Source organism: Lycium barbarum, chromosome 5 (genome assembly GCF_019175385.1).
Source record: "Lycium barbarum isolate Lr01 chromosome 5, ASM1917538v2, whole genome shotgun sequence".
Taxonomy (NCBI): domain Eukaryota; kingdom Viridiplantae; phylum Streptophyta; class Magnoliopsida; order Solanales; family Solanaceae; genus Lycium; species Lycium barbarum.
The window spans coordinates 115,013,323-115,085,411 of NC_083341.1; the positions used below are offsets into that span (position 1 = coordinate 115,013,323).

A 72,089-nucleotide genomic window follows, 5' to 3' on the forward strand; every position below is an offset into this window, starting at 1 on the left:
TTGCAGATAGGAGGTTTGATCGCTCTTTTCCTTCAGGACAGGGTCAGAGTTCGAGAGCTTCAGGTTCCCAGTTCGGGGGTGATTACAGTCAGAGGAGACCACCAGTTCCACGATATAGCCAGTGCAGGAAATTACACTCGGGGCCATGTCGCCAGGGCACAGAGGCTTGCTATATTTGTGGACAGACTAGGCATTTGATGTGAGATTGCCCCTCGTAGTATGGTAGAGGTGGGGTTCAGCACACAGGGTCAGCAGCGGGTTCATCTTCAGTGCGCCCGGAAGGGCAGACTTCCCAAATGTCAGCAGGTCGAAGTAGAGGCAGAGGGGGAGCATCTACTTCAGGTGCCACTCATCCCCGTGTGTATGCTTTAGCCGGACGACAGGATCTTGAGTCCTCCCCAGATGTGGTTACAGGTACATTATCTGTATTTTCCCATGATGTGTATGCATTGATAGATTCGGGTTCTACATTTTCTTATATTACTCTGTATGTTGCTGATTGTATTGGGGTGAAACCTGAGCCAATCAAACCATTTGAGGTATCTACTCCGGTTGGTGATTCCGTGATAGCTAGACAGGTGTATAAAAATTGTGTACTCGTGATATGCAATCGCCAGACCAAAGCTGATTTAATTGAGCTGGAAATGCTAGATTTTGATGTGATTATGGGCATGGATTGGTTGGCTTCATGCTATGCCAATGTTGATTGTCGAATGAAAGTAGTTCGATTTCAATTTCCGGGAGAGCCCGTACTTGAATGGAAGGGTAATACAGCATCTCCAAAAGGTAGGTTTATTTCCTACCTTAAGGCAAGGAAGATGATAGCTAAGGGCTATATCTATCACCTAGCCCTAGTACATGACACCGAAGCAAGTCGTAAACTTTCCAATCCGTTCCGGTAGTGAATGAATTTTCAGATGTATTTCTGGATGAACTTCCAGGCCTTCCTCCAGAAAGAGAAATTGACTTCGCTATTGATGTGTTGCCAGACACCAAGCCTATTTCCATTCCTCCTTATCGAATGGCTCTGGCAGAATTGAAAGAGCTAAAGGCACAGTTGAAATATTTTCTTGAGAAAGGGTTTATTAGACCCAGTTCATCGCCGTGGGGAGCACCAGTCTTGTTCGTGAGAAAGAAAGATGGTTCCCTATGAATGTGCATCGATTATAGGCAGTTGAACAAGGTGACGATAAAGAAAAAAATATCCTCTCCCAAGGATTGATGATTTATTTGATCAACTACAGGGTGCCAAGTGGTTTTCCAAAATAGACTTTAGGTCAGGTTATCATCAGGTGAGAGTTAGAGAAGAAGATATTCCCAAAATAACTTTCAGAACTAGATATGGCCATTATGAATTCCGGGTGATGTCATTTGGGTTGACTAATGCTCCGGCAGTGTTCATGAATTTGATGAATAATGTATTCAGGCCACTGTTAGATCTATTCGTGATAGTATTCATTGATGATATTCTGGTATATTCTCGCACAGAATCAGAACATACCGATCACTTACGAATTGTTCTTGGAATTCTTCGAGCCCAAGAATTATATGCAAATTTTTCAAAGTGCGAGTTTTGGCTGAATTCTGTATCATTTCTGGGCCATGTTATTTCAGATGATGGTATTCGAGTCGATACTCAGAAAATTGAAGCCCTGACGACTTGGCCAAGGCCTACGACGCCTACAGAAGTCCATAGTTTTCTGGGATTGGCAGGTTACTATAGAAGGTTCGTAGAAGGGTTTTCGTCTATTTCGGCCCCATTGACGAAGCTAACCCAGAAGTCACCTAAATTTCAATGGAATGATGCTTGTGAACGCAGCTTCCAAGAGTTGAAGGACAAATTAACCTCAGCTACAGTCCTAACACTTCCAGAAGGGCCAAATGGTTATGTTGTGTACTGTGACGCCTCCGGTGTTGGATAAGGATATGTGTTAATGCAGCACGGTAAAGTCATTGCTTATGCTTCGAGACAACTGCGGAAACATGAAAAGAACTATCCAACTCATGACCTCGAATTAGCTGCAGTTATTCATGCATTAAAAATGTGGAGACACTACTTGTATGGTGTGCATGTTGATATCTATATAGATCACAAGAGTCTTCAGTAAATTTTCAAGCAGAAGGAGTTGAATCTGCGGCAGAGGCGGTGGTTAGAATTGTTGAAAGACTATGATGTGAGTATTTTATACCATCCCGGAAAAGCGAATGTAGTAGCTGATGCGCTTAGCCGCCGATCAGTGGGTAGTCTATGTGAAGTTTCCCCGGAAAAGAGAGAGATGGTTCATGAGCTCCACCAATTAGCTAATCTTAGAGTGCGTGTAATTGATTCGGGTAGTGCAGGGATTAGTATAAATGATCCTACAGTTTCGTCCCTGAATATGGAAATAAAATAGCGTTAGTATGAGGATCCTCAGTTGAGCCATTATAGAGATGTATTTCATGAAAAAGAGAATTCTCCATTCGAAATCTCCCCAGATGGAATTCTTAGATACCGAGGCAGGCTGTTTGTGCCGAATGTTGCAGAATTGCGCCGACGAATTCTAGAAGAAGCCCATTATTCTCGGTATTCTATTCACCCAGGTGCAACAAAGATCTATCACGATCTCAAATTGATATATTGGTGGGATGGCATGAAGAGAGACATAGCAGAATTTGTAGCCCAATGTCAAAATTTCCAACAAGTAAAGATCGAACATCAAAAGCCAGGAGGATTATTGCAAGCAATAGAAATCCCTACGCGGAAATGGGAAGTGATCAACATGGATTTTATTGTGGGGTTACCTCGTTCCCGAGGCAAGTATAATTCCATATGGGTGATTGTGGATAGACTCACGAAAGCAGCTCATTTTCTTCCGGTCAGGACCACATACTCGGCTGAAGATTATACAAGGCTGCATCTCAAGGAAATTGTGCGACTCCATGGTATTCCACTATCCATTATCACAGATAGAGGAGCACAGTTTACAGCCAAGTTCTGAAAATCCTTTCAAGAAAGTCTAGGTACCCAAGCGAAGCTTAGTACGGCATTTCATCCGCAAACTGATGGACAAGCTAAACGTACTATTCAGACCTTGGAGGATATGCTAAGGGCATGTGTTCTGGATTTCGGAGGAAGCTAGGATAATCATTTGCCTCTAATCGAATTTGCATACAATAATAGTTATCATTCCAGTATCCAAATGGCTCCCTATAAAGCTCTATATGGAAGGAAGTGTAGGTCCCCAATTGGATGGTTTGAAACAGGAGAAGTACAGTTAATAGGCTCTGAATTCATTCAGCAAGCGGTATAAAAAGTCAAGGTGATTCGAGATCGATTATTGACAGCCCAAAGTTGCCAAAAATCTTGTGCGGACAACCGCCAACGAGACTTGGAATTTCAAGTTGATGATTGGGTATTTTTGAAAGTGTCGCCAATGAAAGGGTGATGAGATTTGGGAAGAAAGGGAAGTTAAGTCCTCGATACATTGGACCTTATAAGATTATCCGCAAGGTGGGTCATGTAGCCTATGAATTGGACTTGCCTTCAGAGCTTGAATCGGTTCACCCAGTTTTTCATGTCTCAATGCTCCGCAAGTGTGTTGGAGATCCTATGAGGATTGTTCCAATTGATGATGTTCAAGTCACAGAAAGGCTAGCATATAAAGAAGTGCCCATTGCCATTTTAGATAGGCAAGTACAAAGACTTCGAAATAAGGAAGTAGCTTCAGTCAAAGTTTTGTGGCGAAACAACAACCGAGAAGAAATGACTTGGGAGGCGGAAGAGAAAACGAAATCCACATATCCGCACTTATTCCAGCCCCCATGAGAGATTCAAGATGAAACACTAACATTATAAGGTATGTATGCTTTCTTTTCATGCTTCTGGTCGTGTGTGGCCAATTTATATAATTATTGTGTTGTGGACCTGTGAGGCAGTATTATTATTCGTTGTTATGACAGGATGGTAGTGTCATATTACAGAGGAAACTCTGGCGAAATTTTCATAGAATTCCCAAGTGTTTAACATTCGAGGACGAATGTTCCAAAAGGGGGGAAGAATGTTACACCTCGGAAAATTCCCCGTTTATGTACAGTGAATAGACTAACGAAGAATACGAGTATTCGATATTTTAATAAGAAAGGAATGACGTTCGATGACCCTTATTACGATTTCAAAGGCAATTGAGATAAGAAGAGAAAGTTTTCCGAGAGAAGGCAAGGCATACGATGTGTATCGGAAGGAAATTACGAGTAATGGGTTAATGATAACTAAATGGTGCTTTGAAGAAGAGTTATAAGGTCCCTTAGATTGTTAATGAGGTGATAAACAAGTGCTAAGAAGGTTCCCCATGGATTGGAGATCAAACGAAGTGACAAGAAAAAGATCAATGAAAAGATGAGTTATACGGTCGATTATACGGACCGTATAATGTTATACGGCCCGTATAATGGACCGTAGGATTGTCACAGAATGAAGTTGTTGAGGGGTTGATTTCACGGTCACTTATACGGACCGTATAAAATTATACGACCCCTATAATGTGCCGTAAAATTGACACAGAATGGGATGGTCACTGGAGCAGTTTTACGGTCACTTATACGGACCGCATAAATTTATACGGACCGTATAAGTGTCCGTATAATGACGTCGGGACAGATTTTAAGTTTTAAATAAGAGACCCAAGTTCATTTATTTCATTTTCATTTTTCATTCTCCACAACTCAAGACTTCTCTAGAAACTTTCACACATTTCATATACAAGAAATCATGAGAAATTGATGATCAACTTCACCAAATCAACAAAACTAAGTGTGGGAAACACATTAAAGTTCATCTAAGCCAAGGAATTCCATGGAAGGTGGAACTAGGGTTTTGCTCAAGTGAAGCATTTCCACCCAAAGCTTATTCCTACACCATCTAAGGTAAGATTCATGGTATTTACATGTTATTTAAAGTAATTGACAGTTGAAACACATAGATTGTAGAAGACATAGGAAATGGGTCATGAATGAGTGAATAGTGTCATGGTTGAGTAGTAATTTGGGGTGAGTTATGAATATTGGTATGTTGTGATTGTAAGTATGTTATGAATGATATTTAGAACATGGAATAAGTATTATGCGTGAGAAAATGCAATAATGAACTATGACCATGATTATGGAGAAATTGGAGTGAAATGGTGAAATGTGGATAATATAGATGGAAGATGGTTGTTTTCTATTATATTGTGAATGTTGTTATGAATGTTTGGGAGTTGATATAGAATATGGGAAAAGTTGTATAAACAAAGGAAATGCTGCCCAATTTCCCTTAGCTTTAGTACGTACGTTTAAGTAATCGATTAGCTAATATTCATGCGACTTCTCTTGAAGGTAGAAACGTGGGCATTGAAGGAGAGCAAGCAAGCGATAGATTAGTTAAGCGCAAAAGGTATGTAAGACTAATCCTTTCCTTCTAAGGCATGAATCTTCCTATTTTATTCATGATCATCCTATACGATGGAGGCTATGTGTCCACGAATGTACAAAACTACATACGCACATGAATAAGAAAGGAAATACGATGCGAGCATGATAATGATGATGATGAACGTAAGCATGAGGAATCCTAGTGTAATATAAGATGTCCATGAAGCTAATAATTCTAAGTACGGTTCATCGATGTTTCTCCTTGTATACACTCACCTTATACCCTATTTCCTTCAAGGTGAGGCAGAATGCTTATAATTGCTCCATAATGGGATCGGGGGTTCACGACCTTATGTCACCCCGACATAGTCATAGTTGCCTTCAAGTCCTAATGTATGTCGTTAATGATAAATATATAATGATGCTAAGTCATGATATGTCTGTGGAATGATCAATAATGTAAGTTTATAGTATACCTATGCTATGTATGAAAATGATGAATTACGATGGTTATATGACGATGTTATTCCACCGTGCCTAGAGGGCCAGACATGTCACCGCAAATGCGGGTTGCTTATGATTCCACCGTGCCTAGAGGGCTGACATGTCACCGCTAATGCGGGCTACTTCTGATTCCACCGTGCCTAGAGGGCCGGACATGACACCACTAGTGTGCGGCATATGATGGTTACCCAGACGTGAGTTAACGATGAGGATTATGATGTGATGATATATGCGCTGTGATGACATATGTATTATATAAATATATAAATATACGATATATGTATGAAATGCATTCACTTATGACACTCATGCAAGTTATACCTTCCTCTTATGGTTCATGATTCTTCTATTACGTTTATTTCGTTCTTGTTTTATATACTCAGTACAATGTTCATACTGACGTCCGTTTCTTTGGACGTTGTGTTCATGCCCACAGGTAGATAGGGCGGTGAGCTTGATCCAGACTCGTAGGAGCCGTCAACTGACTAGAGAGCACTCCATTGTTCCGGAGGTGCTACTTGGTTCATTCTTTTGTGTGTATATATATATATATATGTATATGTATTTTGGGCACGACGGGGTCTTGTCCCGTCTATATGTTTAGTACTCTAGTAAAGGCTCATAGATGCGCATGTGTGGGTAGTATGGTCTCACAATGCTAAGATTATATATATATATATATATATATATATATATATATATATATTATTTTGATAGCCGAAGGGCTTATGTATATAAAATCAATTATGTTTTCAAATGGAAAATGGTGCTCTTATGATTATGAGTATATGAATGGTAAAGAATGTGTATAATAACTATGACGAGTAAGGAAATGAGTGGTGCTCGGTGGTTAGCCCCAGGTACCCGTCGCGGCCCCTAGTCGGGTCGTGACACCAACTATCTCTAGCAATCAATCTACTTCCTCAATTTTCCTCCCAATCTCTTGGAGGTGATTCTCTGTTTGTAGTACTTTGTCTCTCAACATTTTCGTTGTCTCTCCTAGAGTCCGCGTCTCTTGTTCTCCTTGGTTTCCAATTGTAAGTCAACCTGCTATGGAGATAAATTTGTGTAAGTTTGAGCTTTTGGTTTTTCTTTTGGTATGTAGATTTAGATCATCAGATCAAATATATTCAAGCCTTAATATACGATAACCCACATAGAAAGTAGTCATGTGAAGTACGTAGCAAGCATTCATATAGTTTAGCAGATATTTATACTATTCGCGTTCCCAAAACCTTTTGAGTCAAGGCCCTTCTAATCGATTGAAGCATGTAAGTGCAATTTGTGAGACTGAACCATTGGCCCGAAAAATCATCATTATTTAATAAATAAAAATATCTTCCCCCAAGGGATTACAAATATGATGAAGCCGGCAAGGGGCACAATATAAAGCAGTAAATCAGCAGGGTTCTCCTCCAGCGGCTGATGTCGAGGCCTGGCTTGTCTTATCCTTTTTCACCCTCCGAAAGGTGGTCTGAATCCGAAGCCGTGCTTGGTACATTTCCATCCTGACTATCACCGGATCTATTTCTTCTAAAATCTAGGCTAAGTGCTCATCCGTGCTTTCCAGACATTCCTTCAGACGCTCCTCTTCTTGGGTATCGTGAGGAGGTGCGGGCCTTAGGATAGATGCACAGGCCTAGTGACCATGTAGCCATTCTTGATACCCTGGGTCGCACCATGCCTCGAACCTGTCTGGAGCTAAAGTATCTGGACCCCAACTCACGTGACCATTCCACTCTCTGAGGATCACCCTCGGGGTTCTTGATCTTCTGCCATGTGTGCTAGATGGTGAATTGCTCAGGATTCCCTACCTGAGGTATCACTTGCCTACTACCAAATTTCCTCAAAACCCGAGATGGATAATAAAGGCGGATTCCTCGAACCCTTTCCAATGGCACAAAAGGACAATTCTTGCCGTGAACCACCACATTTTCTGATATGATGTCAGGACACATCCATTGGATTCTACCTTTCATCAATTCCTCAAGAAGCTAGCCCACGACCCTTTGGACATATAACCGAGGTTCGGGCAATAATTTTTCAGACGGTCTACCCTGTTATGATTGCTTAAATACCGGACTTCCTTAGCCATGTTGATGTGTTTGATAATCAACCATTGTAACAACATGTTATATCCTTGGAAATATCGGAAACCATTCTGGCATTTGTCTAAAGCCCGAAAAATGTCTGCTAGGATGATGGGTGCTATGTCAAAGTACCTCGTTTCCTGGACCTTGGTTATACCATAGAAAATATCATGAGCTAAGTAGATCACTCGGGTGTCTACGGCCATCGATTCGCCCTGTGGAAATACCATAATGCCTAGCAAGGCTATGGTGAACGCCAAAGGTCTAACAGCTTCCCACTCTTCTCTGATCTTGAACTCTCTCTGATACAGAGTATACCCGGTGACATCTCTGAATCTCCGATACAGGTCCCTAAAGGCCACAGTGGGTCCCCGCACCTAGGGTGCCTCAGTTAGTGCAAGAAACTTTATGATTTGGCCAACCGTGGGCCTCTGTGGAAATAACAGGTGGTGATCCGATTTGTGTCATCTCCTTAGACAGGTTCCTTTGGTGTCTATGGCATCCCTGATCTCCTCCAAGGTTGGAGTCATCTCAATTTCACCGAAGCGGAACAACATTTCCTTATCGTCCCAATGTCCGGCTAACACCTCTATTAGTACTGGATGACCTTTCATCGTCATGATAGATGGTAAGTGACCTAGAGTGCAGCTAATTGACATTTTGTGAGCATCACCTAACCATGCCCACCAAGCCCTCAATAAATCCAGGGCCTCGATGATTATGTCAAAACGGATGCGGATTTCCATCTACAAAACAGAACACAGTTAGGATTCCCCCATCCCTACAGGGTCAATGGTTCCTCACATAGGCACTGAACATGCTTCCATATAGCACAAAAATGAGATGCGGTGTTTTTCGGGTCATAGACCTTTCAAACACAAGGTGGTCTCTCTTAAGAAACTTTAGGTAGGTCCGAGATACCCAAAGCTCATCTAGGTATGATTGCTCTAGTTCAGTAGGGATTTGGCTTAGCTCTATCCCAGTTGTACTAAAGTGGGTTTTCACAAAAGATCGGGAACCCGAGCGAACAACTGGGGCTGAACCATTAGGGCTGTTGGACGATCACGAACCAACCCCGCCTCACAATGGTTCCAAAATAAGTATTTTGTTTTTTTAGTGAAGGTATGACCGCGTGCTCCGCGAAGTCTCCTTTGGAACAAAGTATAAAATAAATGCTAGGAGTGGCGGAGTTATGATATGCATGCAATGACAGTTGATAATTGCAGGAAAGTAAACACATAAACAATTAAAGCAAATATACCCACATTATATTGGAACCCTTATGGCTAGAACCGTTAAATCCCCAGCAGAGTCTCCATCTGTAACGGTTCGCATTTTCACGGGCGGCGTTAGCGATCGGAAAAGCTACTTCGAAATCGTTGGTGCTCTTTCGGACTTTGTTTTAAAAGAGTTGTCATCTAATTTTTAGGAAAACCAGTTTTGAAGGGTTTATTCATACACCGTGAAAAATCCTTCTTAACTCAAAGTTCTAGCTAAGGGTTCTAGTGATCCCCTATGAAAGATGTTGGGCACCCTAGTATTAAGGATCCGTACTATACAGTTGACCTTCGAATTCCAATGTGTGAGTATTTGCATGAATTGATTATTTGGCATTTATTTTCCCGAAAAATCTGTCATTTTTTGCATATCATTTTGAAGAAAAGAATCAAAATATTCCTCATACATATGTTACACCTCGGTATTTCGGGTTGCTGAGCAGTGAATAGACTAACGTATGTTAAGGTGTATATAATGCACCTACAAGTAAGAAGAGATACTTAATGGTTCTAATTAAGATTCCAAAGACATTTGAGGCAAGAGAGGAAAGTTCATCAAAATGAAACTTCACTATAGTTATGCGAAAGGGGGGTTCGACGGTCATTCTTTGTACCGTCGAACAGGTCGACACTTCGTCGATTGTGTCGTAGAATTGATTTAGCGCAAGGGCCATTTGACGGATCAGATCGACGCTTCGTCGATCAGTTCGACGCTTCGTCGATCAGTTCGACGGGTCATCCTTCTCACCGTAGAATGAAAGGGAGCGGAAGTTGCCCACTGGAAATTTGACGACTTCAACGGTCAGATGAACACCCTGTCGATCTGATTGACACTTCGCCATTCGTAACGTATGATTGCCCGTCGGGTCAGTTTTTTTTAATATAAGGACAACCTAAGCTCATTTTTTTTCATTATCATCTTCGCCAACCCTCTCCACACCTCTAGAACCTTCCCCACACTATATCAACCTAAACCCATGATAAATCAAAGAGTAAACACCAAAAATTAGTAGAATCAAGTGCAAAGATGTTCTCTAGGACTTATGGAAATCAAGAATTCCTTTGGAATTAAAGCTAGGGTTTGCTCCAAGTGAAGTATCTTCATTCAAAAATCGTTCCTATACAATCAAAGGTGAGTTTTATGCTCATTTCATGTAATTAAGAATATTGAGTCGTTGAAAGACTTGGATTAGGGAAAGAAATGGAAAATAAAGCTCAAATGTAGAAATAATGATATTCTTGAATAATAACTTGACCTGAATAATATTTCTTGACATGTTATGAGTATAATCTTGTTATGAGTGATATTAAGAGTGCTGAAGAAGTATTATATGTGAATGCATATGACGTTGTGTTGTGGTGATGGTTATGGGTAACCTTGAAAGGGGATTTTGAGAATTGAATAATGTCTAACTTGGTGAAGTTATTTATTATGATATTGTGGGTGCTGCTATTGTTGTTTGGAAGTTGTTTATTATGTGGGGAAAGTTGTCAAAACAAAGGAGGCGTTGCCCAATTTTCGTTAGCCTTAGTCGCCCTAGCTTAATTTCAAGTATGTTTTTGGTTATCTAATGTTAGTACGAATTTCCTTGAATGTAGAATCGTGAGCTCGGGAGAGAAGCGTCTAGTTGATAAAGTTAAGGAGACGTAAATGTATGTAAGGCTAGTCCCCTCCTTTCAAAGGCATGACTTCTATACTATGATTTCTATTCTACATTTCCATGACCTCCTTACATCCCAAAGATGGAAGTTAAGGATTCTTAAGAGCTCCTCATGAGATAGAGATAAGTTGTGTTTTGTGATAATGATGAGGTTGATGGTTTTAATTCTAAATATGCCAAAGTTTATGAATTGATTCTTTTATAAGGTTTATGATCTTATTCTATGTTTTTCCTGAGTGATTGTTCATTGTTGTTAGTCTCACCTCATGTCACTAGTTCCTTCAAGGTGAAACTTAGCGATCATGACTATTCCATAACATAATCGGAGGTCACCGACCTTACGTCACTCCGATAGAGTTACAGATTTTACTTGAGCTCTTATGCATGCTACATATTGAGTGTATAATGATGATTACACCGTGCCTAGATGGCCAGGCAGCATCGCTAAGGCGGGCGACTTATTACACCATGTTTATATGGCATGGGCAGACACCACTTGTGGGTGGCTTGAAATGATTACCCCGAACGCGGGAGGCCCAGACGCGGGCTAATGATGTTATTAATTCAGACAGCTTATGTATGCATATGTGATATCTTTTAAAGATGAGCATGCAAGATTCTGCCTCAAGAGGCGAGCAGTTGTACTTATACTTTCTTCTTATGTTTTCTATGTTTCCTTGTCATGTTATCATACACGCCTTACATACTCAGTACATTATTCGTACTGACGTCCTTTCTTTTATGGACGCTATATTCATAACCACAGGTAGACAGGGAGACGGGCCAGATTCTGAGGAGCCAGGTCAGCTTGCACAGGAGCACTTCCCTACTCCGGAGGTGCAGTTTCGACATATATTCTTTTGTGTACATATTCAGTCACGATGGGGTCCTGTCCCGTCCTTATGTTCAGTACTCCAATTAGAGGCTCGTAGATATATATGTGTGGGTAGTATATCTCTTATGGCCACCTTCGTGTATATTTTGTATAACATATTTGCAGCCGTAAGGGCTTCTGTATATATATGTATTGCCTAGGAAGTTATGTATGTTACAGGTTGAGCATGATGGTTAGCATGATAAGTGGTGCTCAGTAGTCAGCTCCGGGTACCCGTCATGGCCCTCTAGTCGGGTCGTAACAAAAGTTGTATCAGAGCAGTTCTGTTCTAGGGTGTGTCTACGAGCCGTGTCCAGTAAAGTCCTGTTTATGGGTGTGAAGCGCGCCACACTTATAAACAAAAGGCTGCGGGGAATTTAGGAATAATGACCGTCTTTTTTCCTCATAGATCGTGCGGTAGAACTATGTTATAAGATTTCTTTTTTTTCCCTAATTGTGTGTTATGGTTTCACCGATGCCGATAAAGAGAAAAGCAAAAGCCGCCCAGATTGGCAAGACTGCGACAGGAAGGCGGGTTGAAACGGAGCCGCCGGTAAATATAAAAGAGGGTGAATCCCATAATGAGGCTCTATCTCATACCTCTCATACCCCGCCTATCTTGGAGGAGCAAGAAGGGATTCCCAGCTCCTATGCTTCCAGTTCCTCCACCAGGTGCTTCGGATTAACAGATGACCGAGGCCATTCAGCTATTGACTCAGTGGGTTACTGCTTAAGCTCAACGACAGAGTACAGGCCCAAGTGATAGAGCAGTTAGTGCAAGAGCACGGGACTTTATGACCCTGAATCCTCTGGAATTTTTTGGGTCATAGCCGAATGAAGACTCGCAAGGCTTTATAGATGAGATGTTGAAGACGTTGAGGATCATCCATGCTTCTAATACTGAGTCCATAGAATTTGTATCTTATAGGCTCCGTGATGTGGCGGTTCTTTGGTACAATAATTGAATTTCTTCAAGAGGGAAAAACGCACCTCCCCCGGTTTGGCAAGAGTTCGTGAAAGATTTCCTCCGTCATTATTTGCCACCCGAGGTTTACCGGGCCAGAGCTGATTAATTCTTGAATCTGAAGCAAGGGAATATGAGTGCCCGGGAGTACAACCTTCACTTTAATTCATTGGCTAGATATGCCCCGACTATGGTGGCCGCTATGGGAGATAGAGTACATTAATTTGTGAGTGGCCTAGGGCCACATTTGTTCAAAGATTGTTTGATATCTTCGCTTTAGGAAGGTATGGACATTTCCAGTATACAGGCCCATGCCTAGAATTTAGAAGAGCAGTAGGGACCGTACCGACATGAGCGTAGTGTTGACAGAGGGCAGAGTAAGAGGGCCAGATCTGTTGGTGCTAGTAGCGAGTATAGAGAGGGTCAGAGGCAGTCATGTTCTATATATTCTGGCTGGTCGGCGACTAGTGCACCTCCTTGGTTTGCGGGCAGGAGATTTGACCGCCCTATCTACTCAGGACAGGGTCAGAGCTCGAGGGTTTCGGGTTCCCAGTTTGGAGGAGATCCTAGTTATAGGAGATCACCGGTCCCATGATGCAGCCAGTGCAGAAGATTACATTCGGGTCCATGTCGCCAAGGCTAAGAAGCTTGTTATGCTTACGAACAGACTGGGCATATGATGCGTGATTGTCCCTTGATGAGCAATAGAGATGGGGTCCATCCCACAGGATCAGTAGCTGGTTCTTCCTCGTCTGTACGCCCAGTAAGGCAGACTGCCCAGACTTCAGCAGGCCGTGGTAGGGCCAGAGGGGGAGCATCCAGTTCAGGTGGCACCCAGCCCCGTATTTATGCTTTAGCCGGACAACAGGATCTTGAGTCCTTCCCTGACATTGTCACAAGTATATTATCCATATTCCCTCATGATGTTTATGCATTGATTGATCCGGGATCTACCTTGTCTTATATCACTCCGTATATTGCTGATCGTATTAGGGTGAAACCCGAGTCAATTAAACCTTTTGAGGTATCTACTCCTGTCGGTGATCCAGTAATACCTAGGCAAGTATATAAAAATTGTGTGATTGTGGTGTGTGGCCAACATACTGTGGCTGATTTAATTGGGTTGGAAATGCTAGATTTTTATGTGATCATGGGCATGGATTGGTTGGAAATGCTATATTTATCATTTAGTCCGAGTTCATGACACTGAAGCAAAGTCGCCAACTTTTCAATCCATCTCGGTAGTAAATGAGTTTTTGGATGTATTTTTAGTTGAACTTCCAGGTCTTCCATCGGAGCGGGAGATTGATTTTACTATTTATGTACTACCGGACACCGAACCTATATCTATACCTCCTTACAAAATGGCGCCTGCAGAATTGAAAGAGCTAAAAGCACAACTGAAGGATTTGCTTGAGAAGGGATTCATTAGACCTAGTTCATCGCCATGGGGAGCACCTTTGTTGTTCGTGAGAAAGAAAGATGGCTCCTTATGAATGTGCATTGATTATAGACAGTTGAACAAGGTGACAGTCATGAATAAATATCCACTTCTGAGAATCGACGATTTGTTTGATCAATTGTAAGGTGCCAAGTGGTTTTCAAAGATTGATCTGAGATCAGGGTATCACCAAGTGAGGGTTAGAGAAAAAGACACTCCGAAGATGGCTTTTAGAACTTGATATAGCCATTATGAATTTTGGGTGATCTCATTTGGGTTGACTAATGCTCCAGCAGTGTTTATGAATTTGATGAATAATGTATTCAGGCCTTTTCTAGATCTATTTGTGATCGTGTTTATCGACGATATTCTAGTATATTCCCGGTCAGAAGCAGAGCATGCGAATCATCTACTTACTGTCCTTGGGATTCTTCGGACTCGTGAATTGTATGCTAAGTTTTTGAAATGTGAGTTTTGGATGAATTTTGTGACTTTTTTGGGCCATATTATCTCAGCTAATGGTATTTGCGTTGATTCTCAGAAAATTAAGGCGGTGAAGACTTGGCCAAGGCCTACAACACCTATAGAGGTCCGTAGCTTTGTGGGATTAGCAGGCTATTACAGGAGATTTGTGGAAGGATTCTCTTCTATTTCTGCACCATTAACGAAGTTAACTCAAAAGTCAGCGGAATTTTAGTGGACCGATGCTTGTGAGCGCAACTTCCAGGAACTGAAGGATAGGTTGACATCAGCCTCAGTCCTGACACTCCCAGAAGGGTCAGAGGGCTATGTCGTTTATTGTGATGCCTCCAGTGTTAGGTTAGGCTGTGTATTAATGCAGCATGGGAAGGTTATAGCCTATACTTCCAGGCAACTACGAAAACATAAGAAGAATTACCCGACCCGTGATCTTGAATTAGCTGCGGTTATTCATGCACTAAAAACATGGATACATTATTTGTATGGTGTAAATGTTGATATCTACACAGATCACAAGAGTCTCCAATATATTTTCAAGCAAAAGGAGTTGAATCTAAGGTAGAGGCGATGGTTGGAGCTGTTGAAAGACAATGATGTGAGTATTTTATATCACCTCGGAAAGGCGAATGTGGTGGCCGACACTCTTAGCTGTAAATCTATGGGTAGACTATGTGATGTCCAGTTGGAGAAGAAATAAATAGTCCACGAGCTCCACCAGCTAGCTAACCTAGGGGTTCTCTTAATGGACTCGGGCAACAAAAGAGTTACCTTGCATAACCCAGCAGTTTCATCCCTAGACATGGATGTGAGGAAGCATCAATATGAAGATCCTCCATTGAGTCGCTATAGAGATACATTTCCTGAGAAAGAGAAGTTGCCATTTGAAGTTTCAGCGGATGGAGTTCTCAGGTACCGAGGCAGGATATGTATTCCTAATGTTGCAGGACTAGATCCTCAGATTCTAGAAGAAGCTCATTACTCTCGGTATTCCATTCACCCTGGAGTGACAAAGATGTACCATGATCTTCAGTCAATGTGTTGGTGGGATGGAATGAAGAAGGACATAGCAGAATTTACTGCTCAGTGTCTAAATTGCCAACAAGTGAAAATTGAGCATCAAAAACCAGGAGGATTGTTACAAGCCATAGATATTCCAACCTGGAAATGGGAAGTGATCAATATGGATTTCATTATAGGTTTGCCTCGTTCCCGGTGCAAATATGACTCTATATGGATGATTGTTGACACACTCACGAAATCAGCTGATTTTCTTCCAGTCAGAACCACATATTCAGCGGAAGATTATGCAAAGTTGTATCTTAAGGAGATAGTACGACTTCATAGTGTCCCAGTGTCTATTATAACAGACAGAGGAGCATAATTTACTGCTAAATTCTAGAATTCCTTTCAAGAAGGTTTAGGAACTCAAGTAAGGCTCAGCACAACATTTCATCCACAAACTGATGGACAAGCGGAACGCACTATTCAGACCTTAGAAGATATGATGCGAGCATGTGTACTGGATTTCGAAGGAAATTGGGACGATCATCTGCCACTTATTGAATTCGCCTACAATAAAAGTTATCATTCTAGCCTCCAGATTGCTCTGTATGAAGCTCTGTGTGGAAGGAAATGTAGATCGCCAATTCGATGGTTTGAAGTCGGAGAGACACAATTAATAGGTGCTGAACTGAACCAGCGAGCAGTAGAAAAGATCAAGCTTATCCGAGACCGATAGTTGACAGGCCAGATTTGCCAAAAATCTTATGTAGATAATCGTCGACGGAACTTATAATTCTAAGTCAATGATTGGGTATTCTTGAAAGTGTCGCTGATGAAGGGTGTGATGAGATTCGGCAAGAAGGGAAAGCTTAGTGCCCGATATATTGGACCTTATAAGGTTGTACGCCAAGTGGGCCAAGTAGCTTATGAATTAGACTTACCTCCAGAGCTTGAATCAGTCAACCCAATTTTTCATGTGTCAATGCTTCGCAAGTGTGTTGGAGATCCATCTAGAATCGTGCTAGTGGATGATGTTCAAATCACCGAGAAGTTGGCTTATGAAGAAGTATCTATTGTCATACTAGACGGGCAGGTACGGAAACTCAGAACTAAAGATATAACTTCAGTAAAGGTTCTTTGGAGGAAAAATAATATAGAAGAAATGACTTGGGAAGTGTAAGAAGATATGAAGTCCAAATATCCGCATTTGTTTCCTCCCCCGGAAGAGGCTCAAGGTAAGTCGCCATTGTCCCCAGGTATGAGATGTTTTCTTTATTCATTTTCCGGTCATGTGTGGCCATGTTCTTGCTATGATATTGTAGCCCTTTGTGGTAGTGTTATTGTGGGTTGCTGAAGCAGGATGGTAGTGCCATATTACAGGGAAAAGGGAAAATACATAACCCCCCCAACGTATACTCGGATTAATTATGACGCACCCAACCTTTGCGGGCGATCTATTACCCCCCTGGCCTTATTTTTTCTGTATTTTTGAACCTTTTTGGCTGACGTGGCAAAAAAAAATTAATAGCGAGTGAAAACAGTAAAAATAGTTTTTTATATTTTAATAAAAATTAATTTTAAAAAAAAACCCATTTTTTTCTCTTTCTTCTTCTTTCTCCTTTTTCTCTTTCTTCTTTTTTCTCCTCAACCACCCCCATAATTTCACTTATAAAATATGCTAGAATGGAAATTGGAGATGGAGATCTTAGAAGCGTTGATTCAAAGATGGAGTGTGTACTGGGTCGATGTAAAGCGGGTCGGGTTGATAGGTAATGGGTTGGATTGTTTAGAACATTATGTGGTTTTACATTTTTGGATTATTTAAAGGTCAATTCATCAAACGATGATGCCTTTACGTTTTGCTAAAATAGTAAGCAGTAGTAGTAGAACATATTACGGTTCGTTTGGTTACTGGAATTATTATGAAATTAATTATGCCAGTACTAATTCGGTAATGTTTAATCTTTATCTATTTGTATTTTTATTTTTAGTCCAAATAACATCGACATAATTTCTTCAAATGGGTAGGGCAAGAGGAGCGGGTTGGGGGAGGGGGCAGTAGCAGCAACAGGGGTGGCGGTGGCGGCAGCAGCTCCTCGAGTTTTTGGAGGGGGGGCGGGGGACGGCCTTAAATGAAGAAGAAGAAGAAGAAGAAGAAGAAGAAGAAGAAGAAGAAGAAGAAGAAGAAGAAGAAGGGGGGTTTATGATAAAATTGAATGTGTGTGTTAATGGAGGAAGAAAATGGGTTGAATGTTTCTTGAAAATAAGCTCTTTATGATTGATGATTAAATTGAATGGGTGTGTTAACGGAGAAAGAAAATGGGTTGAATGTGTGTGTGTTAATGGAGGAAGAAAATGGGTTGAATGTGTGTTGTTAATGGAGGAAGAAAGCGGGTTGAGTGTGTGTGTGTGTGTGTGTTAATAGAGGAAGAAAATGGGGTGATGGATTTCTTGAAATGAAGAAGAAGAAGAAGAAGAAGAAGAAGAAGAAGAAGAAGAAGAAGAAGAAGGGTTTAGTGATGAAGAAGAGAAAATTAATGGTTAATTAGAGGTTAATTGGTGTAAATATAATTAATAAAAGAAAGGAAAAGTGGCAGTGACGTCGCAGCAGCGTGGCACCAATGTGGCGGAGAGTATGCAACACTCTCCACTGTGCAACTGGCCTTCAATTGTTTTTTGCCACGTCAGTCAAAAAAGGGTACAAAAATACAGAAAAAATAAGGACAGGGGGGTAATAGGTCGCCCGCAAAGGTTAGGTGCATCATAATTAATCCGAGTACACGTTGGGAGGGGGGGTTTATGTATTTTCCCACAGGGAAAACTCTGGCGAAATTTTTGAAAAACCCTCTAGAACTTAACATTCGAGGATGAATGTTCTTAAGGGGAGAGCGTGTTACACCTCAGAATTTTGGGTTGCCGAGCGGTGAATAGACTAACGTAAGTTAAGGTGTATATGATGCCCCTACAAGTAAGAAGAGATATTTAACGGTTCTAATTAAGATTCCAAAGAAATTTGAGGCAAGGGAGGAAAGTTCGTCAAACTGAAACTTCACTGCAGTTCTACGAAAGAGGGGTTCAACGGTCGTTCTTTGTACCATCGGATGGGTCGACACTTCGCCGATTGTACCGTAGAATTGATTTAGCCCAAGGGCCATTCGACGGATTCGATCGACGCTCCGTCGATCAGTTCAACGGACCGTCCTTCTCACCATAGAATGAAAGGGAACGGAAGTTGCCCACTGGAAATTTCACGACTTCGACGGTTAGATCGACTCCCCGTCAATCTGATCGACGCTTTGTCATTCGTATCGTATAATTGCCCGACGAGTCAGATTTTGTTTTATATATGGACGACCCAAGCTCATTTTTTTCATTTATCATCTTCGCCAACCCTCTCCACACCTCTAGAACCTTCCCCACACTATATCAACCTAAACCCATGATAAATCAAAGAGTAAACACCAAAAATTAGTAGAATGAAGTGCAAGGATGTTCTCTAGGACTTGTGGAAATCAAGAATTCCTTTGGAATTAAAGCTAGGGTTTGCTCCAAGAGAAGTATCTTCATTCAAAGATCGTTCCTACACAATCAAAGGTGAGTTTTATGCTCATTTCATGTTATTAAGAATATTGAGTGGTTGAAAGACTTGGATTAGGGGAAGAAATGGAAAATGAAGCTCAAATGTAGAAATAATGATATTCTTGAATAATAACTTGACCTGAATCATAGTTCTTGACATGTTATGAGTGATATAAACAGAGTTGAAGAAGGATTATATGTGAATGCATATGACGTTGTGTTGTGGTGGTGGTTATGGGTGACCTTGAAAGGGGATTTTGAGAATTTAATAATGTCTAACTTGGTGAAGTTATTGATTATGATATTGTGGGTGCTGCTATTGATGTTTGGAAGTTGTTTATTATGTGGGGAAAGTTGTAGAAACAAAGGAGGTGCTGCCCAATTTTCGTTAGCCTTAGTCGCCCTAGCTTAATTTCAAGTATGTTTTTGGTTATCTAATGTTAGTACGAATTTCCTTGAATGTAGAATCGTGAGCTCGGGAGAGAAGCGTCTAGTTGATAAAGTTAAGGAGACGTAAATGTATGTAAGGCTAGTCCCCTTCTTTCAAAGGCATGACTTTTATACTATGATTTCTTTTCTACATTTCCATGACCTCCTTACATCCCAAAGATGGAAGTTAAGGATTCTTAATAACTCCTCATGTGATAGAGATGAGCTGTGTTTTATGATAATGATGAGGTTGATGGTTCTAATTCTAAAGATGCCAAAGTTTATGAATTGATGCTTTTATAAGGTTTATGATTCTATGTTTTTCCTGAATGATTGCTCATTACTGTTAGTCTCACCTCATGTCACTAGTTCCTTCACGGTGAGACATGGCGATCATGACTATTCCATAACATAATTGGAGGTCACCGACCTTATGTCACTCCGATAGAGCTATAGCTTTTACTTGAGCTCTTATGCATGCTTCATGTTGAGTGTATAATGATGATTACATCGTGCCTAGATGGCCGGGCAGCCCCGCTAAGGCGGGTGGCTTATTACACCGTGTCTATATGGCATTGGCAGACACCACTAGTGGGCGGCGTGAAATGATTACCCTGGACGCCGGTGGCCCGGACGCGGGATAATGATGTTATTGATTCAGACAGCTTATTTATGTATATGTGATATGTTTTAAAGGTGAGCATGCAAGATTCCGCCTCAAGAGGCAAGCAGTTGTACTTATACGTTCTTCTTATGTTTTCTATGTTTCCTTGTCATGTTATCATACACGCCTTACATACTCAGTACATTGCTCGTACTGACATCCTTTCTTTTATGGACGTTGTCTTCATGCCCATAGGTAGACAGGGAGACGACCCAGATTCTTAGGAGCCAGGTCAGCGTGCACATGAGCACTTCTCTACACCGGAGGTGCCGTTTTGACATTTATTATTTTGTGTACATATTCGGGCATGACGGGGTCCTGTCCCGTTCTTATGCTCAGTACTCCAGTTAGAGGCTCGTAGATACATATGTGTGGGTAGTATATGTTGTCTACCCAACCCCGTGGGCCATGACTAGTGCCCGAAGTGGACACCCGTATACGACCTGTTACATATAATCAAACTGAATCTATGAATAATATGGAAACTTGCAAAAGAACTCCAATGGTTCATAACGTCGTCATATATGTATATTCAGATAAACTGTCTCCGGAGGAGTCACAACTGATCAAATCATAAAACGATACGCAAGCCGACAAGGCTGCCACTACACATCAACATCATGTCATATGCAAGCCGACAAGGCTGCCACTACAGACGGACATCAGATCATAGCACATCGGATAGGCACAGTTGAACAGAACTTATACACAACCCACACATATGTATACAGACCTCTAAGAGTACTAACAGTGAAATATGACGGGACAGGGCCCCGTCGTACCCCTGGATAAACATACATATATATCAGAAGATCTGTACCAAAAGTCTAAACTCCGGAACAACGGAGCTCTCCAAGACAGCTGAGTAGAAGTCCTATGCTGAAGGGTTACCAAACCGACTATCTGTACCTGCGGGCATGAAACGCCCCCCCCCCCCCCCCCCCCCCCCCAAAGAAAGGGGGTCAGTACGGAATATGTACTGAGTATATAAAGCATGAAATACAGTAAAACGGATAATAAATGAAATAGGGAGTACAGAAAACAAGTATAATGTCCAGAATACCAAAACACTTACCCTTTTGAAACATAAATCATGCATGTCAATATCATATATCATACCCGGCCCATTATGGGACTCGGTGAACATGGTTGCCACCCTGTCTTTGGCACCATAACACAGCATAACTGCATAAACACATCATAACGCCATAATACAGCATAACTCCATAAACACATCATAACGCCATAACACAACATAACTCCATAAACACAACATAACGCCATAACACAGCATAACTCCATAAACACAGCATAACGCCATAACACAGCATAACTCCAGTATATATATATCATATTCCGGCCCTCTAGTGAGGGACTCGGTGAACAATGCAGTGAAACTGTGCACGAAAATGTGTCCTGGCCCGAGACTCAGTGAAAGACATATTGAGGCACGCACGAGCAGAGTAGTGAGAAACCATATGCAAGTTAAAACACATCTGAGACTCGATAGAATAATCAAAACGAACTGTCATTTGAAAATCAGGACAATAGTCATACCAAATACCTTTCGGATGTCACTGTGGATTATATCAGAATAGAACTTCTGGAATCATATGTACATATCCGGGTATATCAAAGACTCAATGGAATAATCAGCACGAACTATCATTTGAAAGTCAAGCCAATAGTCATAGCAAATACCTTTTGAATGCCACTCGGAAACATATCAAACGTCCCTCGGATGTCATCATAAAGTATATCAAAGAGCCTTAGGAATCATAGTCATATGTCAATATAGTATGAAACATCTTATAGAAGTCTGGACATTAGTTATCATAGAGTTCCTAAGAATAGGAACTTATATATCGACTACTATCCAATGATAGAAAACTCGAAAGGGAAGCTCAATCATTTAAGAGTTCTAACATCAAGAAGTAAATAGGAATCATGAATCACACTCGAAACTTATGAATGGAATTACCCCAAAGCTCATATCATTCGTCACTTAAATCTAAGACATGCCAAAAGAAAGAAGGGACAGCTTTACATACCTGTTAATGACTATTCACAAACTCGTTTAGCCTATTTAACATAAAAGTAACGTTATCATTAGTAACTATACTTTCTAGTCCGTAAATCCATAACCCTTCGCTTATAGAACTCATTCTTTAACTTATACTTTCTCGTTAAGGGTTTTTCATTATTTAAGGACTTAACGAAAATCGGGCAGCGTTTCCCCTATATATTCGTCTAACCCGAATTTCAAATTATTCTCCTGTTAACGCAGAAATACCAAAAACAAAGATATACATATAAAATTCTCACAATTCAGCCCATAACAATTCTAACAACCCAACAACCTTTCTAAATCCATTTCAACCCACTATTTCATATAATAACAATTTCATGTATTTTCTTTATTCCAATTTCGTCCAATCCAATTTTAATAATTCCATTATAACACTATTAACAACATTACACCATAAAATAGGAAAATCGTACCACAATTTCCTCGGAGAAATTTGTACGCTCAATTCTTCCGATTTTACAATTTCTTCTTCTCCAACTTAAAATCAAATGTTGCTATCACCTCCTTGGATTTGTATTGCACTTGAAATTGATCAAAATATTCAAAGATCCAATTTTTTTCTCACCACCATGGCTGGCCGAGAGCAGCCATGGTTGATCTCCTTTTTTTTTTTTCCTTTGATTGTTTTTTGAAAATGGATGAAAAAATGAAACTATGTTCATCTTCTTTCTTATATATAGGGTCACCCCTAGGAGGAAACGTGTCCCCCTCCTTTGTGAGTCACAAATCCACTTCTTGGATTTTTATTTTTTTTATTTTTTTTAACTTCGGGTGGGGCCCACTTAGTAATTAATCTTAATTAATTTAATTAATCACTAATTCTTACTTAGTAATCTAATCAAAATTAATTAATCCCTAATCTCCAATAATATTTTTACACTAAATAAAATTTATAAACAATTTATGTTTTAGTTAAAATTGAAAATTAAAGATTTCTATTTCGTGTCCGAAAATGATCTCGTCTTTAACTTGAGTCGATTCTCTTGCGAATAACTCGACGTATAAAAAATACGGGATATAACATATGTCTTATGAACACCTCGGTCTATATTTTGTATAACATTTTTGCAGCCGTGAGGGCTTATGTATATAGATGTATTGCCTGGGAGGTTATGTATGTTACAGGTTGAGTATGATGGTTAGCATGATGAGTGGTGCTCGGTAGTCATCTCCGGGTACCCATCATGGCCCTCTAGTCGGGTCGTGACAACATATAGGGTATTTAGATTCGGATTTATAATATCCGGATAAAATTAGTTCCCTTTACATATAAGGATAATAATATTTTGTAAAGGTAAAGTTGTTTTAAAAGTTTGGAATAAGTGAAATTCGTTCATGCTTAGACTCACATGATCCGGGTTTGTCCATTTAGTACGTTTTTAGAACACCTTTATTTAGGACTTTGCTCATTTTTCTTAAAAAATGATTTGCACAGATTTTGCAAGAGTTGGTCTATAATTATCTTAATTCCCATAATTTTGTCTTAAAATGTCCAAATTACTTATATAATACAAAACCCACATTTTTTCACGGGCTTAGGCCCAAATTTTCGCCTTCCTTAAAAGTGGTTAAAGTTTGCTTAGTTTTTGGCCTAAAGTCCATTTTTTCTCCGGGCTGAGCCAAAAACATATTTTTGTGTTTTAATTTATCCGAAAAAATTTGATTAGATGGGGCCTAAAACATGACTTTTTAGCTTGGGTCTTGGCCCTCAAACTCTATAATTTTTTCATTAGTTTATTTTCAGGAAAATAACGTGTATAGGTCAATACAAAATGGATTACACCTATTTGTGCCTAAAAGCCATTTTTTCTGATTTTTGTTTAAACGACATAACTAAATTTTTCGTAAAATATGTCATTTGCACAGTTCTAAAACCATACCTCCGTCTAATTTAATTTTAAAAGGGAAAAACTTGTTTTTCTAAAGCATTTTATTCATATAGTTTAAAAATCCCTTTTGGCCTGATTTCTGATAAAAGGTTGGAATTCGTTTTGGAAGGTATTTTATTCACATAATTCTGGAAAAACTCATTTCTCCCCTAGAAATTAAAAAGAGAACTTTGAAAAAAGGAAGACTGATACTTAACTAGAAAGGAGCATTTTTTCTTAGTTTTTTTGCAAGAAATCTAATTTAGTCTAATTCTGAGAAAAGAGACGGTGACAACATATTTTTCTTGTAAAAATTTGAGACTGATCCTTTTATTACCTTAGCCATTTTTATTTCTTTTTGGAAAACGTTTCCGCTAATCCGGGTTTTTTTAAAAATCGCGTTGGGGCCTAAGGTCTAACTAAACGGCATATGCACCGTTCACCTAAGATGCCTAATTCAAAATTTAAAGATTCCAATAATAATGTGAGTTTACACAAATACAACATTTCAAATAAGAGAACAAATTGACATGCTGAAATTTAAAGGAGGAAAACTAAATGAGTTAGGGGTGTACCAAACCCCTTAAAAAGCCATTTTTACCCATAGTTGGGCCATCATGCCATTCTCACCAATGGCTGGGCCTTCACCATTTTAGGCTTAATAATTCGAAAGAATGTTCTTGTTGGGCCAGGCTGGCTGGACTCTAGCCCAAATGGTCGTGCAGTAGGAGGAAAGGAAAAAGGGAATTAAATTAGTAGAGGTTTGGTGGACCTAATACTATCTATATTATACATTCGTATATACATACATATACGTATACATATATATTCCCATTTTTTATCTATGTGCCACGACTTAATTTGCCTAAGTCGTGCGGGCACTTACCTTCCCACCTCGATAAACGAACCCTCAACCCAACAATCAATAAAGTCACAAATACATAATTAATCAAACGGAAAAAGAATAGATACGTAAGTCTCACGATAGATACATATATAGTAAAGATAGTGTGGAACAATAATAATACCCCCAGGGTCTAATCTAATTCTCACAAGGGCATCTAAAAGGAAATAATACAAGCCTGGAGTAATAAATACATAAAATGTCTATGTCTCTGAATAGCAATAGGGCATAAATAAGACAGAGAAGTCTTCAAGGCAGCGAAGGGTCGTGCTCACCCAGAAGACTCGGTGCTAATGCTGAAGACGACAGTCAGCCACGGGGGATGGAAGTAGACCCAACCTGATTCTCTGCATTCATAAAAGAATGCAGCAAGTGCAGGTCAGTACAAAACAATGGTACTGGTAGGCATCATCGGCCAACCAAGCATAGCTAACACAATTCAGATAATAAAGCAAGATAAGCAATTAAACCAACAAGTATAAATCAACAAAATAGAAGCCAAGTATGCGTCAACGCCTAAGTAGAGCATCTAATCCCAAGTGTACCAAATTTAAATATATCAAGTCTGAATCCAACATCACAAGTACAACATCAAATCATCTCCAAAACAACTGGGACGCAATGCAATGCCATGCAAATGATGTGTACACATGTACTCCGGACGGAAATATCGACATCTCAGTAGCACAACCCAAGGTGACTCGCGAAGTCTAAGTGCCACCCATCCCAGATCTTTGCCAACAGACAGAAGGGATCCCAGATCTTTGCCCACGGGGGGTTCTCACCGGCACCACCTTAGGGAACTCGCAGGGTCCATGCACTCACTCAATCCACGATTTTGAGACGAACATCGAATATCGGACTCTCATGTCACATAAGTAAAACCGAGTCCAACTCATCAAAGTATTTCATCAAGTATCATCAATATATCATGAAGAATGCGAGTGCGTGCAATGCATGTATCATCATCAATAGTCATGCTCAATATCACAAGTACCAATAATGGGTACGCCGACAATATATTCGAATCACAAGTTCTAACAGAGGGTACGCTAATAATATATCCGAATCACAAGTACCAACAATGGGTACGCCATCAATATCATGATAAAACTAGAACAATCGATGTCAATAACTACTAACAACACGTGACATCAAGCCAACACAAAAGAATAATCAATCACAACACAACGGGATGGCTAGTCCCAAACACACGACAGGGCCCAACCTAAGGCAATATCCATCCCAACTTCATACCTGAATGTTCACATGCTTTCTCCGACGATATAATCTAAATATATGTTTCGCTATGCGAAGTCTCACTAAGGGTAAGCCATAACCTACCTGGATGGCCGAACCGCAAACACCAACAACTCACTCCTTTGCCTTGCCTTTCCGCTGAGCCTCAGAACCAAAGTAGTCTAAACATAGTAGAAAGCTAGATTAGAAATCGTGAAGAATGATACTAATATTGCTACTATTAAATTTAGGTCAAATCCAACCCTAAAAATTGGGGAAGCGGGGCCCACAAAGGCCAAACGGAAAATTCGGAAGCAAAATATCAAATTAAATACTAGGTGATCATAACCCAACCACTAATTGCTGAATTAACTCAGGGATAGGTCTAATTTCTGATTTCAAGCAAAACCCCCAAAATTGGGTATAAACCCTAACTCTTTGATTCAAGAATTCAACTCTAATAATGGAAGATATTTGATTAATAAACTTGGATTCATCAAAATCTAGCATTACCCCATCAATTTCATCATTAATAAGCCTAGAGAAAAAATTCATCAAAACCCACTTTCATCTTTCATTACTAAGGGATTGTTAAGAGAGGGGGAATCTACGATGATTAGGATTAATGAAATAGAAAAGGGATTAGCAAGTTTTACCTCCAAGAGTTTTCTCCAAATATCTCCAAGAACAGTCCCCAAAGCTCTAATTTCGAAATGGTGGTAAATGATAGACTAAGGGCTTACTTAAAACACACTTAATGAAATAACAGGCCCGTTACCGACACGATGGTAACGGGGCCGCTACAGTGCCCAACAGACCACCATGGTGGTTTGGGCCAACCAGTCGTAACAGCGGTGCCGCTGGGACGGCACTGGTGCCGCCAATGCGGACACCAGGCACCAGAAATCCCCCAATTTTTCTAAGTGTCAATCGAAATCCCGGGCCATTCCCGAGGCCATCTGCACACAAACCACATACGCAGACCCATACAAAAATACGCTGCGAACACGCTCGTGACCTCAGAATTCCCAATGGAGGTCTCATTGACAGAGTCAACCCCCCATACCTCATATCTATTTTCCCAACCCAAGTCCCAAAATGCATCCGAGGGCATTAGGAACCAAACCAGATATACACACAAGTCATAAACGACCATCCGAACCTCTCGGAATCGACGAATTTTCGAAAATGGTCCGTTTACCCAAAAGTCAACTTTGGGTCAACTTTTTTTCACTTTAAGCCCATATTTTACAAAAGGTTGCCCGAATCCGATCTAGACACCTCGGGAAGCGTATCAGCAGTCCCCTCAGGTCAAAAGTGAGCTAATCAATGGTCGAAAAAGGGCAAAAAAACCGAAAGGACTATAACGACCAGACGGGTCGTTACATCAGATACCAATTGAACCGTCGCTCATCCTCGAGCGAAGAAAAGAAAGAAGCGAGAAATACCTGAAACAGTAAACAACTGAGGATATTGGCTATGCCTGTCGGACTCGGTCTCCCATGTAGCCTTCTCAACAGGGAAGTGCTTCCATTATACCTTCACAGAAGCAATCTCTTTCGACCTCAACTTTCGAACCTGCCTATCCAAGAACGCAATAAGCTTCTTCTCGTAAGTCAAATTCATCAAGCAATATAGAATCCCAACGAATAATGTAGGTATCGTCGGAATGGTACTTCTTCTGCATCAAAACAAGAAAAACCGGATGAACTCCCGCCAAGCCTGGCGGCAATGCCAACTCATAAGCTATATCACCCATACGGTTAACAATCTCAAATGGACCAATATACCTGGGGCTCAACTTGCCCCTCTTACCGAACCTCAGAACACCCTTCATGGATGAAACCTTCAATAGAACCTGGTCACTAATAGCAAACTCCAAATCCCGGACCTTTCGGTCCGCATACATCTTTTGCTAACTCTAAGCTACTAAAAGCTTGGCCTAAATAGCTCTCACTCTATCAAAGGACACTCTCAAAAAATCTGTACTCCAAGGCAGAGCCTTGAATCCATCAAACCAACCAATCGGAGATCTACATCTCCTACCATATAAAGCCTCAAAAGGTGTCATGCCAATACTCGAATAATAATTGTTATTGTATGAAAACTCTACCAATGTTAAGTGCTAATCCCAATGACCACTAAAAACAATAACACACACTCTCAACATGTCCTCGAGCACCTGAATGGTCCGCTCGGACTGGCCATCGGTCTGGGGATGAAAGGTTGTACTAAGATCCAATCAGGTACCCAACTCGTCATGAAAAGCCCTCCAAAAATGGAAAGTGAAGATAGTACCCCGATAAGATACAACAAAAATAGGAACCCCATGCAACCTCACGATATCCGAATGTACATCTTGGCTAACTTCTCCGCGGTATAGGAAACCTGAACTGGAACAAAGTGAGCGGACTTAGTCAATCGATCAACTATCACTCAAATAGAGTCAAACTTTCCAAGGGGCTTCGAAAGACTCGTGAAAAAATCCCTGGTAATCCTCTCCCACTTCCACTCGGGAATGGGCATCCCCTGAGGCACCCCACCGGGTCGTTGGTGCTCATACTTTACCTGCTGACAATTCCCACACTTAGCCACAAAATCAACTATGTCTCTCTTCATCCGACGCCACCAATAGTGTTGTCTCAAACCACGGTACATCTTAGTCATCCCCGAAGGAATGGAATAGCGAGAGCTACGAGCCTCAGATAAGATCAGCTAAATCAAATCACCAACACAAGAAATGCACACGCGTCCTCTAATTATCAAAATGCCCTCAGAATCAATCACGGCCTGCTTGTCCTTACCCCTCAAAACTCTATCTCGAATCTTGCTCAACTGAGCATCCTCAAACTGATGAGTCCTGATCCGATCTAATAAAGACGACCTCGCCTCTATACAAGCCAAAATCCTGCTAGGGGCAGAAATATCAAGGCGAACGAAATTGTTGGCCAGAGTCTGAACCTCCATGGCCAACGGACTCGCGGAAACAATCAATCGAGCTAAACTCCACATACTCACTGTCTTGCGACTCAAGGCATCAGCCACAACATTGGCTATCCCGAGATGATATAGAATAGAGATGTCATAGACCTTCAAGAGCTCCATCCATCGGCGCTGCCTGGAATAAAGATCTCTCTGGGTAAACACATGCTGAAGACTATAGTGATCGGTGAAAACCTCACAATGAACACCGTACAAATAACGCCTCCAAATCTTCAAAGTGACCACGACCAACAACTCCAATTCATGGGTAGGGTAATTCTTCTCATGAACTTTCAATTGATGGGAAGTGTAAGCTATCACTCTACCCACCTGCATCAACACAACACCCAAGTCCATATAGGAGGCATCACAATAGACCGCGAAGTCCATACCCTCAACGGGTAATGCTAAGATCGGGGCTGTAGTCAAAAGTAGCTTGAGCTTTTGAAAGCTCTCCCCACAATCATCTGTCCACTAGAAGGGAACATCCTTCTGAGTCAATCTGGTCAAAGATGAAGCAATAGCAGCAAAGCCCTTCACAAAGCGACGGTAATAGCTGGCCAAACCCACAAAACTACGAATCTCAGTAACAGTAGTGGGCCTCGCCTAACCCCTCACAGCCTTAATCTTCTATGGGTCAACCATAATCCCAACCTTAGTCATAACATGGCCCAAGAATGCTAGACTCCAACCAGAACTCACACTTAGAAAACTTAGCAAACAGGCTATGTTTCTTCAACAACCCAAGAATAGAACGAAGATGGCTCTCGTGCTCCTCCCTACTCTTGGAATACCCCAAGACGTCATCAATAAACAAAATCACGAAGGAATCAAGGAATGGCCTAAAGATGCCATTCATCAAAGTCATAAATGCAGCCGGGGCATTGGTAAGCCCAAATCACATCACTAAAAACTCATAGTGGTCATATCTCATCCGAAATGCTGTCTTCGGCATATCCTCCGCCCTGATCTTCAATTGGTGATAGCCAGAACGCAAATCAATATTCAAAAACACCGAAGCACCCTGGAGCTAGTCGAACAGATCATCAATACGAGGCATAGGACACTTGTTCTGAATAGTGACCTTGTTTAGCTGGAGATAATCTGTGAACATCCTCATAGTCCCATCTTTCTTCTACACGAATAACACAGGAGCACCCCAAGAGGAGACGCTCGGTCTAATGAACCCCTTGCTCAACAAATCCTGTAACTGTTCCTTAAGCTCTCTCAACTCAGTTGGTGCCATCCGACATGGTGGAATAGAAATAGGACGAGTGTCCGGATCCAAGTCAATACAGAAATTAATGTCGCAATCAGGTGGCATACCCAGTAGATCCGACTGTAATACCTCCGCGAACTCGCTCACAATAGGAATAGACTCAAGGGGTGGAGATGCAACTGTCATATCACTAACATGAGCCAAATAAGCTAGACACCCTTTACTTACCAACTTCTTCGCGTGAAGGAAGGAAATGATCTTCTTCAGAGCGGGACTAGGAGTACCCCTCCATTCAAGCCTAGGAATGCCCGGCATGGCTAAGGTGATTGTCTTGGCATGACAGTCCAAGATCGTGTGATAAGGAGAAAGCCAGGACATCGCCAATATAATATCAAAGTCAACCATATCGAGAATCATCAAATCTACCCAAGTGTAATACCCCATAAAAGTAACCAAACAAGACCAGTAGACTCGATCAACAATCACAGAATCTCCGATCGGAGTAGACACATGAACAGGTATACCTATGCTATCATAAGGCAAATCTCAACCAACGGCATGAAATGTAGATACATACGAATAGGTGGATCCAAGATCAAATAACACAGATGCTGCTCTATAACGAAAAGAAATGGTAGCTCAAATCATAGCATCTGAGGCCTCTGCCTCGGGCCTACCAAGAAATGAGTAACAATAGGCTCCAACACGCCCGCCCTGAGATCCCCCTCTCGTGCTCTCAGAACCACCTCTAGCTGGCTGGGAACCACCTCTAGAACTATGAGAAGCACTGCGGCCTGACTAAGCGTCGCCCTTCTGAGAAGCCCCACCTCGACCACCAGATGATATCGGAGTCCTAGATGGCTGATAATCCTGCCTGGGTCGGGGACATATCCTGGAAACATGCCCAACCTCTCCACAAGATAAACAGGTAATAGGAGATGAATGCTGATACACAGAAGCTGAAGACCCGGATGAAGCAGCCCCATCCACTGGTCTGGAGAACGAACTCTCAGGAGATCTCTGCCTAGGTGGCTCGCTGGGAGAAGCCTGTAACGCTAAATGCATGGGACGGCTGGAATATGGCTGATCCGGCCTCGAAAACTGACCGGCGTCCCTCGAACTAGAACCACCATAACTCTCAGTCTGACGTGGCCTCTTGTCACTACCACCAAAAGCACGGGCCTTAGCGCTCTCAACCATAGAAGCATGCTCGATAATGGACTGGAAGGAAGCCCCCATAGACTCCATCTGAGGACAAGAATTATGTAGAGAGCCCACTAGTCCCCCAACAAATTGCATGATCCTATCGGCCTCAGTAGGGATTAAAGGAGTAAAATAGCGAGCCAGATATAGAAAGCGGGTCACATAGGACTCCAAAGACATGTCTCTCTGCTCAAGATGTAAAAACTCCTCCCTACGCGCCTCTCGCAAAGACTGGGCACTTAATTCTCAAAGAAGGCACGGTAAAACTGAATCCAAGTCAAGGGAGGGGAACCCTCAGGTCTGCAAGCCACGAAATACCTCCACCATATCTTCGCGTCGCTGCGAAACTGGTAGGACACATAATCAACCCCGTGGGTCTCCACGATCCCTATCTGGTGCAGCAACTCATGCATATCAAGAATAAACTCATAAGCATCCTCAGACGAAGTACCATAAAAGCTCGGTGACTCTAACTTCCCTAATCTCCCAACAAGGTCCTGATCAGATGCAATCATAATAGCGCCCTCCATGGGCCTAATATCATCACTAGGAGTAGGTATCGCATCAATACGAGGTGCCATAGCTGCGGCGGGATGTGCTACCCGCATAGGTCCCTACTAAGGGGTCTGTGCCCCAACTCTGGTCTGTGAACCCCCGTCGGGGTAGTAACACCAGCTGCCGCTTGCTGGGCATCAAGATGTAGTAAGACTCTAGCCATAGTGTCATGAATGGCCTGATCAGAAGTAACCTCAGGCTGTGTCCGTGCTGGGGCCACACCAGCATCTGCGGCCTGGCCTCGATCCGGCTGATACTCGAGCTCGGGAGACGGAGACCTCTCTCGCCGCTGCCCTACCACAGAAGCCCTGCCTCTAGCAGAGGCAGCTCCGCGGCTTCTCACTCTGCTGCGCCCTCTGGCTGTCGCTCGCCCTCTGGTGTCAGCCATAGTTGCGGGATCTGGCACCTGACCGCGGGTTGTAGTAGCGCGAGTCCTCACCATCTGTGAGAGAAGAGACAAGAGTCAGATACGAATTTGATCTTTCCAGATACCAATTAGAATAAAGTAGCACAAAAAATGAAAGAAGGTAAGATTTCCGAAATGTCCTATAGCCTCTCACAGATAAGTACGGAGCTCATCGTACTGATCCACGAGACTCTACGAGACACGCTCGTGTATTATAGATCGGGTAACCTAGGGCTCGGATACCAACTTGTCACGACCTAATTTGCCTAAGTCGTGCGGGCACTTACCTTTCTACCTCGGTAAGCGAACCCTCAATCCAACAATAAATAAAGTCACAAAAACATAATCAATCAAACGGAAAAGAATAGATACGTACGTCTCATGATAGATACATATATAGTAAAGATAGTGCGGAACCAAAATAATACCCCCAAGGTCTAATCTAAGTCTCACAAGAGCATCTAAAAGGAAATAATACAAGCTTGGAGTAATAAATACATAAAATGTCTATGTCTCTGAATAGCAATAGGGCATAAATAAGACAGAGAAGTATTCAAGGTAGCGAAGGGTCGTGCTCACCTAGAAGACTCGGCGCTAATGCTGAAGATGACGGTCAGCCACGGGGGATGGAAGTAGACCCAACCTGATACTCTGCATTCATAAAGAAATGCAGCAAATGCAGGTCAGTACAAAACAACGGTACTGGTAGGCATCATTGGCCGACCAAGCATAGCTAACACAATTGAGATAATAAAGCAAGATAGGAAATTAAACCGACAAGTATAAATCAACATAATAGAAGCCAAGTATGCGTCAACGCCTAAGTAGAGCATCTAATCCCAACTGTGCCAAATCTCAATATATCAAGTTCGAATCCAACATCACAAGTACAACATCAAATCATCTCCAAAACAACCGAGATGCAAAGCAATGCAATAATGTATAGATGCAGTGCAATGCCATGCAAATGATCTGTACACATGTACTCCGGACGGAATTATCGACATCTCGGTTGCACAACCTAAGGTGACTCGCGAAGTCTAAGTGCCAACCATCCCGGATCTTTGCCCAACAGACAGATGGGATCCCGGATCTTTGGCCACGGGAGCTTCTCATCGGCACCACCTTAGGGAACCCGCGGAGTCCAGGCACTCACTCAATCCACGATTTCGAAACGAACATCGGATATCGGACTCTCGCGTCACACAAGTAAAATCGAGTCCAACTCATCAAAGTATTTCATCAAGTATCATCAGTATCTCAACAGCATATCATGAAGAATGAGAGTGCATGCAATGCATGTATCATCATCAATAGTCATGCTCAATATCACAAGTACCAATAATGGGTACGCCAACAATATATCCGAATCAAAAGTTCTAATAGTTGGTACGGCAACAATATATCTGAATCACAAGTACCAACAATGGGTACGCCATCAATATCATGATCAAACTAGAACAACATATGTCAATAATTACTAACAACACGCGACATCAAGCCAACACAACAGAACAATCAATCACAACACAACGGGATGGCTAGTCCCAAACACACTACAGGGCCCAACCTAAGGCAATATCCATCCTAACTTCATACCCGAATGTTCATATGCTTTCTCCGATGATATAATCTAAATATATGCTTCGCTATGCGAAGTCTCACCAAGGGTAAGCCATAACCTACCTGGATGGTCGAACCGCAAACACCAACAACTCACTCATTTGCCTTGCCTTTTCGCTGAGCCACAGAACCAAAGTAGTCTAAGCATAGTCAAAATCTAGATTAGAAATCATGAAGAATGATACTAATATTGCTACTATTTAATTTAGGTCAAATCCAACCCTAGAAATTAGGGAAATGGGGCCCACAAGGGCAAAACGAGAAATTCAGAAGCAAAATATCAAATTAAGCACTAGGTGATCATAACCCAACCACTAATTGCTCAATTAAATCAAGGATAGATCTAATTTCTGATTTCAAGCAAAATCCCAAAAATTTGGTATAAACCCTAACTCTTTGATTCAAGAATTCAACTCTAATAACGGAAGATATGTGATTAATAAAATTAGATTCATCAAAATTTAGCATAAACCCCATCAATTTCATTATTCATAAGCCAAGAGAAAAAGTTCTTCAAAACCTATTTTTATCTTCCATTACTAAGGGTTTGTTAAGAGAGGGGAAATCTACGATGATTAGGATTAATGAAATAGAAAAGGGATTAGCAAGATTTACCTCTAAGAGTTTTCTCCAAATATCTCCAAGAACAGTCCCCAAAGCTCTAATTTCAAAATGGTGGTAAATGATAGACCTTGGCTTATTTAAAACACACTTAATGAAATAACAGGCCCGTTACCGCCATGACGGTAATAGGGCCGCAACAGCGGTGCCGCTACAGTGACCAAAAGACCTCCATGGCGGTCTGGGCCAATTTCCCTTGGCCGCTGGGACGGCACTGGTGCCGCCAATGCGGACACCAGGCACCAGAAATCCCCAAATTTTTCTAAGTGTCAATCAAAATTCCGATCCATTCCCGAGGCCATCTGCTCACAAACCACATACGCAAACCCATACAAAAATACGCTACGAACGCGCTCGTGGCCTCGGAATTCCCAATGGAGGTCTCATTAACCGAGTCAACCCCCGATACCTCATTTCCATTTTCCTAGCCCAAGTCCCAAAATGCATCCGAGTGCATTGGGAACCGAACTAGATATACACACAAGTCATAAACGACCATTCGAACCTCTAAAAATCGATGGATTTTAAAAACTGGTCCATTTACCCAAAAGTCAACCTTGGGTCAACTATTTTTCACTTTAAGCCCATATTTCACAAAAGTTGCCTGAATCAGATCTAGACGTCTCGAGAAGCATATCAACGATCCCCTCGAGTCAAAAGTGAGCTAATCAATGCTCGAGAAAGGGCAAAAATATTGAAAGGAATGTAACGACCATACGGGTCGTTACACTATGTTTGATGGACCTAATTTGTCATGACCCAACCTGATGGCTGTGACGAGTGCCTGATATCTAGTGACCAAACACCTCTATACTCGTACCTAGAAAATACTGAATAACAAAGGCCCATGAGTAACTCAAACTGATCTTATGTTGGCTCATGAAAGGATGACATTGTGAGCTCTGTACAATCCATATACATATATCTATATATATATATATATATATAAGCTAAAAGAACAGGGCAGGCCAACTAGGGCGCCACATATGAATTCATACTATTGTTAGGCTTATCGTCATATACTTATCTTAAGCCTTCAAATTAAATCCCCTTAAAATCTACCGAAATTCTGGTAGCATCTCCCCTGTTTATATTACATCCCAAAGAACACTAAGGGTAATCAAAGACTGAGGTACTCGTAGTGCTTCTAAGAGTAGAGTAATATGGAAGCCTGTATACAGGCTTACGCACAGAATCTGGAAGATCGTACGCGCCAGCGGAGAACAGAGCGTGAGCACGACCGGGGTCATGGTAAGAGGGATTGATCTTTAGATATGGTTAGTGAGTTCAATAGAGGACCGAGACAGCAGTATTTTCGAAATCCATTCCAATCAGCAGGGAGTGCACCTTCGCGGTTTTCAGGTTCAAGATTTGATTGGCCTTCTTATTCCGGAGCAGATCAGAGTTCTAGGGCTTCCGGTTCTCAGCATCAACAGGATTCGGGATAGATGAGGCCACCTTTGCCATAGTGTGCCCAGTGTGGTAGGCAGCACGCAGGTCAGTGTCGTCTGGTATCAAATGCTTGTTATTCTTGTGGCCGACCAGGTCATATGATGAAAAATTGTCTATTAGGAGGTGGTGTAGGTATTATTCAGCCTACGGGGTCTATAGCTGGTTCTTCTTCATCTGTACGCCCTCCAGGGCAAGGTTTACAGACCCCAACAGGACGAGGTAAAGGGAGGAGCAGAGCATCTAGCTCGAGTGGGCTGCAGCACCGTGCCTATGCACTAGCCGGTAGACAGGATTATGAGTCATCTCCTGATGTTATCACAGGTATACTATCAGTCTCTTCCTATGATGTATACGCACTGATTAACCCCAGATCTACTTTGTCATATATTACTCCATTTGTTGCTGGTAAATTTGGGGTAGAGCCCGAGTCAATTAAACCTTTTGAGATGTCTACGCCAGTTGGTGACCCAGTCATAGCTAGGCGAGAGTATCGAGGTAATCGTCATACCATAGCGGATTTGATTGAATTAGATATGATCGATTTTGATGTCATCATGGGTATGGATTGGTTAGCCTCTTGCTATGCTAATGTCGATTGTAGAACGAAGGTTGTCCGGTTCCAGTTTTCAGGTGAATCGGTTTTAAAGTGGAAAGGTGATGCTGCTTCTCCGAGAGGAGGTTTATTTCCTACTTTAAAGCAAGCAAGATGACTAGGAAAGGGTATATCTATCGCCTGGTTCGGGTACAGGATGTACACGTAGAGTCATCGACCCTTCAGTCTGTTCCAGTGGTTAATGAGTTCCCAGAGGTGTTTCCGGATGAGCTTCCAGGCATTCCGCCTGAGCGGGAGATTGATTTTACTATTGATCTATTACCAGATACTCAGCCAATATCTATTCCTCCTTATAGAATAGCACCTGCCGAGTTGAAGGAATTGAAGGATTTACTTGAGAAGGGCTTTATTAGGCCCAGTACATTGCCGTAGGGAGCACCAGTATTATTTGTAAGAAAGAAGGATGGCTCATTGCGAATGTACATTGATTATAGGCAATTGAATAAAGGGACTATAAAGAATAAGTATCCACTTCCGAGGATTGATGACTTATTTGACCAGCTGCAGCGTGCCAAATTTTCTCAAAGATAGACTTGAGATCGGGATATCATCAGGTTAGAGTGAAGGAGGAAGACATTCCGAAGACAGCATTCAGGACTAGATATGGGAACTATGAGTTCCGTGTCATGTCATTCAGATTAATTAATGCCCCAGTTGTATTTATGGACTTGATGAACCGTGTATTTAGACCTTTCCTAGATCTGTTTGTGATTGTGTTCATAGATGATATTCTGGTCTATTCATCGTCAGAGACTAAGCATGCAGTTCATCTACGTGAGGTGCTTAGAGTTCTTCGAGATAAAGAGTTATATGCGAAGTTTTCCAAATGTGAGTTCTGGTTGAACTCTGTGGTTTTTCTTGGTCACGTTATTTCAGATGAAGGCATTAGAGTGGATAGTCAAAAGATTAAAGCTGTGAAGAATTGGCCAAGACCCATGACACCAACGAAGATACGTAGTTTCTTGGATCTGGCAGGATATTATAGGAGGTTCGTAGAGGGATTTTCCTCTCTTTCAACCCCACTAACCAAGTTGACTCAAGAATTAGCTAAGTTTCAGTGGACGGATGCATGTGAGCGGAGTTTTCAGACATTAAAGTATAAATTGACCTCAACTCCCGTCTTGACTCTTCCAGAAGGAACAAATGGCTGTGTGATATATTGTGACGCTTCAGGTGTTGGATTGGGTTGTGTATTAATGCAACACGGTAAGTTTGTCGCTTATGCCTCTAGACAGCTGAAGAAGCATGAGAAGAATTATCCAACTCATGATCTTGAGTTAGCTACGGTGATCCATGCCTTCAAAATGTGGAGGCACTACTTATACGGTGTTCATGTGGATATTTATACTGATCATAAGAGCCTCCAGTATATCTTTAAGCAGAAGGACTTGAACTTACGTCAAAGGCGATGGCTAGAGTTATTAAAAGATTATGATATTGATATTCTGTACCATCCTGGAAAGGCTAATGTAGTAGCTGATGCTCTTAGTCATAAATCCATGGGAAGCCTATCATATGTGCAACCAGAGAAAAGGGAGATAGTCCACAGAGTTCATCAATTAGCTAGCCTTAGAGTTCGACTGTTAGATTCAGGGGATATAGGAGTTACGGTTCAAGACACAGCAGTGTCATCTTTGGTAGCCGAGATAAAGGAACGCCAATATGAAGATCCTATTTTAGTTCATTATCGGGATACAGCTCCCCAGAAGGAAAAGACACCTTTCGTGATCACAGGAGATGGAGTACTCAGGTATCGAGGTAGATTATGCGTTCCTAAGGTTACAGGCCTCCGTCAGCAAGTTATGAGGGAAGCCCACTATTCTCGCTATTCTATTCACCCTGTCACAACAAAAATGTACCATGATCTCAAGGAAGTTTATTGGTGGGATGGTGTGAAAAGAGATAGCAGAATTTGTCGCTCAGTGTCCGAATTGTCAACAAGTTAAGATAGAGCACTAGAAGCCTGGAGGTTTGTTACATGCTATAGAGATTCCGACATGGAAATGGGAGATAATTAATATGGAATTTATTATAGGTTTTCCCCGTATTCAACGGAAGTATGATTCAATATGGGTCATAGTTGATAGGCTTACGAAGTCAGCCCACTTTTTACCTGTCAAAAATACTTATTCAGCTGAGGATTATGCAAGGCTCTATCTTAGAGATATTGTATGACTTTATGGTGTTCCTACAGCTATTATTTCAGATAGAGGAGCGTAATTTACAGCTAATATCTGGAAATCTTTCCAGAATGGATTAGGGACTCAGGTGAGTCTTAGTACCGTATTTCATCCGCAGACAGATGGACAAGCGGAGCGTACTATACAGACACTTGAGGACATGCTGAGAGCTTGTGTGATTGACTTTCGAGGTAGCTGGGATGATTATTTACCTCTTATTGAATTTGCATATAATAACAGTTACCATTCCAGTATCCAGATGGCTCCTTATGAAGCTTTATATGGGCGAAGATGTAGATTTACAAGCTTGGAAGGATAAGCGCTAAGTAGTTAAGGAGGCCAAAAAGGTATGTTAAGGCTGTCCCTTCTTTCTTTTTTGGCATGTTCCTATGATATGAGCGAGTAAACGAGCTTCCATATTACTCTACTCTTAGAAGCACTAGGAGTACCTCAGTCTTTGATGATCCTGTACCCCTGTTATTATGTTCCTTCTGTTCATGGGTCTTAAGATTTCATGTATTAGTAATGTTAGCGCAGCAGTTGTCATGCAGAGTTAGTGTGACATCATATTATTCTGAGAGTTTTATTATTTCATTTTACATATGCACTTCATTCATTTACATATGCGTATTGACCCATGACTAGAAAGCATTATATACGCGTATATTGTATGTATATGGGGTATGGGTAAAGGGGTAGGTGTTATATACGCATTACCACCTGATCAGCTGGTGCACTATGATGATGATATATGGATCGGGCTGCACGTTCCGCAACAATGTATATGATTATTATGATGATGGCCGCAGAGAGGCCGATGGGATATGAAATAATGGATCGAGCTGAACGTTCTCAGCACTATGACCTATATATTTATACATGAGCATGATTATCATTGAGGGCATGCATGTTATGTGCCCACAGAGGCATTGTCAGTATACAGATTTATGCAAATACTTTCAGATACTCAGTCATATAGATGCATACAGATAGTCAGTTGGTTTCTGAGTTCAAATTCAGTTCATGAGTCTTATGTTTATATTACCTCTATGCCTTACATACTCAGTACATTATCTGTACTGACTCCCCTATTGCTCGGGGGGCTGCGTTCATGCTAGCAGGCTCAAGTAGATAGGCAGGCGGTCCAGCTTAGTAGGACCTCTATCCAGCGGTGGTCAGTGCGCTCCACTTGATCCGGAGATGCGGTTCATTTTGGTATGCTATTTTGACTTGTATATATGGGTATGATGGGAGCCCTATCCCATCCTCCCTATAGCTTTATACTCCAGTAGAGGTCTATAGACAGCTGTATGTACTTGATATATGATGTAGCCTTGTCGGCTTCTATTCTTTTGTGTACAGCATATATAGCGGCCTACTTGGCCTGCACTATTCTTTTAGCATATATACATATATATATGTGGATTGTACAGAGATCACGATGTCATCCTTTCATGAGCTAGTATAAGATCAGTTTGAGTTACTCATGGGCCCTTATTACTCAGTATTTTCCAGGTACGAGTATAGGGGTGTTTGTTCACTAGAGATCAGGCACTAGTCACGGCCATCGGGTTGGGTCTTGACATAATTCGATCGTAACTATACATAATATATACACACATATACATATATCTCCTCTCTTGATCACAAGTGCATAACCCAGGACTTAACTATATATCATTACTTCACTAGAAAATCTCAAACCATAATATACCAATGGAAAAAGTTGTCACCACCAACACCGCACAAGTTCCAAGGGGTTTCATGAACCTCCGGCATGGCTGGATATCGGAGAGTGGCTAGACCCATCCCCTAAAACCTCCTCAAACCCTCAAACACAACCAGTGTTGCCACAGTATATAATCATAGTCTCAAAGATGTGCACAAGTATCAGCTTAGGGAAATATTTTGAATGTAAAGTAACTTTAAAATGAATTCAGGATCATGACAAAGAAAGGGGCAGACACTGTAATACCATTGGACACATAGAATATGTACATCAATTCCAAGATAGTTAACCAATTAAATTTCATAACCAGGTCCTATTCTATTTATGTACATATATTACTGCCCATAACTAGCCTATTTTCTTACATGTATACACACAGTATATCCTTGTCATATACATGGCATGTATATACCAAGTGTATACCATGTATATACTACCCTTCTTTTACAAATCTAGGTAGGGTGTATCTTTAACCTTACTCTTACATGTTCAATTACCATACTCAAGGCAAAAAAAATCAAAGTCCAAACCTTAATTTCCATGCACATCAAATATAAATGGTCCATCAATTCATATGTTGACAGTTCTTATGGTAGGAGGTTGAAACTTGTTTAAAATAGCCACAGAAAACACTATAGAGAGTACAAGCCAAGGGAAGAAATTCCACAACTTCTAATCACCCAAAAGGTAGAGTTGTAACATCCATGAGGATTTTAAAATACAGATGATGCAGGACCAATCAATACTAGACAGATCCCAGCTTTTATTCTTTTAGTCTAGATTATAAAATTTAGTTCAAGAAATAAAAGGTCTTTACCTACTTAAGATTAATCAAGTGTTCATCTCTAAGTCCAAACTAAGTCAAATGTCTCCACATGATCACAGTCCACACATAAAAAAACATACCAACTTTAAAATACACTCTTCAAGAGGCAAAAAAACATATCAAACAAGTCAAAACCTCAAAGAAAGGAAAGGGAAAACATAGGTCCAAACACTAAGTGAATAACTTACTTCTTCAGGACTTAACCAATGGAAATTTGACCTTTCTAATCATGACAAGGACATGACAGACACCTACTCTTTGTTTCAGACTTAATGTTAGACAATCGTGGAATTCAAAAATCCCCAAGACATGACAAAGATGTAACAAGCAATTGTCCCTCTATTCTAATTTAACTTTAGGCAATAAGCAATCACAAGAATTTTCCCCCCAAGGCATGGCAACCCCCTTTAACCAATTACCAACTCTAACACAGTCATGAGAAACAAAGTCTAGAGAGTTGAGAAAGCCTTAGGGTCCTGAAAGAAGGGTAGGATAGAGTGAGGTCATCACCTCCCCATCCCTTTCCCACACCTTACTTTCAGTAGAAAGGGATCACAGGCCCCACTGGTCATTACCTCCTGTTCTTACCTGGGCTCACCTTTCACTCTCCCAAAGCAACCCCACCCCTTTACCTTATTCTCCTACGAAATGCCAATCACCAAAACTCATGGACATAGGTGGTTTGCCACTACCCACCCTCTACAAATAAGTCTCACCTAGACCCCTAATTCTTCACATAAACAAAACAGTTCCAATCAACTTGAGTTTTAAATCCACACCATGTGAGGCCATACTGAATATTTTTAACCATGGACACTTAAGAAAACTGGAACAATTAAATCACTTAAGAGTTCTAAGAAAAATCAGGTTGAATATCAAGTTTCAAGTTCAAAACAGTTCCATCTCCAATTGACCAACGCTTTTAGATAGTTAAAAGTACATTAAGGCTCAAATTACCTTTTAAATCTATCTTAAACTCCTTTTGATAAAATCAGACATGAATCAGAGAGAAAGTTAGGTAATATGAATGCAGAGTTTAAATTCTATTCAAATGAAATCAAACATGACACTGAGTCCTGCTAATGGCATATGGTGTTCCCTTTTTATTTTAAAACAAGCTCAACAATTTTATAGACTTTCGTGAACTCCTAATGGACCTTTGACACCCCCATTATCTTATTAGTGATCCTAAATCTCAAACTTCATTTTAGACTGCCTTGACCTACTCTAGGAAGTTATTTTCTCTAAAGTTACCCTTTAATGCACAACATATAACCATGCAGAGTTATTTGATTAACTTAAACACATTCAAGCAGACTTCGGAAGGCTCAGACCCACACAGGTACAACCAAACTTAACTCTAAATACCTTAGTCAATCACCATAGATTTCTTATAGACATGTCTAGTTCCCCTAAGTTCTGTCTCAACCTAATCATGATCTTCCCTAAACTTTATACTAGTCACAAATTCATGTCCCTTAGTTGACAATCAAATAAGTATGCAGGTCCACACAAGAATAGATTCAAGAAAGAGAAAAGAAAACCAAAGTCACATTCTTATAAGACAAGGACAATTGTTTCAAACACTCTTAATAGATATCACCACCTTTTGGTATTCTACTTCATTCAATCAGGATTAATGTTATCTTAAAGTTCATCAAACTAATGCCATGATTTAGGTAACCACATTCTCAACAGATTTAAACATAAAACAACAAAAGCAAGAACCTCCCACACATATATAGTAGAATATATGAAATCTATCCCACATACTTAAACAATCATTGCACTGTTTAGGCATACACACTCAATCTACTTCACAAGACTACTTATTGATATCAAACATGGTTTTGAAAATAAAGAGGGCAACCTCCACATCTAAGAAGTTAATACAACTTAATTAATGCCTAATCAATGCATAAACTCAACTAAATCACAAGCAAATCAGCAATTAAACATCATTAACAGATTATTAACATGTAGACTAATACTAAACAATACCAAAATAAATAAGCATGATAGAACATTACCTTTTTAAGGTGCAGCCCAGATCAAAAACGAATTTGAAAGCCTTAAGTGCTTCCAAAACTCATAACCCAGCCACACAGACTCAAAAAGAGAGAGAAATAATAAAAAAAAAATGACTCAGAAAAGACCTCACAATTAGTGCAGCCTTAAAATTTTACTTAGGGAGGCTTAACATTCAAAGTTTAGCCTCTCTTTGGATTTCTCCAAATCATTTCTAACTTTCAAAAATCTTTCAAATTTTTAAAATTAAAGAAAATCATATTTTTCTCTCAAAAACCCCTTTTTCTCCCTTTTTCTACTTTTTTCCGACCTCCAAAAACTATTTTTGTAAGAGGGTTGGGTTTCTATTTATAGAACCCCAAAAATCACCTAAAACTTCCAAGTAAACGATGTGGGACAAATGTAATTCCCAGAAAAAGGACCTTCAAGACCAGATCTACGCCTCACACGGCTTCTCAAGCATATGGATGGTCAGATCTGAACCTTATTTGGTTCGATCCAACCTTTTCCAACTCAACCAATAAAATTTAAGCATAGTACAACAACAATACTAGTAAATTTCAGCATAACAAAGTAAAATAAAGTAAAAAATTTGATTCATTACCATGTTTGTGATTTAAAATCACGAATTCGAGTGCCATATTAAATGCTTTTATCAAAATAGACACAATAAAGCTGCATGCAACTGCTATATTCTGCAGATTTGCCATTTCTGGCATGGAGAGAGAGAGAGAGAGAGAGAGAGAGAGAGAGAGAGAGAGAGAGAGAGAGAGAGAGAGAGAGAGAGAGAGAGAGAGAGAGAGAGAGAGAGAGAGAAGGAGAGGCGGCGACTAGGGTTTATCAAAAAAGAGGAGAGGACAAAGAAAGGGGATGGGGATCTTTTCTGAAGATGGAAAAATAATGAAAGGGGGGAGAGGTATTACCCCTTTAATGTTTTTTGAACGGTCTGGGCCAGGTCTCAGCCTGCTTTGGGCTGGACTCAGTCTAGATTCTTAAAAATAATACAACAGGCCTCTTTTATATATATATATATATATATATATATAAATATATAATTAAAGGATTAAAATTAGTAATATATTAATTAGATAAATTTAGGACGTATTCATTTTATTTTCAAAAACTAGTGTAAAAATGGGCCAAATTATATCAATGGGCCCACAATTGCCAACATGACCCATAATGAATCCTAACCCAGTTGATCATTTCAATTATGGCCAATTTTGGCCTTAATTGATGTTAATTCAACTGGTCATTTCAATTATGGTCATACTTGCCTAATTAGCAAGTTTAGAAATTAAATTAAACTGGTTATTTCAAGTAAAACCATTAGTAGGCTAATTTTGCAAAAACTAACTCTAATTTCTTTAAATCATGACCTGATTAATTTATATATATATATATATATATATATATATATATATATATATATATATATATATATATATATATATATATATATATATATCTTATACAAAAGGATCAATTTTGTAATAATTATCACTTAATTAATTAATTAGCCTAATTAAAAGCATTTATGGGTAGTTATGTCTATTTTTTGGCAAATCATGCAAATTATGTAAAATTAGAAGTTTAAAGGGTTAAATAGCTAATTAATTAAATTACTCAAGCCTCGAAGATTTAAAAGGGAAATAAAGTATTTGAAAAAATTTCGGGAGACGCAAAAGAAACACCAAGGTTTAGAACCTTGATTCCAGCACATGTGGTAGCACAAGCGGCACAACAAATTGATCCCACACCCAAAAAGCTAGTCATTGTGCAAGCAGCCATGGCTCAAGGCATGACTCGCTCAGGGAGGTGTTACACTTCCGAAGAGTTGGCTCAGAATGCCACAAGGAAAGAAAACACCCAAAAGAGGGCAATAACTGGAGGAGAAGCTGAGGATTTCTGGCGGCATATGCAGCCAAAATATTATTCCATCGTTAACCATTTGAAGAAAACACCAGCATAAATATCAGTGTTGTCATTACTAGCGAGCTCAATCACACAGGCAAGCCCTTATGAGAGTGCTAGATGATGCACACTTACCAGCTGGTACAAGCAACGAAAACTTGGCTGGACTAGTAGCCCACATCATCGGAGAACACAAGATCTGTTTCTCAAAAGATGATTTGCCAGCAGAAGGAACTTCCCACAACAGAGCCCTTACCATCACTGTGGAATGCCATGGTAAAGCAACAAGGAGGGTGCTCATGGACAATGGATTAGGCCTCATTATTTGTCCTGTCACCACATTGACCCAACTTGGTTGCGACGTAAGCAAGATTCACCAAAGTGGGACAAACGTCAGGGGATTTGATGGATCTCTCAGTGATTCCCTCGGAGAGATAGACCTATAGATCCAGGTCGGACCTGCATCCTTCATAGCAGAATTCAAGGTCATGGAAATTACCGCCAACTACAATATGCTCTTAGGAAGACCCTGGATACACTCTGCTGGCGCAATCCCATCAACTTTGCACCAGACCAAAAAATATAAATGGCAGGGACGGGAAATTGTAGTGGCAGCCGAGAAGGATATTCAAAAGTACCCTTACAACACCGTTCCTATGATCGAAGGGAGCCCTCGTTTACCAAACTTTCATGCAGTGGAATACATTAGGGCCACTCATGCGGAGGAAGAGGTCGATAAACCCATGCCGGTAGTCTACAGAATGATTGTCTCCACTATGCTGAGAAATGGTTTTGAAACAGGAAAGCGTCTAGAAAGGGACCTCGAAAGGATAACAGAGCCTGTTCCAATCCCAAAATAAAATTACCACTTCGGTCTAGGGTATACCCCTAACGAGGATAAGCTCACAAGGGCAATCAAAAGAGAGCCCAAAACAAGGAATTTACCCCGTCCAATCCCGGGTCTGTACCAATCATTCCCTAGAAAGATGTCGATGCTGAATGAAAAAGAAACAGATGGGAGTCTCGAGTCGCTGTTCCAAGAAGAGGGATGTTACACAGTCATTGATGAAAGTCAGGAGACACCAAACATTCGCAGTTTGAAGCCAGGAGAGCTCCTGAGCAATTGGACATCCACCCCCCCTCTTGGCCTTTCGGTAGAGAGATGGATTTTTCTTAAAACTTTTTGCTAAAAGCAGCGACATCGACTGAGGCCCGAATGATCGCTTAAAAATGGAAATGGTCTAATGCTGTTTTAACCTGGACCACAGTTGTAGTCAATTGATTCTTGAATTAATCTATGTAAAACTGCTATTTTTATCAGATAATAATAATTAAGGTTTTTCTAATTAACCACGCTTAACGAATAATAATAAACCTAAGTTTACATTGCCTCGCCTTTTCAGTATTAACCATAATAAAACAACCGAAAATGTCATGACGTGTCATGAAATGAACGAGGAAAACAATCAACAAGAATACGAGGAGTACGATGAATCAACAATGATGCCAGAGGGACTGATAGAAGAATTGGAAGAATTAGAAGAAAAGAAAAAGCCAAATATGGATGAAACTGAGGTGATCAACCTCGGTGACGAACAGGATGTCAAGGAGACACGAATCAGTGCTCACTTGGGAACCCCACAGAAAGAGGAGCTCATAGCTCTATTAAAGGAGTATGTGGATGACTTTTCCTGGTCATTCACAGACATGCCAGGATTAAGCACCGAAATAGTGGCCCACATATTACCCATCAAAGAGGATTTTGCCCAAGTCAAGCAAAAGACCTGGACCTTTAAGCCTGACATGTGTATCAGGATAAAAGACGAAGTGGAGAAACAAATTGAGTCTGGAATAGTGGAGGTAATGTCCTACCCCGCTTGGGTGGCCAATATAGTGCCAATACCCAAAAAGGACGAAAAGATTCAAATCTGTGTGGACTATCGAGATCTTAATCGGGCCAATCCAAAGATAACTTTCCACTCTCAAACATCCACATTATAATAGACAACTGTGCCAAGCATGAGTTGTAGTCATTCGTGGATTGTTTCACTGGGTATCATCAAATACTCATGAATGAGGAAGACGCTGAAAAAACAGCCTTTATCACCCCTTGGGAAGTCTACCATTACAGGGTGATGCCGCTAGGCCTCAACAACGTCGGCACCACGTACATGAGAGCTATGACTACCTTGTGCCATGATATGATGCATCGAGAGATTGAAGTCTATGTGAACGATGTCATCAAAAAATCAAGGGAAAGCTCAGAGCATACTGTGCATTTGCGTAAGTTCTTCGACAGACTTCACAAATTCAATCTAAAGTTGAACCCTGCAAAGTACGCGTTTGGAGTGCCTGCAGGTAAATTGCTAGGATTCATAGTCAACCGTAGGGGCATTGAACTAGACCCTCCCAAGATAAAAGCAATTCAGGAGCTACCACCTCCCAAAACCAAGAAAGAAGTCATCAGCTACTTAGGAAGGTTGAACTACATTGGACTATTCATATCATAGTCATCTGTGATTATAGAACCAATCCTTAAGTTGCTTAAAAAGGATGCAACCACAAATTGGACAGAGGAATGTCAAGAGGCATTTGACATAATCAAGAGGTACCTTTCCAATCCTCCCTTCTTGGTGCCACCCAGGCCAAGGAGTCCTCTGTAACTGTATCTACCGATATCAGAGATAGCTTTCGGGTGCATGCCTCGCCCAGCGTGATGAATAGGGCAAAAAGGAACATTTCATCTATTATTTGAGTAAGAAGTTCACTTCCTGCGAAGCGCGGTATACGCTCGTAGAGAAGACCTATTGTGCTTTGACCTGGATTGCCCAAAAACTGAGACACTACCTATCGGTGTTTACCACTCACCTCATATCTAGAATGGATCCAATAAGATACATTTTTCGGCAACCGATGCCCATAGGAAAATTGGCTAAATGGCAGATGCTGCAAAGTGAGTTTGACATCATATATGTAGCACAAAAACCAATCAAGGGACAAACCTTAGCGGATTTGCTGGTACAAAGTCCCGTCTATGATAAACTGGAACCATTACGGACTTCCTTCCCAGATGAAGAAGTGATGGCCATAGAAGACGAGGTGGCAGAACCATACTCAAGTTGGAGACTGTTCTTCAATGGAGCAGTCAACTACAAAGGATCAGGCATTGGAGCGGTGTTGATATCGAAAATAGGGAAACACTATCCGATGGGCACAAAACTCAACTTCAGATGTACCAACAATATGGTGGAATACAAAGCATGTATCCTAGGCCTCAGGATGGCGCTAGACATGAACATAAAGAAGTTGTTGGTAATCGAGGACTCCGATTTGCTCATAAATCAAGTAAAATGAAATTGGGCGACCAAAAATGATAAGATACTCCCATATGTGAATCTGGTGCAAAGATTGTGTGGGAGATTCAAGATTATTGACTTCAGGCATACTCCAAAGGCCCAGAATAACTTCGCAGACGCATTGGCCACAATAGCGTCGATGATCCAGCACCCTGAGAGTACCCATATTGATCCATTAGAGATCCCACGAAGAGAAGAGCAGGCTCACTGCGCCCATGTAGAGGCCAAACCAGACGACCAACCATGGTATGCCGACATTAAGGCCTGCCTGGAAAAAGGGGAGTATCCCCCATAGTGTTCAGCAAATCAAAAGAAGATCATCAGGATATTGGTCAATAGCTTCTTCCTGAAAAAAGAAGTGTTATACAATAGGACCCCTGACCTTCGGTTGCTCAGATATGTAAACACCGAAGAGGCCACAAAATTGCTAAAAGAGGTGCATGCAGGGGCATACGGACACCACATGAATGGATTCATCCTTGCTAAGAAAATCTTGAGGACGGGATTTTATTGGATGACCATGGAGCATGACTCCTGTAAATTCGTGAAAAAGTGTCATCAGTGTCAGATACACGGGGATCTGATCAAGGTTCCACCCACAGAATTACACGCAATGAGCTCGCCCTGGCCTTTTGTGGCATGGGGAATGGATGTCTTAGGACCCATCGAGCCTCCGGTGTCACGACCCAAACTGGAGGGCTATGACGGGCACTTAATCGTAATAGTCAAGCACCACCTGACCGACACTGACATGAATATGAACATAGGTGGGATGATAGAACCATCATGTGACTCGCAATATCTCCTAGGGAACATGCATATATCAACTGATCTGGAAGACTCATCTATATGAAAATACTGAACATGTTATATGAGCTGGTAAGGCTATCAAAATCGACTGTGATGACAAATGCAATTTCAAGTGTGGACACCATCTGACTATACCAACCTGTCTACAAGCCTCTACTGGGAACATAACATAACATGGCTGGGATAGGGCCCCGCCATACCCATAAATATATGCATGTACATATATGTATATACGTAAGACCATGCTAACTCCTGGCATCTCCAGAACAAAAGGTGTGCACCAACTTCATCCGCTGAGCTGACATCCTAATAGATAGGTCACCAACCTGTATCTGCAGACCTGCAGGCATGAAACGCAGCCCCTCCCCCCCCCCCCCCCCCCCCCCCCCCCCGAGCAATAGGGGAGTCAGTATGGACAATGTATTGAGTATGCAAGGCATAAGAGCAACATATATAAATAAGAACCATGAAAGGAATTTGAAACTCGTAACAAACTGACAGTCTGAATGCATCTGTATGACTAAAAATACCTATGTGGTATATGATATGCATGTACTCTGTAAAAATAATATATCATATAATAATGCCAAGGAACGTACAGCTCGATCCATATATCATATAATAGTGCCGAGGAACGTACGGCCCGATCCATATCTAATCTAATCCTGCGTCCGAGCATCCCGCGCTCGGGACGATAATCATCTCATGCCGCCCACTAGTGGTGCTATCATCATCCATATGCCGCCCACCGTAGTGGTGCTGACCTGCCATGTAGGCACGATGATACTATCATTTTCCATATGCCGCCCACCGTAGTGGTGCTGCCCGGCCATGTAGACACGGTGTAAGAAAATAGTTGTACATATATGTATATATATATATATATATATATATATATATATATATATATATATATATATATATATATATATATATATATATATATATATATATATATATATAATGCATGATAGACTCATGAAAGCTATACTCAGGAATACTCTAGATAACCATGATCTATAGAAGGCATGAACATGAATATAAGGAATCAAGGATACGATGAATCTTGCACCATCTAAGAATAGAATCTTTGGAACTCGCTTGCTTACTTGTTCATTCAGACAATAAAGATCATGCCAAAAGAATAAAAAGGACAGCCTTAACATACCTCATTGTCTCCTTATTATTTAACGCCTATCTTCTTGAGTCCACAAATCTACATTCAAGACCATTTACCACACAATTAGGCTAAGGGAAAACTCATAATCCAAGTTTAAACTAGTTCTTAAGTTAACGGAATTCGGGCAGCACTTCCCTTATAATTCCTAACCCAATCCAACTCCAAATCAAGCCCAAACATCAATACCAACTGTCACGACCCAGCTAGGGGCCGCGACGGGTACCCGGGGCTAACCACTGAGCACCGCTCGCTCTGTCGCTCATTTTACTCATTTAATGCTCTTTTTATCATCTTTATACTCATAGCGGAGAAAAATCATATTTCGTATGAAAACATAAAATACTTTCGTGTACATGTGCCCTTAGGCTATCAAAATAATATAGATATGTATACAGTAGTGATGTCGTGAGACCATCTAACCCACACTGCGTATCTACGAGCCTTTACTGGAGTGCTGAACATCGGGACGGGATAAAACCCCTTCGTGCCCAAAACAAATACATATACATGGCGATATATACTCAAAAGAATAATCATAGGCACCTCCAGGACAATGGAGGGCTTCCACTCAGCTGACAGCTACTACGGATCTGGATCGAGCTCTCCTCCCTGTCTACCTGTGGGCATGAACACAGCGTCCAAAGAAAACGGACGTCAGTACGAATATTGTACTGAGTATGAGAGGCATAAACAATGAAGTAAGACAATGATATAAGGAAGATACTCATATGGAACATCAGAATCTAACTGCCAAGTATAAGAAAACAAATTATATTGTCTTACTCATGCTCATCATCATATCATATCATATATGCATCATGTATAAACTGCCCATCCATATCGGATCGGTGTGATAATCACAACATGAGCCTGCGTCCAGGCCTCCCGCGTCTGGGGTAACATCTTTTCCGCCCACTAGTGGTGTCGGCCCATGCCATTTGGCCATGGTGTATCATATAGCTGCCCGCCTTGGCGATGACTGCCCGGCCAATTAGGCGCGGAGTAATAGTAGTATCATCATATGCTCATCACAATATGCTTAGCTTATTATCATACTTACATAAGGCTCAGATCAACCACACTCTATCGGGGTGACGTAAGGTCATGATCCCCCGATTGCATTATGGAACAATCATTAACATCCTGCCTCACCTCGAAGGAATTAGCATATGAGGTGAGTGTAAGCGATAAATAACGTCATTAGACTTTCTATACTTTAACTCATTACCTTGTGTAGCTAACTATAGACATAGGCTCGTGGATAAGAAAGCAGTTACACTATAGGATTCATGCCATTAGAAAGAAGGGACTAGCCTCACATACCTTTCTCGTTTAAGAAATCTAGCGTTCGTTTATTCTCCTTCAATGTCACGCCTCTACCTTCAAAAGAGGATTCGTACTAACATTAGTTAATCAACTATAAGAACGCACTACTATTTCTAGAGACAATTGGGCAGCACTTCCTTTGTTTATACTACTTTTTCCATATGTCATATCAACTTCCAACACCCACAATAACAATTACAATATAGCAATCAACAATCATCATTCATATACAATGACCATGATCCACCATTTCTCTTCATTTTTCCCACAATTATGGTTGTGGGTTCGCTATCGTATTTTCTCATGTATCACACTTATCTCATGGTCTACATGTCATTTATAACGTATTCATACTCACAACACACTAACATTCATAATTCAATTCAACTACCATTCACTCATGGCCCTATTCACTCATTTATGACCCATTTGCTATGCTTTTCTACAATTCGGGTATCTTAACCTTCCAATACCTTAAACAACATGAAATGGTCATGAAACTTACCTTAGATGATGGTTGAACAAGCTTTGAATGGATTTACCCCTCTAGCACAAAAACCCTACTTCACTCATTTCGGGTTTTCTTGAGAAAGATGAACTTTAGTGTGATTCTCACACTTGATTTCGTGGGTCTCATGTAATTCATCACCAATCTCCCTTGAGTTCTTGTAATTGAAGAGTAGAGAGTATTCTAGGAGTTCCTAGAGAGAAATATCGTGAATATGAAATGATTTGAATGAGCTTGGGTCTCTTTTTAATGACTTAAAATCTATTCCGGAATGAACAGTGACTGAGGTGTACAGTGGTCGTAAACCCACCTTACGGGCCGTATTCTGGTTTACGGTCCATCCTTCGCGACTGTATTTAAGCATATAAAAACCAGAAAGGCATGCTGGAGATCATGGCAATTTACGACTCAGTTTACGGGTCGTATTTCGATTTACGGTCCGTATTCCAAGTCATTTTTAACCATTTGAAGCATTTGACAGAAAGTTAAAAATTTTGAAAGGTTGGAGGACGATAGCAGTTTACGGTCCGTAAATCACTTTACGGGTCGTATTCCACTTTACGACCAACTGGGTCAAACTGCAAACCTGCAACTTTTCATTGTACGTTCGCGGGAAAATTTCCGAGGTGTAACACCAACATCAACAACAACATAATCAATAACTACAAGTCAAAGCATAAGTAAATCCATTCAAAACTTCCTTCAAATCAGAACCCAAGCCAACAACACCGACATGCCAACATGTAATCTTTATATCACAATTTCCTTAACTTAAAACTATTAAAATCCTTCAAGTACCATTTAATATCAAAGCTTAGATGGGAAACATACCTTATACAGTCCAAAACATCAACCACAACACTTTGTTTTAAGGCCACAAGACCACCAACACAATGGAAACAAAAGCTACTATGATGTTCTAACTAGTCTAGGATTTTACGAGTTCAAATCTTTCTTGGATGATGGAAGGAATTAGGAAAAGGGTTGATTGGAGTATTAGGACATTTAGGGTCTGTTGGTGTGTGAAATAATGAAGGATAAAACGTAATGGATCAATAAATAACATTCCATAAAATGTTCCACCGACTCACTGTTGATGGGTCGTCGATGTGCATCGACGACCCATATCTCCCAGCGTCGAAGTGCAAATGCAGATCTACCAGTTGCGTTGGAAATTAAACTCGCTGAACTTATGAATGCATAGGTTATGGGTTACGTAGCCCCTCATATTCTAGGAGATATGCCCCTCAAAATTTGACCAAAAATTTATGTCCGGAATCCTGCCAATTTTTCCTAAAGTTTCAACAAACTTAATTTCTTCGATTCGCTTAACATCCAACATTCCCAATACTTACTAAACATGCTACCAAGCTCTCATGTATGAAGAATGAGCATGTATAATTCCTTATAACCTTGACGACAACCTTGCCTTTTAAATTTTCGTCAACTAACACACGATGAAACTTTGCGTAAAAAAGTATGGGGTGTAACATCAGGCCTCCAACGGACATCTTTTGATCTTAGTCGCCATAGATTACTTCACTAAATGGGTGGAGGCAACCTCCCACAAGTCAATGACCAAGAAATTCATGGCTGACTTCGTCAAAAACAATCTAATATGTCCTTTCGGTGTGCCGAAATCCATCATCACATAGAATAGTACCAATCTGAACAGCCATTTGATGAAAGATATTTGTGAGCAATTCAAAATCACCCACAGGAAATCTACCGCCTATCGGCCACAGATGAATGGAGCCATAGAGGCTGCCAATAAGAACATCAAAAGGATGCTGAGAAAAATGGTCGACAACCACAAAAATTGGCACGAGCAGTTGCCTTACACCCTGTTGGGGTATAGAACAACAACCCAAACTTCCACTGGGGCAACCCCATACCTCCTTGTCTACGGTACAGAAGCGGTCATACTCGCAGAAGTATAGATTCTTTCGCTCGCGATCATTCAAGAGGCAAAGCTGAAAGATACAGAATGGGTAAGAAATCGTTATGAACAACTGACCATGATAGAGGAAAAGAGAATAGTGGTAGTATGCCATGGACAGCTGTACAGACAAAGGATGTCTAGAGCCTTCAATAAGCGGGTCAGAACTCGACTTTTCCAGATCGGATAACTCGTACTCAAGCGAGTCTTCCCTCACCAAGAGGAATATAAAGGTAAATTCGCGCCGAACTAACAAGGACCATACATGGTCAGCAAAGTACTCTCAGAAGGAGCCGTAGTCTTAGCCGATGTCAGGACCCGTCTAGAGGGCCGCGACGAGCACCCGGTGCTAGCCCACCCGGGCACCCCTTGGCTAACACTTACACTTACACTTACATCTAGGTGAGCCACATAATAAAACATATACATATATACTCATCCAGCATGCTAGTCCCATTGGAAAATGATAACTCTTATATCAACCTTGGAATCTGTGTCATACCCAAGTACAAAAGCCGACAAGGCTAACAAAATGATGTACAAAATATTGGCCGACGAGGCGAAACATATCTAACCATATACACATGTCTACGAGCCTCTAAGGAGAGTATAACATATTATATATGCGGGACACGACCCCGCTATTCCCATAATTATGTACACAAAAGAATAAGTACCCAAAAGCTATGGCTCCGAATGAAATAGAGCTCTGCTATATAGTCCCTGGGAATGTAGTTATGGATCAATCCTGTCTCCCTGTGCACCTGCGGGCAGACGCAGCGTCCACAAACAAAAGGTCGTCAGCACGAAGAATGCACTGAGTATGTAAAGCATGATCAATATCAATGTAGAAGCATAATAAGCAACCTGAAAGATAACACAGGATGGGAGATAGTAATATCATCGTCATAAGCACTTACTTGTCTTTCATAGGGACTTTCCATTTCTAATGCGTATTTGTGTACATATATCCATATCTATATCCGTTCCATATTTGTACTCGTATTCGTATACATACCCTTATTCGAATTCATATCGTATCATATCTGTATCCATACTCGTGTCTATATCATATACACAATCATATCATATACATAACATTTACATAGCATACCCGACCATGCAGGAAGTTTAACAGTGGTCGTAAACTCAGTTTACGGTCTGTATTCTAGTTTACGATCCGTATTCTGTGGGCGTATTAATGGATGACAGAACCAGAAAGTCAGGCTGAGGACATGGTGGTTTACGAACTCACTTTACGGTCCGTATTCCAGTTTACGGTCCATATTTCAAGTCGTCTTTAACCATTCGAGCATTAGACAGAAAGTTGAAGTTTTGCGACTTGAAATACGATATGGCAGTTTACGGCCCGTAAACTACTTTACGGTCCGTATTTCATTTTACGATCGACTGGGCCGAAGTGCAAATCTGCAGCTTTCACGTCTCCAATTAGTCATTATGGAGCATAACCTATCTCTTATTTCAATTGCCTTTGGAATCTTACTTAGGGTCATCAAACGTCGTTCCCTTCTTATTAAAACATCATATACGCTATGCCCTTTGTTAGCCTATCCACTATACGCTCGCGGGGAAATTTTCAAGGTGTAACATTCTTCCCCCCTTTTGGAACATTCGTCCTCGAATTTTAAACACTCGGGATCCTGCGAAAATTTTGCCAGAGTTTCCCCTGTAATTTGGCACTACCAACCTGTCATAACAACCCATAATATCATCGCCTCACAGGGGTACGTCACAATATCAACATATCTATGGCCACACACGATCAAAAGCATGAAAAGTAAGCATATATACCTTATATCGTTGGTGTTTCATCTTGAATCTCTCCTGGGGGTTGAAATAAATGCGGGTACGTGGATTTTATCTTCTCTTCCACCTCCCAAGTCATTTCTTCCCGGTTGTTGTTTCGCCATAAGACCTTGACTGAGGCTACTTCCTTTTTTCGAAGTCTTCGCACTTGCCTGTCTAGAATAGCAATAGGCACTTCTTCATAAGTTAGCTTTTCTGTTATTTGCACATCATCTATCGGGACAATCTTTGTAGGATCTCCAATACACTGGCGGAGCATCGAACATGGAAGACTGGATGGGCTGATTCAAGCTCCGAAGGCAAGTCTATTTCATAGGCTACCTAACCCACCTTGCGGATAATTTTATAGGGTCCAACGTATCTAGGACTTAACTTCTCGTTCTTGCTAAATCTCATCACCCCTTTCATTGGCGACACTTTCAAAAATACCCAATCATCGACCTGAAATTCTAAGTCTCGTCGGCGATTGTCCGCATAAGACTTTTGGCGACTTTGGGCTGTCAACAATCGATCTCAGATCACCTTGACTTTCTCTATGGCTTGCTGGACCAAGTCTGGCCCTATCAATTTAGTCTCTCCTATCTCGAACCACCCAATTGGGGATCTAGACTTTCGCCCATATAAAGCTTCATACGATGCCATTTGAATACTAGAATGATAACTATTATTGTAAGAAAATTCAATGAGTGGCAAATGATCATCCCAATTACCTCCAAAATCTAACATACATGCCCGTAACATATCTTCAAGGGTCTAAATGGTACGCTCAGCTTGTCCATCGGTTTGCGGGTGAAATGTCATGCTAAGGCTCACTTGGGTCCTTAAACCCTCTTGGAAAGACTTCCAGAAATTGGCTGTAAAATGAGTCCCTCTATCAGAGATAATAGATACTGGAACCCCAGGAAGTCGCACTATCTCCTTAACATAAAGCTTTGCATAATCTCTTGCCACATATGTCGTTCTGACCGGTAAGAAATGAGCCGACTTCGTGAGTCTATCCACAATCACCCATATACAATCATACTTACGTCGAGAACGGGGTAAGCCTGCAATGAAGTCCATGTTAATTACTTCCCACTTCCAAGTTGGAATTTGTATGTCTTGAAACAATCCACCCTGCTTTTAGTGCTCGATTTTCACTTGCTGACAGTTGGGACATTGAGCTACGAATTCCGCTATATCTTTCTTCATTCCATTCCACCAATATAGAGACATAAGATCATGATACATTTTCATTGCTCCGGGATGGATAGAATAGCGGGAACAATGAGCTTCTCTCAATATCTGGTGGCGTAAACTTGCCACATCAGGGACGCATAATCTGCCTCGGCATCGGACAACTCCGTCTCCTGAAAGCTCAAATGATGACTCCTCTTTCTGAGGGAGTGTATCTCTGTAATGCACTAGCATGGGATATTCGTATTGCCGCTCTTTCACTTCCGCTACTAGCGATGAGACTGCTGAATTCTGAATAGTAGTTCCCCTGCTACCTGAGTCCACTACTCGAACTCCTAGGCTAGCTAACTGCTGGAGCTCACGGGCCATTTCTTTCTTCTCTGGTTGAACATCACACAAACTTCCCATAGATCTACGGCTGAGAGCATCAGCCACAACATTCTCCTTTCCAGGGTAATACAAGATATCAACGTCGTAATCTTTTAGCAATTCCAGCCATCGTCGTTGCCACAAATTCAACTCTTTCTGCTTGAAGATATACTGAAGACTCTGATGATCTGTATAAATATCCATATGGACAGCATATAAATAATGTCTCCATATCTTTAATGTGTGAACCACTGCAGCCAATTCTAGATCATGGGTTGGATAATTCTTCTCGTGTTTCCGCAATTGCCTAGAAGCATACGCAACTACCTTACCACGTTGCATCAATACACAGCCTAGCCCAACACCTAAAGCATCGCAATAAACAACATATCCTTCTAATCCCTCTGGAAGTGTCGAGACTGGGGCGGAAGTCAATCTATCTTTCAACTCGTGGAAGCTACGTTCACAAGCATCTGTCCACTGAAACTTTGCTGATTTTTGGGTCAACTTTGTGAGTGGTGCAGAAATAGAAGAAAAGCTCTCAACGAATCTCCTCTAATAACCTGCTAAGCCCAGAAAGCTGCGAACCTCCATAGGAGTTGTGGGCCTTAGCCAAGCCTTCACGGCCTCAATCTTTTGACTATCCACTCGAATACCATCGGCTGCAACAATGTGCCCCAGAAATGCCACTGAGTTCAACCAAAACTCGCAGTTGGAGAATTTTGCAAACAACTCTCGAGTTCGAAGAACTCCAAGGACAGTACGCAAATGATCCGCATGTTCTGCCTCGAATCTAGAATACACCAAGATATCATTGATGAATACAATCACAAATAAATCCAGGAAGGGCCTGAACACATTGTTCATCAAATCCATAAACACTGCCGGTGCATTAGTTAGCCCAAAAGACATTACTCGGAACTCAAAATGACCATATCTTGTTCTGAAATCTGTCTTAGGGATATCTTTTTCCCTAACTCTCACTTGGTGATACCCGGACCTCAAATCGATCTTTGAAAACCATTTGGCGTCTTGCAATTGATCAAATAAGTCATCAATCCTCAGAAGAGGATATTTGTTCTTAATCGTCACCTTATTCAATTGCCGATAATCAATGCACATTCTCAAGGAGCCATCTTTCTTTCGGACAAACAATACGGGTGCTCCCCACGGGGACGAACTAGGCCTAATAAAGCCTTTATCAAGCAAGTCTTTCAACTGCTCCTTCAACTCTTTCAATTCTGCGGGAGCCATTCGATAAGGAGGAATAGATATAGGCTTAGTACCTGGCAACACATCAATAGCAAAGTCAATCTCCCGCTCGGGAGGAAGGCCTGGGAGCTCTTCCGGGAAAACATCCGAAAATTCATTCACCATGGGGACTGACTGAAGAGTTGGCGATTCAGCTCCTACATCCTGAACCTGAACTAGATGATAAATGCATCCTTTCGTGATCATTTTCCTTGCCTTTAGATAGGAAATAAACCTACCTTTTGGTGACGCCGTATTCCCTTTCCATTCTAAAATTAGTTCTCCCAGAAATTGAAAACGAACCATTTTCATTCTACAATCAACATTGGCATAGCAAGAAGCCAACCAATCCATGCCCGTAATAACATCAAAGTCTACCATTTGTAACTCATGCAAGTCAATCATGGTACGACGATCACAAATCACAATTACACAATTTCTACACACTCGGCTAGCTATTACCGATTCACCCACCGGCGTAGACACCTCAAAAAATCGACTCCGGTTCGACTCTAAATCGACCCACAATATATGGAGTAACGTATGACAATGTGGAACCCGGATCAATCAAAGCATATACATCATGAGTAAATACCGATAATATACCTGTGACCACATCATGAGAAGACTCAAGATCTTAGCGTCCAGCCAAAGCATAAACACGATGCTGAGGACCGCCAGAACTGGGAACTCTCCCTCTGCCTCTACCATGGCTGACTGGTGGCGCCTGTGATCCTGGCCCCATAGGACGTACAGATATTGAAGATCCTGCTACCGACCCTGAAGGCTGGGTCCTACCTCTACCATGAACTGAGGGGAAATCACGCATAATATGGTTTGGTCGACCACATGAATAGCAAACATCTGAACCCAATCGGCATCGACCCCAATGCAACTTCCCACAGTGGGAACATCGTGGTACGGGTGGCCTTGACTGACCTGAATTATCTCTGAATTGAGACCCCAGATAACTCTGACTCGGATCGGAATGAATAGATCTATCGAATCTCTAGCCGAAAAACCGTGGAGGTGCGCTGGTCATAGAATAGCCTGAATGCCTAGAAAACTTCTGCATGTGCCCACCTCTGAACTCGCTCATCGGACTCGAAGATCTGGCCCTCTTGCCATGTACCCTATCATGCTCGCGCTCACTTCCTTGTTGATGCAAACTTTCTTCTAAGTTCTGAGCATTTGCCTGAATGCGTGCAATATCCATATTGTCCTGAAGGGACGCAGTCAAGCACCTATCCATCAAATGCGGCCCTAGGCCCTTCACGAATCGGTGTACTCTGTCACCCATATCCGCGACCATGGCCGAAGCATACCTAGCCACAGAATTAAAGCGGAGACTATACTCTAGAGCACTCATGCTACCTTGCCTCAAATTCAAGAATTTATCGGCCCTAGCTTGCCGAACTTCCGGAGGCATATAATGTCGGAGGAAAGCATCAACAAACTCTTGCCATACCGGGGGAGGTGCATTGGCTCCCCGTGAAGCCATCCAAACCGTGTACCATTGGATCAAGACATCTCTCAATCTATATGACGCTAACTCCACCGATTCGGTGTCCAAAGCATGTATCAATCGAAGCGTCCTCAACATACCATCAATGAAGTCCTGAGGGTCCTCCTCCAGCTTTGACCCAAATAATTCTGGAGGGTTTAAGGTAATGAAGTCACGGGCCCTTGCACTAACAGCCCTGTCACCTTGCCCCGCACTTTGCCGCTGAGTCTGGGCAGCCACCAATTGAGTAAGCAAATGTATAGCCTCTTTTACATCTTGGCCTGAAGCATCCGGTGGAGGAGCCGGAGGTGCTGCAGCTGGGGCTGAGGTTCCCTCACGCTCCTCTAATATAGGTAGTGAACGGGAGGACTGAGATTAAGCCGCACTCTGGGACTCACTTTCCTCTACTATCGGTGGCGGTGCTCTTTCAGCCCGCTTTTCTGCCACCGTCTTGCCCTTTTGGGCTGCTGTAGCCTTTCTCTTTACAGACATTTCTGAAATACACAACACATGGTTATGAAACAGGAAATTCTTATTCCACAGCTCTATCGCACGATTCTTATGAAGAAAGAAGGTCAATCATTCCTAAAATGTCCGCAGTCTCTTGTTTATAAGTGTGGCGCGCAACACACCTATAACCAAGACTCTACTAGACACGGCTCGTAGACACACCCTAGGACTGAACTGCTCTGATACCACTTTTGTCACGACCCGTCTAGAGGGCCGCGACGAGCGCCCGGTGCTAGCCCACCCTGGCACCCCTTGGCTTACACTTACACTTACATCTAGGTGAGCCACATAATAAAACACATATATATATATATACTCATCCAGCATGCTAGTCCCATTGGACAACGATAACTCTTATATCAACCTTGGCATATGTGCCATACCCAAGTACATAAGCCGACAAGGCTAACAAAATGATGTACAAAATATAGGCCAACGAGGCCAAACATATCTAACCATATACACATGTCTACGAGCCTCTAAGGAGAGTATAACATATCATATAGGCAGGATAGGACCCCACTATGTCCATAATTATGTACACAAAAGAATAAGTACGCAAAAGCTATGGCTCCGAATGAAATTGAGCTCTGCTATGTAGTCCCTGGGAATGTAGCTATGGATCAATCCTGTCTCCCTGTACACCTGCAGGCATGACGCAGTGTCCACAAACAAAAGGACGTCAGTACGAAGATTGTACTGAGTATGTAAAGCATGATCAATATCAATGTAGAAGCATAATAAGCAACCTGAAAGATAACACAGGATGGGAGATAGTAATATCATCGTCATAAGCACTTACTTGCCTTTCATAGGGACTTTCCATTTCTAATGCGTATTTGTGTACATATATCCATATCCGTATCCGTTCCATATTTGAACTCGTATTCGTATACATACCCTTATTCACATTCATATCGTATCATATCTGTATCCATACTCGTGTCTATATCATATACACAATCATACCATATACATAGCATTTACATAGCATATCCGACCATGCAGGATCGGTGTTTCATACATACTTGGCCAACCAAGGCTCAAGGTTACACATACCTGGCCCTACCAAGACTTCAGGGTTACCCGTACCATCTGCAGAGGTGTGCGCGCGTTACATAATAATATACATATTTACTTACATATCCTACCCGGCCTCATAAGCTCGGGGTTCCATAATAGTCATACATAGATACATATACATACTAGCTCATAAGCATCCTTACTATTATAATTACTATCAACATCGTCATCGTTATCGTCATCGCTATTACCATCATAGTCGTCATCCATATCATTTTCACTATTATCGTCATTCATCACATCTATCTTTATAGGCTTACTCATCATACGAGGAACTTAGTACAATCGTAGCGTATCAAGAATCGTAAGCTTACAAGCTCGGAAGATCAAATCATTTGAAAGATATCATAATCTTATAGAAGATTTAGACGTTTGGCCAAAGAACTATGCCTTATGAAAGAAGGGTTAGCCTTACATACCTTTCCGTTCAACTATTTACCACTTGCACGTTCTCCTTCAACACTCGCGTTTCTACCTTCATTAAGGTCATACCATCATTAGAAATCGATAGCTAGCATACATGACTGAAACTAAAGAAAATCGGACAGCACCTCCTTTATTTATACGACATTCCTCCATAGCGTATATCCACTCCCAAACGTCAATAATACATTCACAATATTATAACGATAGTCATTATTCATCCATATTTCTAGACTTACTTTCAATCACCCATATCCATGTCCATAACACACGACGACGTCCATTCACATACATTGCTCATCTCATGTTCTCAACATCATTTATAACATATTTACATCACAACCCATCAAGAATCATAACTCAATTCATGTTATTTCTCAAAATGGCACTATTCCACATTCATGACCCATTTTTTTATACCCTTCTACAATCCAAGTATTTCAACTCTCAAATACCTTAAACAACATAGAAATATCATAAATCTTACCTTAGATATTGTAGTATCAAGCCTTGGTTGATAATACTCCACTTGAGCAAAAACCCTAGTTCACCTTCATTGGGATTTCTTTACTTGAATGATCTTTAATGAGTTTCATACACTTGATTCTCTTGAATTCTTGATATTGATCTTTGATTTCCTTTGTTTTCTTGTAGATGAAGAGTGGAGAATATTCTAGAGGTTTCTAGAGAGAAGTGGTGTGGAAATGAAATGAATTAATGAGCTTGGGTCTCCTTTTTAATGACTTAAAATCTGATTTGAAATGAACAATAGCTGAAAGTGAAACAGTGGTCGTAAACTCAGTTTACGGTCCGTATTCCAGTTTACGGTCCGTATTCTGTGGGCGCATTAATGGATGACAGAACCAGAAATTCAGGCTGAGGACATGGTGGTTTACGAACTCACTTTACGGTCCGTATTCCAGTTTATGGTCTGTATTTCAAGTCGTCTTTAACCATTCGAGCATTAGACAGAAAGTTGAAGTTTTGGGACTTGAAATACGATATGGCAGTTTACGGCCCGTAAACTACTTTACGGTCCGTATTTCATTTTACGATCGACTGGGCCGAAGTGCAAATCTGCAGCTTTCACGTCTTCAATTAGTCATTATGGAGCATAACTTATCTCTTATTGCAATTGCCTTTTGAATCTTACTTAGGGTCATCAAACGTCGTTCCCTTCTTATTAAAACATCGTATATGCTATGCCCTTTGTTAGCCTATCCACTGTACGTTCGCGAGGAAATTTTCAAGGTGTAACAGCCGAGATGGACGGACAAGAGTTGCCCAAGGCCATCAATGCAGATGCACTCAAGACATACTACATCTAGGACTCCATTTGCTTGTAATCGCATCATTATTTCCTTGTAATCATACCTTTTGCTTGTAATCGTACTAGAATAGGAGGAAAACAGATCATCTATGTAATGAACTATGCAATGACCTGAATTCCCTATAGTGGGATACGCAGGCAGTCCATATCGGACCCGGTCGCTTTATTAGTAAAACCAAAACTCAGTTATTTTATTTCGAACTATATTCGACTTGAATTCCTGCTGCGACAGGATACGTAGGCGCTCTCGAGCTTGGTCGTCACATAAGAAAAACCAAGAAACCTTTTGGAAACCACAAAGATAATAAGGCAAGAACAGTCGACAAGATCAAGCTTGTAAAGGTCAGTACAAGAACAAGACAGCATCAACCCCAGGAATAGTCAACAAAGAAAGAGACAGAGTAAAGCAATACATAAGACAACACAAGGGTCAATCAGACTAAGTCCTGAAACCGAGATAGAATTTTTGAGAAAGATCTCAAAAATTCTACCGGTACGAAAGTCAACAATCATGCCTCCGAGAAGAGTCAAAAGATCTCGTTCGAAGAAAAGACACGTCATAATGCTTAAAATGAAACAAACATTTACTTTAAGGAAAAAAATAATATGCGTTTTAGAAATTTTTACTCCGAATCTTCAAAAAAAAATTATATATATAGCATGACTACATCCCGGAAACATCTCTCGAAATACTGAGCCCAAGAGGGTTTGAAAGAGTATCAAGAGGAGACACCAGACGAGAAGACAACAACGCTAATCGGCTTCTTAGGAAACTCACAATTTTTCTATGGATGTAGGTTTTTTCTTTTACGGGATAGCAGATACACCACCAACCAATTTACTCATAGCAAAGGCGGAAAACAAACCCAGCCCAATGGAGAGAGACCAAAAGGGTCACAGAGCAAATGAACGTAAATACAAATCTGACCAAGAGGGTCACACAAAGAGTGACCATAAAATACGTATCAGACCAAGAGGGTCACAATTGGTGAGCATAAAGATATACATGACCAAAAGGGTCATGACAAGGACGAAAGGGCATATCTGGCCACAAGGGTCGATAGCCAATACAACAGATGAAAGAAAGACTATCAAGCCACAAGGGCCATAATTGTCATCTGCATGCCAAGAGGGTCATTCATTTATTTTTTGCCAAGAGGGCCATCCATTTATTTTGCCAATAGGGTCATTCATTTATTTTTGCCAAGAGGGCCATTCATACAAATAGCTGAGAGGGCCATTCATTCAAACAAGCCAAGAGGGCCATTCATTCAAACAAGCCAAGAGGGCCTTTCATATAAGCAGCCAAGAGGGCCATTCATCTAAATTCTGCAAAAGATATCTGCATATTGTCAAATTCAGGGAAAAGGTACACGGCCGCCAGAAAGAAGCCGGCTTGCTGAACCAGATCCAGTCAAATTGCGGAGCAAACGTGGAACTTGTTCTTACACAGCTGGTCAAAATAGGGTGCCTATGAGAGTCAACCTCTCCGGCCAGGATTTGGAAGCTATCCAGACTCGGACTCATCCACAATTTGTCTTGTTTTATTTTCTTTTCTTTTCTGAAAAAAATTGCGACCGATTGGACACACACCGGGAGATCTGAAGGTGTGCCTGCATAAGGGACATATTCTTCTCCAGCAAGTCGAACTACATGTGACTTGATTCCCAGAGGTCAGGGATATGTAGGCGAACTCAAGAACAGAGGTTCGGTCACATTCTAACAAACGTCCGGAAAAACTCCAGTCACAACACTGAAGGTTTCAGGATTTTCCTTCTAAATCGCTTAAAGTCTTTAGTTGAGTCGAACTACCAGTTGCCTAAATTCTCATATAACCTGAGATATGTAGAAAATCTAGAAATCAGGGTCGGCCCACATATGTGAAAATTGCATGAAAGATAAAGGGTGAAATGGGTCGGGTCAGTCAAAAATTAGGGTTAGTCAAATTTCGTTGCTCAGGGATGGTCCCGCCATCCCCGAACACCGAAGGGGCAGTTGTTGACACCTAATTTTTTACCTCCCATAATTTACTTTAATTACTTAGAGTCCTTGGCAAAATAAATAAAATAAGTCATGCACCTTAAAGGTTTAAATAATTTTTGTAAAATTTCTCAGAACAATTTCTACTCTTTTAAATTTATGAAAGGGTTGTTCATGACATTACAAAGTTGTTTAGAAATTAATTAGAATTTTATGACATTTATAAGGTACTTAATTGATTTAATCAAGAGGAAAGGGCATTTTGTTTTAAAATAATAATAATTATTTATTTATTAAAATTGTCAAAATTAGTTAATACTTTATTCCCTTTGACATGGATTTTGAGTAATTTAAATAATTGATCATTTCACCCTTTAATCTTTAATTCTTGCATGATTGTGTGTTTTATCAAAATTCATGCATAATTATCTAATAAATATTTTAATCAGTTAATTAAGTGGATCTTATTGAAAATTAAGGTTTAAATTATTTTGTTATGGCCACAATTAATTTGACCAGTTCAAGGAAATTGGGTCAATTTTGTAAAATTAGCCTCTTAATGGCCTTGATTGAAATAACCAAATTCATTGGTTTAAATTAATCAAGGTCATTAATTTAATTTCTAAACTGGCTAATTAGGCCAAGTATGGCCATAATTGAAATGACCGGCTGAATTAAAATCAATTAAGGCCAAAATTAGCCATAATTGAAATAAAGCTGAGTCAGGATTCATTATGGGCCATATTCGCAATTTTGGGCCCATTGACATAACTTGGCCTATTTTTAAACCATTTTTATGAAATAAAATAAATATGTCCTAATTTATCTATAATTAAGATGTTATCAATTTTAATCTTTAAATTACTTATATACGCATACTAGTATACATACATACATACATACATATATATATATATATATATATATATATATATATATATATATATATATATATATATATATATATATATATATATATACACTAGGTATACATATATATGTAGACCAAAATATAGGGCCCATTTATTCTTTAAAAATCTGGACTGAGTCCAGCCAAATCCAGGCCAAAATATAGGGCCCATTTATTCTTTAAAAATCTGGACCGAGTCCAGCCAAAACCAGGCTGAGACCGGGCCCAGATCGTTAAACGTTAAAGGGGTAATACCCCCCCCCCCCCCAATTATATTTATTTGCCATCTTAAGAAACCCCCCGTCTCTCTCTCTACCTCTTCCTATGAAACCATAAGCGCCGCCTCTCATTCCCTTCCTCTCTCTCTCTCTCTCTCTCTCTCTCTCTCTCTCTCTCTCTCTCTCTCTCTCTCTCTCTCTCTCTCTCTATACCAAAAATGGCAAATTCGCATAATATAGCAGTCGCATGCAGCTTTATTATGTCTATTATGGTGAAAGCATTTAGCGTTGCACTCGAATTCGTGATTTTAAATCACGAATATGGTAATGAATTGAATTTCTTGCTTTATTTTACTTTATTATGCTGAGATTTACATGTATTGTTATTATACTTTGCTTAAATTTCATTGGTTGGGTTTGAAAAGGTTGAATCGAACCGACTAAGCTTCAAATATTACCGTGTATGTGCTTGAGAGGCCATATGAGGCATAGATCTGGTCTTAAAGTTTATTTTGCTAGAAATACATTCGTGCCACATCAATGGTTTTTGGAGTTTAGATGATTTTTATAGAACCCCAACCCCCTTACAAAAACAAGTTTGAAAAAGGTGGAAAAAAAGGCTTTTTTCAAAAAGAAAGTCTAAGTCTCAAAGTCAAAAAAAAATTAAAGAGTTTTCAGAGTTAGAAAATTGGAGAAGTTAAAAGAAAAGCTAAAACTTCGAAATTTTTAAGCCTTTATTAGTAAAATTTTAAGACTTCACTAAGGTGAGTCTTTATGAGATGAAATTTTTTATTTCTCTTTTGTTCGGGTCTGTGTGGCTGAGTTGTGGGTTTTGAAAGCACTTAAGGCTTTCAAATTCATCTTTGATCAGGGCCGCACCATAAAAAGGTAATGTTCTATCCTGTTTACTCATTTTTGTATTGTTTAGTATTAGTCTAAATAATAATAACTAATTAATATTGGTTAGTTGCTTTTTTACCTGTGGTCCTCTTTATTTTTAAAAGTCATGTCCGACATTAATAAGTGGTCTTTTGAAGTAGGCTGAATGTGTATGCCTAAATAATGCAATGATTGTTTAATATACTGAAATAGACTTCATGTATTCTTTTAAATGTTGAAGGTTATTATCCTTGTTGTTTAAATGCTTAAATCTAGCAAGGACATGATCACATAAGTTATGATAGTAATTTGATGAACCTTTTAAGTTAATGTTAATCCTGCTGAATGTAATGGAACTTTAAAGTGTTGTGGTGTATGTTTGGAGCATTTGAAGTAATTGTTTCTTTTCTGAATGAGAATGTGACTCTTGCTTTTTTCCTGAGTCTGTTCTTTTGTGGTCCTGCATACTTGTTTGAAGTCAACTAAGGGACATGAGCTGTGATTGGGATAAAACATGGGAAGAGGTCATGATAAGGTTAAAACAGAGTCCAAGGAACCTCAGCAGTTCTGTAGGAAGTCTTTGGATGATGTTGAATTTTTTCCAAGTTTGTTTGAATGTGCTTAAGCTAGTCAAGTGATTCGGAATAGTTGTATGTTGTGCACTAGGGATAAGTTTCAAAAGAAAGTAACATCCTAGAATAGGATAAAGCAGTCTAAATGAAGTTTGAGATTTAAGATCACTCATAAGATAATAAGGTGTCAAAGGGTCCATTAGGAGTTAATAAAGGTCTATAAAACTGTTGAAACTATTCTAAAATGAAGTAAAATCCCATATGCCATTAGCAGGACTAAGTAGCATGATTGGTTTCACTTGAACAGAGTTCAAACTGTGCATTCATATCATCAGACTCTCTCTTTATCTAGTTCATGTCTGAATTCATCAAAAGAAGTTTAAGACAGATTTAGAAGGTAATTTGAGTCCTGATGTACATGTAACTGTCTGAAAATGATTGACCAATTGGAGATGGAACTGTTTTGAACCTGAAGCTTGATATTCAACTTGATTTATTTTTTAAACTCTTAAGTGATTTAATTATTCCACTTTCTTAATTGTTAATGGCTAAAGGTATTCAATAAGGCTTCATATAGTATGGTTTTAAAACTGAAGTTAACTAGAAACTATTTAGTTTATGTGATAAATTTGGGGGTCTACGTGAGACTCGTTTTATGGGGATGGGCAGTGGCAAACCACTTTTGTCCATGAGATTTGGTGATTGGAATTTAGTAGGAGAATAAGGTAAAGGGGGTGGGGTTGCTTTGGGAGAGTAACAGGTGATCTTAGGCATGAATTAGAGGTAATGACCATTGGGGTCTTTGATTCCTTTTTACTGAAAGTAAGGTGTAGGAAAGGGATGGGGAGGTGATGACCTCACCCTATCCTGCCTTTCTTTCAGGACCCTAAGGCTTCCTGAACTCCCTAGACTTTGTTTCTCATGGCTGTGGAGTTCAGCGGAAAGTTGGTAATTGGTCAAGGGTGGTTTTTCATGCTTTGGGAAAAAATTACTTATGATTTCTTATTGCCTAAAGCTAAGTTAGAATAGAGGGATAGTTGTTTGTTACATCTTTGTCATGCCTTGAGGATTTTTGAATTTCATAATTGTCTAAAACTAAGTTTGAAACAAAGAGTAGGTGTCTGTCATGTCCTTGTCATGATTAAAGAGGTCAAAATGCCATTAATTAAGTCTCAAAGAGATGAGTTGCTCACTTAGTTGTTTGAACCTATGTTTTCCCTTTTCTTTTCTTGAGGTTTGACTTGTCTGATATGTTGTTTGCTTCCTGAGAAATGTGTTTTAAAGTTGGTATGGAAATTATGTGTGGATTTGTTCAGGTAAAGACACTTATCTTGGTCTGAACTTAGAAATAAAAACTTAATTAATCTTAGGTTGGTAAAGACCTTCTATTTCTTAAACTAAATTGTGTCACCTAGACTTTGCTAAATATTATATTATAACTTAGACTAAAAGAATAAAATTGTGATTTCCCTAGTAATAATTGGTTCTATGTCATTGGTGTCATAAAAACCTTGTTATATATAGAATTAGGAGGAAGAAATAACTCATGTATTGTGTCTGTTGATACGCTCAAATTATACATTTTAATAGCGTAAAGTGGATGATGTCAAATATAGTAATCCAGCAAGGTTGGGGTCGAATCCCACAGAGAGTATGGTGTGAAAAGCTTACTAAATAAGTGTTATACTAATCTTTTGGTCCTGGTGTATTTCAGAAAAAGGGTTTTATAAGAGTTTTGGTTTGTGCACTAATTTAGATTGGCTAATATTATAAAGTTGTAAATATATGGGTAAAAAGAACCAAAGTTGTGTCCCCGTCAAATTAAGTGTATGATCATGGGTCTTAATCTTGATATACTTCTAATGGATTATTTGTATGGATGCACTTAACCTCTATCTGAATCTAGACTATTTCCCAATAAGAAAAGATTATTTCTTTCTATGCTTTTCCCAAAGATAAGAAAGCATGCATGAAGAATGGTTAATTATGCTAAGTAAATTTCTCTTATTCCTAAGTGAATTTATCAAACAAGGTTTAAAGCCTTGAGTTCTTGTTATTTGTTCTTACCAAACCCTAGTTATTTTCCCAAATAAACTAAAGTGTATGGCGTTAGCTAATATTTGCAACCACTAACTATATGATTAAAACGAAGAACAAATAAATCCTAACAATCCATTATGCGTATATCAATCACAATTCCCAATCACAAAACACCCATCCTTGGGTTCACAACCTTAGTAAAGATATTTAGCTACTCAGAGAAGAAGAAGAAGAAGAAGAACAATAAAAAGATATAGAAATCATAATGTTTACTATTGCTTGAATTAAGAATAAATTGTTAAAGAGTTGTTCTTGATCACCCAAAGCTCCAAAATAATCAAGTATGTAATGTTCCCAAGTCAAAAGTAATGTTTCTAACTCAGAATGATCATAGACCAAACCTATAATGGGTATTCATAATTGTCAAAGTTGTGAGAAGTAAAAAGACAAAATTGCTCATCGGGCTCATTCTGCGGACCGTCAAAAGTTGTACGCCTCGTCAAATCTCTGCCCTTCAACCGTCAAACAGTTTTCTACAAACTTCCTACGCTACCACTTTGACGGACCATCAAATCTTTTGCGGTCCGTATAATTGATCTACAGGATTGCTCATCAGTGAACTGCTTTCTGTGACACGTCTGCGGTATGTTTGACATTCCGCAGAAAGTTCTGCGGTCCGTCAAACTGCCTTACCTGTTATTTTCTCCACTTCTTTCCGCGTTTTCACAAACTTCCCCAACTTTTGCCATCAAAACCCTTAGTACTTGAAATACAACAAAAACCACATAAAAACGGCACGAACTTGCTTAAAAACAAGTAAAACTCTTCGCTAAAAGCGTCACATGTGCCGAAATTACGTGGCACATTATCTGTGCTCTAAAATGAGTAATGTTAAATTATAATTAGTCTAATGTTGATTTGGAGGACATGGTAGGTTTTCTTCAAGGTAGTATGGGCACTTGGTTTAGAATGGTCTTTTCAAGAAACCTCAAGAGGGTCAAAGAAGAGCCAAGCTTAGCTTCACTCATAGTATCTACCCCCCAAATGCGGGGTGTCATGACCAGTCTATATACCATGGGGAATATTCTTGTCTG

The 72,089-nt window shown here is 40.6% G+C and overlaps 1 long non-coding RNA gene across 1 annotated transcript; it reads right to left on the bottom strand.

The window, feature by feature from the left end:
* Window positions 1-25,281: 25,281 nt before the first annotated feature.
* Window positions 25,282-44,767, bottom strand: LOC132641192 (uncharacterized). The gene is made up of 5 exons (XR_009582745.1): window positions 44,495-44,767; window positions 33,398-33,469; window positions 27,110-32,854; window positions 26,559-26,635; window positions 25,282-25,561 (listed from the first exon to the last, which is right to left on the bottom strand). It is a non-coding gene; the product is annotated as an uncharacterized LOC132641192 (long non-coding RNA).
* Between the last annotated feature and the right edge of the window lie 27,322 nt (window positions 44,768-72,089).